Source organism: Hibiscus syriacus, unplaced genomic scaffold (genome assembly GCF_006381635.1).
Source record: "Hibiscus syriacus cultivar Baekdansim isolate YM2019G1 unplaced genomic scaffold, ASM638163v2 tig00112738_pilon, whole genome shotgun sequence".
NCBI lineage: Eukaryota > Viridiplantae > Streptophyta > Magnoliopsida > Malvales > Malvaceae > Hibiscus > Hibiscus syriacus.
The window spans coordinates 4390156-4462244 of record NW_024063392.1 but is presented as its reverse complement, the minus strand read 5'-3'; the positions used below and the strand labels follow the sequence as shown (position 1 = coordinate 4462244).

Here is a 72089-nt window from a genome sequence, read left to right as displayed (position 1 = left end):
ATTATAAATTCTTATTATTTAATTAAATAAAAACCTTATAATTATTAATTTCTTTTTTTAAACACCTCAAATATACCTAAAATTTAAAAACTCCTAAAATCCTTAATCCCCAAATTTATTACTGTTAATGGTGTTTGATGTTTGCTGCTTGCTTAATATTGATATAGCTACTCAAGGTGTTGCATAACCATTGATGTTGCAGTTTTATTTGTAATAAAAAAAGTTTATTACTGATACTAGTATTCACTGTCATTGCCAAACTTTTGTTGTTGATTATTTCTCTTTTCGTAATCCAAAATCTCTTAAATCTCTAAACTTAAATCTTAAAATCTCTCTAAATCCTAAATCTACAAATCTCCATTATCTAAAATCTCTATTCTCAAAGTCCATTGTCGTGTTTAATTGTCACCATTGTCATCGAACGACGATCAACCTATTACTAGACTTCACTAATAACATTTTCTATTGTCGTCGCCTTAATCTCCTAAATCTCTAAACATAAATCCCTAAATTTCCCTAAATCTTAAATCAATAAATTTCCATTACTCAAATTTCTAGTCCCAAAATTCATTATCGTCGTCGGTCATCATCGTTGTCGTTGAATGTCCACCCATCCATTGTTTGATCCTACTATCAATCATTCTTTTATCATCGTTTCAATCTTCTACTTTTTTTAACTAAAAAAAACTTAAGTTTTACATATTTGAGAATCAAAGTTTATTAATTTTAAGATATTTGTGAAAATAAAAAAAATTAAGAGTTTTTTTTTCAAAATTTTATGAATATTACTTTTTTAAAGAATTAAATGAAATTAAAATTAAATAAATATAAAATATTAGTTGATTATTTTTTAGTGATTGATTCATAATCGTGATGAAATTAATTTTAAAATTTTTATTTTTGAAATTTATATTAAACACCTACTCCAATAAAAAAAATTGAACACATAAAATATAATTTAAATATTTATCTTACAACATAAAATAAAAATTACACTAGTGATCATACCCTCTATATTAATTATTATTTGATTATTTTGTCTTATTTTTTATTTTTTTAATTATATCTTTAACTTTTTCTGGTATGAACCAAATTATTTTATTAATTAAAAGAATGATTATTATTTAAAGAGGTCTCGATTTGAGCACCATCAATTATACCGGTGATTAAACATTAATTATTAGATGATCTTTATAATTACTTGGTTTAATAAAATAAGGCTTATTCTATTTTTAGGTGTTTAATATTTTATCTGTTATATTTTAAGTGTTTAATGTTAAAATGAATTGTTAGGTGAAAAATGTCACACTTAATTTTTTTTAATTTTTTAAAAAGTAAATTTTATTTAAAAATATATTTTAAAAAAATCATAACGTAACTCGTGTCACTTAACCATTTTATCTAATGGTAGACACCTAAAAATGTAACAAGAAAAACATTAGATATCTTCTTTTAACAAAAAAAAAATTCTTTAAACACAAAAAAATAATTTGAAATATAATTTAATCACCTAAAATTATATTAAGCCTTAAAAAAGTTCTTCCCGGAGTTGCATTTATAATTGAAATTTCTTTTAATTTTTAAGTTGAAATCTGGAAACTAAAATCATAATCAAACAGCAGCAAAGTTTTCTTTGTAGCCAAACAATACCCCTCATAGGCCATAGCTATGGAAGATCAGACGAAGAAAACGGAAAGTATCGAGTAAATCCTAAGAAAACCTTATTCCAAATTCCGTCAGCCTTTTATAATAATTCAACAATATCCATCGCCCATTCGATCAATCAATAATTCAATCGAAAATCAAAATCGACGATGGGAACGACAGGTGGTAGCGATGTCGAAGCGGGGTTTGCGAAGCTACAAGGCGAAGACTTCGAATACTACATGCAAAATTATTCATAAAGCTCGGCCGCAACTCCAAGAAATCCACCGTCGACGTCGACTTGGCCAACCTCGGCGGCGGCATGAACATTTACCGCCACCATTCCCGCATCTTCTACGACTTCACGCGACGCCGTTTTGCTCTTGAAGTACTCGGAAAGAACGGCTGCCTCATCGAAGGAGTCCTCCACCTCCCTGGGAACCCTTCCGTCAGGCTCGATTCCCAGGACCTCCTCCAAATCGGTGACAAAGAATTTTACTTTCTTCTCCCCGTGAGGAGTATTTTCGGGGGAGCGCTTGCGCCTCGGCACCACGTTTCAATTTACCAGACGGCGGCTGCCACAGCTGGAGGGATGCAGCATCATGGTTACCATGGCGGGACAGAGACAGGGAGATCAGTGGGTTCTGTGGGGGTGAAGAAAGGGAGGGGAAGAGAGTATTATGAAGATTATGGTGAAGAAGAGGATGTTGGGAGTGGCGGAAAGAAGGTTAGGAGTGAAGAGTGGTACGGTGGGGTGGAGGCCGGCTCCGTAGGAAAGGCAGGATTGGCGGGAGCATTAGGGTAGCAAAATTAATTTTTGGTTTTCCTTAAAGATTTATCATTATGTGATTATTTGATCAAATTTTGTCTTGTTTTTGTTTTCAGTCGTTATGAACTGTGAATTGCCATTATTTGAAATCTGCTTTGGAAAGTATATGATTTTTAAGTATTTAGTGATTGATATGTACTGTGAATTGGATATCTCTTGGTATTTTTGAGACTATAATTCATTCTTGTATGCAGTAATATTATGACATATGTTAGATAGCCAAAAGATTTGTCATTTTAGTTAAGAAGAATGGCAAATCTTAGTTTTCAAGAGTGTCTATGTTTGATCTATGCTATCGCTTGCCTCTTAGTGCATTATATCCTATGTCCATCTTGGTCTTTTTGAATTAATAGTTGCTGGCAATGGTGATTTCTTGTGGTTGTAGCACTCAAAATGCTTTGCGTGTGGTTTTTTATTTGCTTAGCATAGTGATCTTCAATTTAATGATTAAATATGTCATCATCTTTTAGGAGTGTTACATAAATCATTTTAAATACCCCTAGGATTGCAATCTCTACTGATCCATTGGTGGTTGATATTGTATTCTCATTTCTACTTTTTTCTTGGGAGTTACTTGTTATAAAATCAGCCTGGCCTTGAATTGTACAGGATCTACCGGTACTTGTTTTTCTGTTTCTAGATGTCCTATTGAATTTTGATCCAGTTTTTGAGAATTTTCCCTAGCTATTGGTTTATTACCTGTGTTACTCGGACTTGGGTGTGAGTTTTGGATAGGGGTATATTTACCACATGAGCATGGTTAGAATTTTCTAAGATTTTTCGTGTATTTATAAGAAGCGTAGAGGTCATATCCCCATTTCCATGTGTTGGACATAGGTACTTTAGGAGAAATGAAGAGTCCAAGCAACATAGCTTATCACAGTTCTGAGAAATTTCATTCCTTGGTAGTTGGTAGTTGTTAAAGATACTCCTTGAAATTGCATAATCTGTGCTGGGGAACGATGAATGTAGTCGCTTCAAGCTTTTAATGGAAGTAATGATGATACCTCCATAAAAAAGAGATGAGATGAATTATAGATGAAGTATATTTTATAGTTATCATGTTGTCTATGGGGTTTTTGGCATATAATTTAGGCCAATTTGTGATGAATTGCTATCTCTGTTATTTCAGAAAGTTACTATTTGATTTTTATGGTGGCTGTGAAATGACTTGTATGATCTCATTGGACGGTTTTATTGTTCTCTGATACTCTTTCTCAGTTACCAGTTTTTTTGCTGCTGACGTAAACTTTCATTCCTTCAACATTTTCTCTTTATGTTTTACCTACTTAGCAACAAAAAGCACGTCTTTCTTATATACTTGATGCCTGATGGATTGTAAATTTTGTTTAATTTGGCATTGTAACATCTGCAGTTCCGGTAGATAAGAAGGGAGAGGGAAGATATAGAGTTGACCGTGAATCCAATAACCAACAACTTGTGCAGTTGAAAGAAAAAAAGGATGTGGTGTCATCTGTAGCCACTGTTCTTTCTGATCTTTGTGGCCCAGGAGAATGTATGGCCATGGAGAAACTCCATGCTGAGGTTAGTTCTAAGCTTACGGTGACCTAAATCTCAAGCTATTTTCATTTTGAGCTTTTGATCTAGCATTGTTCGAGTCTTGGTTATTTTCTGCTGATGGCACCCCTGCCCACACGAGAATAGTCCTCGTGCTTTATTTTGATATTGAGTTTTAGGGTTTTATATGATTTTGCTCACTGCCTGTAATTTCATCTTTCTTCTTCAGTTGGTTGAACAGTTTAGTAGTGCCTGGCATCACAGCCGAGCTGTGTTTTAAAAAGCGCACCTGAGGCGCTAGGCGAGGCGTTTAGAAAAAAGCCTCCGACCACCAAGGCGGCGGCGAGTACATGAGGCGGCGATTCAGTCGTCGGAGGCGGCGAGAGGCGACAAGGCGACGAGGCAATGCTTTTAGCGATTCACGTACAATGACCCATTTTTAAATTTTGGGTCTGGGCTCGATTTTCTTCCAACAGTCAGACCTTTTAAATTCCATGCTTAATTCAGCGATTGTTCTACGTTGAAGTTGAAAGCAGACTCCTTTCTCAGTTTCTCCTATCTCCTTTCTCGATTTTCTCCATTAAGGTAAGTCTTAATTTTAAAATTTGTATCACTGTAGTGTATGTACAATCTGCTTTTCTTTTCCCCTCCACTCCTACATGGTTAATTTACTTCACTGTAATTTGTTTAATTGCTTCATCTTCAATGTAATTTGTTTAATTGTTTATATATTGGAAGACGCAAGCTTTCTTTATCGGTTGTCACAGCTGTAGATATATAATCCGCTTCATTGTTAAGGTGATCTGCTTACTTGTTATTTTGTTAAGGTAATCTGTTTAATTGTTTATCTATAATATGTTTAATTGTTAGGTAATCTGTTTAGAATTTAGATATATAATCATTAAGGTTTTCGCCATTAAGGTATTTGTTTAGATAATCTGTTCATAGAAATATAGAATTTACTCATTTTAGGCTTTTAAGCACAATGTAAATATGTAATTTGTTTATAGATAATCCTGCTCAATATGCATTCTGTTTAATTTATAGATTCTGTTTATAGTTTTCCGAAGATGATGGGGGAGGAGGAGGTGCTTGGGATTGATGTTGACGACGACGACGATGAAGACGAGTTTTAGGCATTTTGATTATTGATGATGTTTTTATTTGTCTTTTTGAGATACAATATGACCTATGCTACTTGGTGTTTTTGCTTATTAAGTTGTTTTGTGTTTGAGGTATGGTTATAAAATATTTATAAATGTTTTGTAAAATTAAGCGCCTCACGTACGTGAATCTCTCGCCTCAAAGCGCCTCAAAAAATTGAGACTCTTGGGTAGCTAATCGCCTTGGAGCGCCTCACGCCTTTTAAAACACAGCAGCCGAGTTAGAAGGTATCTTACATCCGAGGATTGGCCAGGTTCAGAATCGAAGGGGAAACCATGGTATGGTCTGCTTATGTTGTTAAGAAAATACCCAGAACACTTTGTCATCAACACGAGATCCAAGGGCCGGATAACCCTGGAGTACGTATCTCTCGTGTCTTTGCTTTCATAGGGTAATGGTCATCTAGTCTTACATGTCTGGTTTGGGTGTAAAGTCAAAGAAGTTGCATGATGGTAACGTTCATTTTTCTTGAGAACCGCCCAATTTGAGCTCTTAACTGGGTTGTTGTGTAAATGTAGCTCAGTAGCTGAATGGCAGACTTGAGAATGTTTGCTTTCATTCTTTTTTTTTCTTTTGAAATGAATCCCTGACATTATATGCTGGCAATGAAACAATGCTTGTTAGAAATTTTACCCTTTTGAAACTAATCTTTTTTTTTTAATGAAGAGTTCAGTGAATGATACTAACAATTCTTTAGTAGGTTACTCTGCATATGGGATCCTTGTTTGCTAATCCAGGTTTGTAGTCACTAACCTAATTTTAAGCATTCTCCAAATCCAAACTAAACATATCTGTGCATATTTTTATAAGGGAAAATCATAGGTGAAGGCTCTAAGGTAAAATTTTGTAATTATAAATGGACAGAGAAGAAATTTCAAACGTGAGGCCTTTACCGGCTGTGGTCTCAGATAATGTTGCTTTTGATTAGTTTATTGACTGGGTTATGCGCACATGGATGGAGGGTAGAGTTCTTGTGGTCCTCATACAAGGTTTGGTTGCCTATTGTTAGAACAGCAAATAGCTGCTTTTAGTCTCTTGAGTCGAATAGTTTTTTTACCGTAAAATCAGCCTATAGTGATTCATTGGGAACAGTGTTGTGAAATTAGAATGATAAGGTCTTGGCTGCCAAAGGTTGCGCAATCCAAGGTGTTGCAGATATGCTCCTGATGGAGGCGTCATGGGTTGAGATTGAAAGAGGTTCACTAACTGGAGTTAAATATCTTATAATGTCCAGCTTAGGAATTGTTATTAGAGAGATTAAATTGTTATGTTCGAATTTTGATGCCGTTAATTTTGAACATGTATTGCCTAGTGGCAATCAGTCGGGTTCACACTCTTTTGGGTTTTCAATGGTGAAGTCCTTTTGTTTACCGACCGTCGGTCTGTCCTCTGAATATTGGAGGTTGAAGATGTGTGGGCATTTGGACTTGTCAAATGGAGTTTTTGGCTTTACAGATCTTGTCGAGCTTTGCTCAGATGAGATTGTTCCTCCACCTGCAGGAATCACCTTTCACCACCTTTCCACGATTCTAGAGAGCCAAGAGGACCTTATGTAACCTTGAAGATCTGTTATGGTCCTCATTTTTGTCTTGTCTTTTGTTTTATGATTCTTGTATGATCCGTCTTGCTTTAGTTTAGTCGGCAATGGATTATGTCCTTGTTGGATCCCGCGGCGCCACAGCAACTATTGGGTGTAAGGCCTATAGATTAGTAGCCACTAGCGTCGAAGGTTGGTCTGACCGGCCACAGATGGCAATGAAGCTCTTGTTTCTGCAATTGATGCCTTCCTCGTCCTGCTCCTCTTTGTTCTATCTGTTATCGCAGTTTCTTGGTAATATTGATTTTTGTCAGTCAGATTTCAATGAAATCCATGGTTTGGTAAAGTATATTACATTTGTAAGGAAGGAATTCAGAACAATATCATACAGATGATTTGTTGAAAGTAGTATCTACGAACTTTGAACGTAAACATAAAATAGCATAAAATATAACCAAAAAAAAAAAAAAAATCAACTGTTTCACTATCTTAGCTGCATAATTTGGTGGAACCAACCTAGTTTTTGGGTCACTTGTTTTGTATAATAATTTAATTAACGAATGATCAAATAGGTATATTCGTTTTTCATTTGGTTCATTTGGTTTAGTGCTGTCTTAACTTCATTTTTTAAAAAGAAAGAAAGAAAGAAAGATATTTTAACCTCTCTCTCTCAATATATATTAGTTCATGAATTCTCTCTCTCTATTCGTTGATGAATTTTCAGTGTTTATGAGACTCTGTGTTAACAGATCCTACCACCATCTGTTGAATTATGTTTTATAATATTTTGATATAATAAATTATGACAAAATGTTTTTGGACTTGATTGAATTTGTTCAAAGTATTTAAAAATAATTCAAAGTCATTAAACAAGAATTTGAGCACAAAATAGTTTTTCAGGGTACGTAGTACCGATACTGTTTTTACAGTATCGATACTACATGAACAATATCGATATTGTTCATATGGTATCGATACCAAATGTAAGAGAATTATCGATACTCTCTAACTAGTATCGATACTACCAGATGTTTTTCAAATTGCTCAAATCCCAGGTACCGATACCCAATGCGGTGTTGATACACCTTTACACAGTAGTATTGATACCATGAAGCATAGTATCTATACTAGTCAAGCTCAACGGTCTTTAAGGGATAGTTTATTTAAAAATTATAAAAGTAGTACTGATACTTATTAAAGGAGTATCGATACTATCTGTCTTGAGCAGATTTATTTTGTAAAAAATTAATCCCCAACGACTCCAAAACACCCTCAACTGCTAAAAATGGTCATAAACTCATTTCAATTTATAAAAACAAGTTGAGAACACTTGAAGAAGGTTACTAACACCTATCCAAGCATCCATCATCAAGAGAAGAGTTTTTCACTCTTTATCTTTCCTTTTTCTCTTGTGCATAAGTGTGTTTTGAGCTCATTACAAATCTTTTATTTGTTTTTCTTGTGAGCTTAATTTTGTAAACACCTACCTTGTGAGGTTTTCTTGTTTACATTTTTATACATTGTAAAATGGGAGTGGTTCTATCTTAGCAATTGAAAAGATAGGGATTTGTAAAGGTTATCTCTTTGTCTTGTAAAAAGAAAGAACAAATTAGTGAATTTGTTAGAAAATCCTTAGTGAGGAGCTAAGGTAGTGGATGTAGATTTGGTTGAGAAGTCGAACCACTATAAATATTTGTGCATCAATTTTCTTATCTTTTAAATCTCCTTAATCCCTAAACTCAAATCCACTTCAACCCCTCTTGGCATAAAAACTATTCGATTGATTAATTGAGCTTCCCATCAAAATCCCAACAATTGGTATCAGAGTTTAACTCATTAAAAGGTTTAACAACCTTGAGACGATCATTGAAGAAGCTCTATCCATTTTTAAAGCAACCGAGAAGATGACTTCCACTTCTGGCTCATTCTACATGGAAGACTCTCAACCGATTGACAAGCCTCCACACTTCAATGGAGTCAACTACCGTCATTGGAAGAAATTAATGAAGCTATTCATTCAATCCAAAGATCTTGATGCATGGAGATGATCGAGAACGGCTACTCTTCTCCAAAGAATAAGATGAAGGAGTGGAGTTCTCAAGAACAGAAGAAAGCTCTACAAAATGCTAAGACCATGCACATGTTGTTTTGTGCATTTGGTCCCAATGTCTATGAAGGAGTTTCTTATTGTTCAAATGCCAATGAGCTTTGGAATAAGCTCGAAGAACTTCATGGTGACAATAAAGAAGAACCAACAAAGGTGGTGTGTCTAATTGTTTTTGAAGAGCTCTAGGTAACTTCTAGCTCTAGTGAATCAAATTCTTATTATTTTAATGAGTTACAAGTTCCTTATGATTAATTGTATTTGGAATTTGAGACCATTAATTCCAAATATAAGAAATTGATTTCAAAATTCAAAACTGAAAATGATTTTCTTTTGAAAGAAAAATTGGTTTTTGAAAGCAAAATGAAATTTTGAAAAGCAAAATGAAATTTTGAAAAATGGTTTTGAGCTTTCAAAAATCAAAATCAATGATTTGGAAAAAGAAAATTTTGATTTTAAAGTTAAGCTTGAAAGCTTAACAAAGGAAAAAGAACTAATTTATCAAACCAATTCATCATATCTAAAAGAGAAAATAACCTCAGTGACCAAAAATCTCATATAATATACGATTTTAACCAACTTTTTCCGGATTTGCCAAAATGACCAACAAAATCGCAATGCGATCGCTAATTCGCAACGCGATCTCCATTATCGCAAATTCGCGTTGCATTTTCGCAATGCGATAGTTGAAAATCGCGTTGCGATGGTCTACAGTATCGTTGCGATTTTCCCAATTCGCAATGCGAATAAGTAAATCGCAACGCGAATTGGGAAAATCGCAATGCGAATAAGTAAATCGCAACGCGAATTGGGAAAATCGCAATGCGATAATAAAAAATCGTAACGAGATACTTACTTTCGCAACGCGATACTGACTTTCGCAACGTGATAATACATAATCGCAATACGATTTTCAAAGCGCCATTAGTATCCTGGCCAAGTATTTTATTTTTAAATTCCAAACATGAATATTAATATATTGGAACACTGAACTGTCCACAGTATATCCCGTAATCGCAACTCATAACCTAAAACCTAAAATCACAACTCAGTCCCATCTCCATCTCTCACTCTCTCACCCATCTCTGACGAAATCCGTCTCCATCTCCGACGAAATCCGTCTATCTCCATCTCTCAGAGCCACCCTCACAATCAGAAATGGAAAATCAACCAAATCAACCAACGAGGGTTAGTTTTTTTAATTATTTTCTTTTTGAAATTTTTGCATTATTATTAGGTTTTTCATATTGAAATTGATGATAAGTTTACTGGTAATTTCAATAATAGATTAACCATTTCACTTAGATTGCTTATTAAATCAACCAAGAATCGCAACGCTAAATGCAAATCGCAACGCGATTTTAGTTTCGCGTTGCGATTCTCTCGTTGCGATAGTCATTTTCGTGTTGCGATTTTCATTTTCAGAAACTATTCCTCTTCTGCAAATTGAAACTTGAATGAATTGCATTACTTCAACCAAAAAACAAAGACAAATACGAAATTCACAGTGTTGCATATTTAAGTTTGAAGAATAAACTACTACTATTTATGTTTATTATTGTTTTTGGTATATCTAATTTAGTATGTTTATTGTTTTTGTAGAACTTTTATTCGGCTCAATTGACCTTGAGAAATAAAGTCAGCCTGGCCAAAACAATTGCGTCGAAGCTTTCACCTGCACAAAGAAAAATGTTTGAGGATACATGCTTCGGGCCATGGCTGAAAGTACAACATCCCGGTGGAGATGCGATGTTGACACACCTGTTTCTTCAAACCATGACTAGCGATCTACCAGAGAATATACAACGTCGTGATGAAGAGATATGGTTTGATTTTCCACCGGCGTATACGTGTTTTGGGCGGGAGGAGTTTTGCTTAATCACCGGTCTACGCTTCGGACACGATGATGTAGGTCGGTACACTAGACACATTACCCGCCCATCATGGCTATCCCGGGTTTTTCCTGAGCTGGAGAGGCCGAGTCTACACGTAGAAGACCTGACAAGATTTTTGAATAATAAAGATGGTTTTACTCGGATGGATGACGTCGACGTTGTCCGAGTATGCCTTCTAATTCTTTTGCATGCCGGCTTTTTAGGCAGAGAGGCCAGACAACCTATTCCAAATGATCTAATCAAATTGGTAGAAGACCTAAATGCGTGGAACCTGTTTCCGTGGGGCTCGTATTTATGGAAAGCTACATGGAATAAGTTATCGTCTGCCTTGGATGATCGAAAAAGTTTGCATGGCGATGGTTCCAAATACACTTTGACAGGCTTTATTTGGGCCTTTAAGGTAAGAATTTTTATATGATGTTTCCAAAATTATAAGTAATTATTTAACAATTACTAATGTTTGTTATTATATTGTTTGTAGATTTGGATATTTGAGGCCTTTCCCGCCATGAAGACATATGCAATAAAAACTTCAAATGATATTCCCAGGGCTATTTCCTGGAAGAGGAAACGAACCTTGCAATGGGAAGATTTACTACGGTATACGACAATAAATAATGTAAGTTAACATAAATACTACCATATGTTTATAAACAAGTTATTACTAGTACACGTTTAACTTTGTTTGAGCTTTTATATTGTTAGGAGGCCAACACTCCTCTACAGAGGCTGACACCCACGAAAGCTGAGCTTGCCACTGATTGGTAACAAGCTAGTAAGCGTTTTTTTTTATGGAACGGTTGATGAGCAGCCTCCACTTCGGGAGCCATCACCTCGCCCAGAGCTATCACCTCACCCAGAGCCATCATCTGATCGACCCGGCTATATACCTCCACAACGACAGCCATCACCTATTCTATCACATCATCGAGCCTCTTCTCCACCATCACCGCAAGATAGGCGACCGACAAAGATGCCACGACGTTTATCTCCCTGTTCTCCACCTCCACCTCCACCTCAACGGAATGAGTTAGGGGAGTTACGTGATGAGGTCAATGCCTTGCGTGAGGAGGTCGGTACTTTACGCAAAGACGATGGTGCATGGCGTGTTGAGGTGTCTACATTACGCGGTGAGGTAGCCGCTCTACGTGAGATGGTAGCATCGTTGCAGAATGAGGTGAATACTCTACGCAACGAGGTAAGTTTAAGATTTTTCATACTCATAATTCATTCGGTTGCTGCCAATACTGCTAAACTGTTTTTGTTAGTATTTGTTTTTGGTTTTGTTTTTGTCTTTTGGTTGAAGTAATGCAATCCATTCAAGTTTCAATTTGCAGAAGAAGAATAGTTTACTTTCGCAACACGAAAATGACTATCGCAACGCGGAAATGGCTATCGCAATGCGAAATGAAAATCGCAACGACAAAATCGCAATGCGAAATGAAATCGCAACGACAAAATCGCAACGCGAAATGAAAATCACAATGCGATTTGTATTTCGCGTTGCGATTTTGTCGTTGCGATTTCATTTCGCGTTGCGATTTTGTCGTTGCGATTTCGTTTCGCGTTGCGATTTTGTCGTTGCGATTTTCATTTCGCATTGCGATAGCCATTTCCGCGTTGCGATAGTCATTTCACGTTGCGATTTTAAGTTTCGTGTTGCGAAAGTAAACTATTCTTCTTCTTAAATGTTTATATATGTTGTCCTTTTAAATGTTTATATAAGTACTTACTTCTGGAATGTTATCTGAGCATTTTGTGAACTATGATAGAATAATGATTTGGGTGAATACAATGCTAGTTTGAAACATATTTGTCTTTGTTTAATATCATGTCTTTTTATTTACTGATTTATGTATTAATTTTTTTTAGCGGCCCAATAAGGTGGATGCTTTACGTCGGGTTTTCCTTGCACGACGGAGTTCACGCATCAGACGGCGTGGACGTGCTATTACGTCTCCGTTCACCCCAATGGTGCGAAGACTCCGCAAGAAGAAGCTCGACTCACCGGTCATCCCTCAAGAGTCCCCTCCAATCGTTCAAGAGGCCCCTATTCTCCCTCAAGATTCCCCCCCACCGTTCAAGAGGCCACTGTCATCGTTGAAGAGGTCCCTCCCACCATTCCAGAGCCCGATTCACATGGGGTAATATATCGAAGTATTGAGAAACCCCCACCGGTTCCGGACATGATGGATGAGAGTTGGCTCTCGTATGAGTTACCGGCTAGTACCTTTCCGGTATCTGAAGTGGAGAGGAGACAACTACCGGAAACAATTTTGGATAATACCCTTTGGGCTAAGACCGCAGTTGATTTTTATCTACATGAGCGGAGCCAAGGGTGTTACACTGACATCAGCAAACTCAACGATGAAATGTTTTTGTTGCTTGATCGGTCTTGGTCGGGTGTGCTATTAGGGGTTGAAGACAGTGGCTATTTGGATGGGGAGGTAAGTCTTATATTTGTTTATTTTTTATATATGATTTTGATTAATTTGTTTAAAAATTAATGTAATTCACTAATATATGTATTTTTTTTGTAAAACAGCATATCGATGCGTGGGTGTCACGTCTACTAATAATAAGGAAGCTTAGGAAAAATAAAAAAAATTCGCTATATACAATAATGCCGACGGCTTTTCACGCAGTTCACTTGAAGAATCAACGAGATGAATCATTTTTGTTGGGCAATGGACAAGCTAAACTTTATCCTGCATGGTGGGAGGTCGATAAGGTTAGTGTTTATTTTTAAAATTTTTTAAAGGTGTTCATAAATAAGTGCGCAAATAAATGAATTATTACTTATGATCGCAGGTGTTTATCCCTGTTTTGGAACGTCGTCACTGGCTTCTCGTCCAACTTCAGCTCCCATCCCTGAAGATAATAGTGTATGATAGCATGATCAATTACATATCACTGTCTGATTTGAGAGATATTTTCAAGGGATGGAGCTCTCATTTGGCTAAATTCTTGGATGGGATTAAGTATTGGAGTCATTCTGGACACAAGAAGCCAAAGAAGTTCAATGTCACAGTTGTCAGAGACGAGACCGCGCCACAGCAATCTCTGGGAGCCAGAGGGGATTGTGGTCCTCTCGTATGCCTTTGCTTGGCGCGTTTGACGACGGGAAGCACAGAGTTTTTACCTCCCACCGATAGAGATAGAGCTGCAGTAGGCTTGTGGTTTCGGCATTATATGGCTAGAGGAATATATTCGAGACGCTACCTACCTGCATCCGCGTTATGAAAGTGTCCATTGTTAATTGGTAAGTCAAATGCAAGTTTTGTTAACATATATACTCCTTTTGGTTTGAAAATGTTTGGTTAAGTACCTAGAATTCAATAATTTGCTGTTTGTAGGTTTTAGATGTGTAGGAAGTCTTGTTTGAGCAAATGTTTGGTTTCTGCAGGTTAATCCTTAAGTGAGCTGCGTGAAATGGATGTACGGGGTCACAAAGTTGTTGATTCATTGATTCAATAATTGATGAAGAAATAAGAATTATTATTATTTTTTGATTGTTTAATTGATTTGTAAAAGATGATTTGTAAATGTTGATTTGTTTAATTGATGTGTACATAATTTGTGTTGAAATGTAATAGTTGATTTGTTGATTTTCAATCTGCTTTATGTTGAAGGCAAAACAGACTATCGCAACGCGAAAATGGCTATCGCAACGAGAAAATCGTAATGCGAAATGAAAATCGCAACGAGAAAATCGCAATGCGATTTTCATTTCGCATTGCGATTTCCTCGTTGCGATAGCCATTTTCGCGTTGCGATAGCCATTTTCGCGTTGCGATAGTCAAATGAATGTCTAATAAGTGATAACAACTGAACAGATCATAGTAATGTTAAAAGTGCACACATAAAATACACATAATGCAAGTTTTGTTAACATATATACTCCTTTTGGTTTGAAAATGTTTGGTTAAGTACCTAGAATTCAATAATTGTTAAAAGTTTATGCATGTTAATCCTCGTTGCCTTTTTCATTTCGCATTGCGATTCTATCGTTGCGATTTGCATTTCGCATTGCGATGGTCAAATGATTGCCTTTCGCAACGCGATTCTGACTTTCGCAACGAGATAATACAGAATCGCAATGCGAGTTTCAAAGTTCGCAACAAGTTTTAGTTTCGCAAGCCAAATTTTTTGTGTATATATCTACGCAGCAGCAACAACTCATAACCTAAATCCCTAAATCGCAACTCATTCCATCTCCATCTATCACTCTCTCCGGCGACATCCGTTCCTATATCCAACGACATCCTTCCCCATCCGGCAACAGGTCTTAGTTTCGCATCTCGTTTGTTTAGTTACAACCATGAAATCATCTAATGTTGATCATGTTTGGATAGATTTGTGTTTTGGAGGGTCATGGGAGAATGTTCATGGTGTTTTACAATATATGCCTTTACCCATGAATCTTCAACTAAAACTGTCATTAAAGAAGTTAACTTATGAAACCCTAATGTTACGTGTTTCAAAGAAATTGAATTTAGATCCCCTAAGTGGATTTAGGCTATCTTATCAGAGAAATGGTAAAGTTTATTTGTTAACCTACAATGAAGATGTTGAACGATTCATTGCTTACATTAATGTTTCAAGTGATGATGTTACATTGTATGTTGTTGAACCTAGAAGTAGTATTGTTGGGTCAGTAGCGAGTAGTAATCAACTAAGTGGGTCTCAAAACCCACAGCCTTTCTCTAATCCAAATCCAAATCAACTTTCAGCACCAAATTCCGGTTTTCGTATTGACCAATTAGACGATGATGAGCCAAGAGAAAAAATTGTGAGTACTAGTCAGTATTCGAAATTTGATCTTGGTCAATACCCGGACTTTGATATTGGTCAATACACGGATTTTGATGATGTTTCAGAAGAAGAAACAGACCCTGCGTGTAATAATTTTGATATTGGTCAATACCTGAATTTTGATGATGAAACACCTGTTGCCGAGGAAGATGTTGTTGATGATAATGAGGAGGAAGTTACGACTGTGAATGAACATGTTGAACATCCATTCTGTAATTCATATAATCCTGAAGAAGAAAAAGAAGAAGAAAAAGTCCCCGAAGAAAAGAAAATGCCACGGGAGTATAACTGGAATATGCCAGAATTACTTCAGTTACCGGAAGAAGAGTTGGCAAAGAAAGCAGTTGATTGTTACACAAAAGTTATTCGTATCAAGAAAGATGATTGTTTTGATACAAAGGAAGACTTGAAGATAGCTTTGTATACGAAATGTGTGGAAGATGGCTATCAACTAAAAGTTAACAAATCAAGCAAAGATCGTTTCGAAACAAGGTGTACGATTGACAAAAACTGTACGTGGCGTATGATTGCAAAGAGGATAAAAGATTGCGCAATGTTTCAAGTTAGGACTTTTATTGATAAACATACATGTTCAAGAACCCAAGTTTTTCCTCACCATAGACAGGCAAACAAAAAGGTGTTGGGTGGTTTTCTGGCTGAGTTAATGTTTTTGAATGGAAGGGTATATCGGGGACATGAAATTATGACTGACATGAATACTCGGTTCAAGATTAGTATATCATATTCTCAAGCTTGGAGAGCCAAATGTTATGCCTTGGAATTGTTGAGGGGGTCGCCAGAAGCATCGTTTGCCCAACTGCCGGCTTATTGTCACAATTTAAAGCTGAAAAATCCTGGGTCGGTAACTCATATCAAAACAGATAGAGATGGACGCTTTGAGTTGCTGTTTATCGCCATTGGTGCTGTGGTTAGTAAATCAATATAATTCTGTTGACTCATTTCTGTTAGTTACATGCATTTCACATTTAAATGATTATATTTCTTGTGTATATTATTTTGTAGATTCGTTCGTTTATTACTTGCATGCGCCCAGTTATTATAGTTGACGGAGCACATTTGAAAGGTCGATACCATGGAGTAAACTTATTAGCAGTAGCCATGGATGCTAACAATGGGATATTGCCAATAGCTTACGGGGTTGGCAAATCTGAAACCTCTGATTCATGGACATGGTTTATGGGGCATCTTAGGGATTGCATAGGTCCTATTAGCAATCTGACAATCATATCCGATAGGGCAAACTCAATTGACAACGCTGTTAGAAGGTGTTTCCCAGATGCTTTTCATGGACTTTGTGGTGTTCATTTGTATAGAAATCTAAAATCAAGGTCTGCTGGTATAAAAAAGCACAAATGGACATACTGGAAGGCTGTAAAGGCTTATCGGGAAGTGGATTTCAATAAGCATATAAATTGTTTAAGACGTGTTTTGCCTCAGTGTGCTCAAACACTAGAACATGTCGGGTTTGAAAGATGGTCAAGAGTACATCAACTTGGAGCAAGATATGGTTTCATGACGTCTAATAGTGCAGAATCAATTAACGCTCTAAGTCGTCATTCCCGGAAATTACCCATTACTATGTTAATGGAGTTTTTTCGAGCCTCTATTCAACAGTGGTACTACAAGAAAAGAAACCATGCAGGTATTATTTCTTTGAATTCGTAACTTATCATATATTTTACTAAGTATTATTTATTTAAATTTACAAGAACATTGGAACATCGTGTTACAACATGGACTGAAAAAAAGATAACGAAACATGTTGTGAAGTCAACGTCATGGAGAGTTGAACCATGTTCAAACACTTTGTTTGAAGTACTGGATAATAACTTAAATGGGCTTGTCGATCTAAATGCAAGGACGTGTAGTTGTATGAAATGGCAAACATCTGGTTATCCATGTGGCCATGTTATAAAAGTTGCTCTTCATCTAAACCAAGATGATTCAAGCACATACGCTATGGATTGCTACACTACAGAAGTATATCGACAGACTTATGCCGAGATTGTCTACCCTATTTCACATCCTTCTGAGTGGGACATACCAGATGACTTACAAACAGTTTTGCCACCAGCCATGGACAAAAAGCTATCTGGCCGACCAAAAAGTCACGATCGTATACCGTCTAAGGGTGAAGAGAAGAAGAGATTGACATGTAGTCGGTGCAAGGAAAGTGGTCATACAAGGTTGACATGTGGATCACCAGTGCCATCACAATCATCTTTTCCTCTACCAAAATATGGATCATCATCAAAATCCAAAGCTCATATGGTGTCAAGAAAAAGGCAATCAAAATCGCAATCATCTTTAAAATCCCAATCACAACTGGCTTCACCTTTTGGGACTGTTAACTTAGGTGATTTTTAAATGCAAACGTTGTATTATGTAGATTTTATGTGTGAACTTTTAACATTTTCAGTTAGGCATGTATTAGTAACTTGAGTTTGAAAATTGCTATGATCTGTTCCAGTTGTTATCACTTAATAGGCAATCATCTTAATGTTCATCGCAACGCGGAAATTACTATCGCAATGCGAAATGAAAATCGCAACGAGGGAATCGCAATGCGAAATGAAAATCGCAACGCGAATTTAATTTCGCGTTGCGATTTTCATTTTTGCGTTGCGATTCTCTCGTTGCGATTTTCATTTCGCATTGCGATAGTACTTTTTGCCTTCAACATAATGCAGATTGAAATCAACAAAATCAACCATTACATTTCAATCAATTAAACAAGCACAAATAAGAATTATGTTAACATCAATTAAACAAATCAACTTTTACAAATCACCTTTTACAAATCAATTAAACAATCAAAAAATAAGCAATAATTATTAGAGAAAATAACACTTCTACTATTGAATCAACTTTTGCAGCCATACATCATTTTCACGCAGCTTACTTCTGAGATTAACCTGCATAAACCAAACATTTGCTCAAACAACACTTTCTACACATCTAAAACCTACAAACAGCAAATTATTGAATTCTAGGTACTTAACCAAACATTTTCAAACCACAAGCCTATAAACATACCAATTGTTTATGGACATTTTTATAACGCGGATGCAGGTAGGCAGCGTCTCGTATATATCAATCTAGCCATATAATGTCGAAACCACAAGCCTACTGCAGCTCTATCTATATCGGTGGGAGGTAGATACTTTATACTTCCTGTGATCAAACGGTCCAACGCCAAGCATACGAGAGGACCACAATCCCCTCTGGGTCCTTTCGTTTGTTGTGGTGCGGTCTCGTCTCTGCTAACTGTAATATTGAGCTTCTTTGGCTTCTTGTTTCCAGAACGAGTCCAATAATTTATCGCATCCAAGTATTTAGCCAAATAAGAGCTCCATCCCTTAATAATATCTCTTAAATCAGCCAATGATATGTAATTTATCATGCTGTCATATACTATTGCCTTAAGGGATGGGATCTGAAGCTCGACGAAAAGCCAATGGTTACGTTCCAAAACAGGGATAAACACCTGCAATCATAAGTAATAATTCATTCATTTGCGCACTTATTTATGAATACCTTTAAACTCAATCTAAAATAAACACTAACCTTATCGACCTCCCACCATGCAGGATAAAGTTTAGCTTGTCCATTGCCCAACGTAAATGATTCATCTCGTTGATTCTTCAAGTGAACGGCGTTAAAAGACGTCGGTATAATTGTATACCGTGTATTTCTTTTATTTTCCTTAAGTTTCCTAATTATTAGAAGACGTGACACTCACGCATCGATATGTTGTTTTACAAAAAAAGACATATATTAGTAACTTACATAAATTTACAAAAAAAATAATCAAATGAAAATATAAGAAAAATATAAGACTTACCCCTCCATCGAAATAGCCATTGTCTTCGACCCCTAATAATACGCCCCACCAAGACCGATCAAGCAACAAATAGATATCATCATTGAGCTTGCATATGTCAGTGAAACACCCCTGGCTTCGCTCATGTAGATAAAAATCAACTGCGGTCTTAGCCCAAAGGGTGTTATCCAGAATTGTGTCCAGTAGTTGTTTTCTCTCCTCTTCAGATACCGGTATGGTACTGGCCGGTAACTCATACGAGAGCCAACTTGAATCCATCATGTCCGGCACGTCAGAGGGTTTCTCAAGAATCCTACATATGACGCCATGTGAATCGGGCTCTTGAATGGTGGGAGGGACCTCTTCAACGATGACAGTGGCCTCTTGAACGGTGGGAGGGGACTCTCGAGGAATGATAGGGGCCTCTTCAACGATAGGAGTGGACTCTTGAGGGATTATAGGCGAGTCGGGCATCTTCTTGCGGTGTCTTCGCACTATTGGGGTATACGGAGACTTAATAGCATGTGCACGCCGTCTGATGCGTGAACTCTGTCATGCAAGAAAAACCCGACGTAAAACATCCACCTTATCGGTCCGCTTCACAGTGTTAATAAACAGTTTAGCAGTATTAGCAGCAACCGAATAAATTTACTAAGCAATCTAAGTGAAATGGTTAATTTAAGTGAAATTACGAGTAAATTTATCATCAAGTTAAATATGGAAAATCTTAAACTTACCTCGTTGAGTAGAGTATGAACCTCATTCTGTAACGATACTACCATCTCACGTAGAGCGGCAACCTCGCCACGTAAAGTAGACACCTCCACACGCCATGCACCATCGTTATCGCGTAGAGTACCGATCTCCTCACGCAAGGCATTGACCTCATCACGTAACTCCCTTGACTCATCCCGTGGAGGTGGAGAACAGGGAGATAGAAGTCGTGGCATCTTTTTCGGTCGCCTATCATGAGGTGATGGTGGATAAGAGGCTCGATGATGTGACGGGATAGGTGATGGCTCTCGTTGTAGAGGTGTATAGTCGGGTCGATCAGGTGATGGCTCTGGGTGAGGTGATAGCTCTCGAAGTGGAGGAAGTGGAGGCTGCTCATCATTCGTGCCATCAAGAAAACGCTGACTAGCTTGCCACCAATCAGTGGCAAGCTCAGCCTCCGTGGGTGTCAGTCTCATTAATGGAGTGTTGGCCTCCTAAAAATATAAAAACTAAAACAAAGTTAAACGTCTACTATTAATAACTTGTTTATATATGATAGTATTTGTGTTAACTTACATTATTTATTGTCGCATATGGTATTAAGTCTTCCCAATCCAACATACGTTTCCTCTTCCAGGAAATAGCCCTAGGAATATCATCTGAGGATTTTAATGCATATGTCCGCATGCTGGGGAAAGCCTCGAATATCCAAATCTACAAACAATATAATAACAAACATTAGTAATTGTTAAATAATTAATTATAATTTTGAAAACATTATATAGAAATTCTTACCTTAAAGGCCCAAACAAAGCCTGACAAAGTGTATTTCGACCCATCGCCCTGCAAACTTTTACGGTCATCAAAGGCAGACGACAACTTAGTCCAGGTAGCTTTCCATATATACGAACCCCACGGAAACAGATTCCATGCATTTAGGTCCTCTACCAATAATATTAGCTCCTGAGGAATAGGTTGTCTGGCCTCTCTGCCTAAAAAGCCGGCATACAAAAGTAGTAGAAGGCATACTCGGACAACATCGACGTCATTCATCCGAGTAAAACCATCTTTCTTATTAAACAATTTCTTCATGTCGTCGACGTGTAAGTTCGGCTTCTCTATTGACTTATCAGGAAAAACCCTGGATAACCATGATGGGCGGGTGATATGACGAGTGTATCGGCCTACATCATCGTGTCCGAATCGTAGACCAGTGATTAAGCAGAACTCCTTCCGCCCAAAACAAGTATACGCCGGTGGAAAATGAAACCATATCTCTTCCTCATCACGTTGTATACTGTCGGGTAGATTGATAGTCATGGTCTGAAGCCACAAATGGGTCAAACTAGCATCTCCACCCGGATGCTGTACTCTCAGCCATGGCCCGAAGTAGGTTTCTTCAAACAATTTTCTTTGTGCAGGTGAAAGCTTCGAAGCAATTGTAGTGGCTAGGCTAACTTTATTCCTTAATGTCAATGAAGCCGAAAAAACTTTCTACAAAAAAACAATAAACATACCAAGTTAGATATACCAAAAATTACACTGTCAAGATATACCAAAAACAAAACAATAAACATAAATAGTAGTTTATTCTTGAAACTAAAATTTGCAACACTGTTTTTGTCTTTTGGTTGAAATGAAAATCGCAACGAGATAATGAGAATCGCAACGCGGAAATGACTATCGCAACGAGAGAATCGCAACGCGAAATGACTATCGTGACCAGACAATCGCAACGCGAAATGAAAATCGCAACCGCGAAATAAAAATCGCAACGCGAAATGAAAATCGCAATGTGATTTTGGTTTCGCGTTGCGATTTTTATTTCGCGTTGCGATAGTTATTTCCGCGTTGCGATTTTCATTCTCGAAACTATTCTTCTTCTGCATTACTTCAACCAAAAGACAAAGCAAAGACAAATACTAACTTCACAGGCTAAACAGTTTAGCAGTATTGGCAGCAATCGAATGAATTTAATAAAAAATCTAAGTGAAATGGTTAATCTATTATTGAAATTACCAGTAAACTTATCATCAATCTCAATGTGAAAAACCTAAAATAATGCAAAAATTTCAAAACAAAAATAAAAAAAACTAACCCTCGGAGGTTGATTTTCCATTTCTGAATGATTATGAGGGATTTTTGACTGTGAATGGTTGTGAGAGATTTCGCCGGCGATGGGGACGGAAATCTTCGGAGATGGGGACGGATTTTGCCGTAGAGAGTGAGAGATGGAGATGGGATTGAGTGTTGTGTTTTTGGGTTTGAGGTTATGAGTTGCGATTACTGTGGACGGTTCAGTTTCCGATTTATTAAGAAAAAATTCGTGTTTGGAATTTGAAAAAAAAAATACGCGTTAATACGAATGGCGCTATGTAAATCGCGTTGCGAAAGTCAGAATCGCGTTGCGAAAGTCAGTATCTCGTTGCGATTTTGTATTATCGCATTGCGATAGTAAGTATCGCATTGCGATAGTCAGTATCGCATTGCGATTTTCCCAATTCGCGTTGCGATTTACTTATTCGCATTGCGAATTGGGAAAATCGCAACGACATTGTATACCATCGCAACGCGATTTCCAACTATCGCAACGCGAAATGCAACGCGAATTTGCGATAATGGAGATCGCGTTGCGAATTAGCGATCGCATTGTGATTTTGTTGGTCATTTTGGCAAATCCGGAAAAAGTTGGTTAAAATCGTATATTATATGGGATTTTTGGTCACTGAGGTTATTTTCTCTATCTAAAAATGGCAAAATGCTCACATTTTCATTTTCATGGTTACAATATACATACTTGTCCTATAAAAAAAATCTTTTAAAATTAGACAAGTATGGGTTCCTAAGGGAACTAGAGACATTGACACTAACATTCTAGGACCCAAAGCAATTTGGGTACCAAAATCCAATTAAATGTCTCTTGTAGGTGTGTGTGAGCAATGGTGATAAAAGTAAAGATATTCAAATGCTCTAGCCACACTTGATATGGAGTGGATAATCTCTAAGTTTATTTTGATTATCTTGCATAATTGGTTGTTCATTTGGTTTAAGCATACATGAGTTTTGATTTTAAATGATTTTATGTTTTCTATCTCATGTATGTTAAAAAGAATTGTAATGAATATTTTCTAAAGTTTTAATGATTTTTCATAATAGTTTGTTCATTATAATGAATTTTGGTCAAAATTAGTTTTAATACTTTGTTTTTACAAATTTTAATTTTTGACCTTAATTTAAATGTTTATACATTTGATTTATTGCAAATGATATTTCTCTAACAATTGATATCATTTTTTCAAATGCATAATATTTTTGGATAGCTTTATGCACATGCACTTAAATACAACAATTAATATTACATAAAGTATATTAGACTTGAATATATTGAATTTCATGTGTTACTAACATGTTTGTTCATCTTTGTTGAAATTCAATATCTTTTAAGTGTCTAAGTTTTTGAGCTAAAATTTTTGGAATGCTTTTATCGATGGGGGAGCTTTTGATTTTTCAAATGATTTTATGCTAAAATTTACCACTTAATCTTCATTGTTATTTTTGAACTTTAAAGTTAAATTATTTTTGATATAAAAAAGGGAGAAGTATGTGTTTGAAAAAATCAATTTCAAGAATAAAAAAGGGGAAACTTTAATTATTTTTTTTCAAATGTTGCTCTTTTTCATTAAATATTTTATTAAGGAAGAGTTTTGTCAAAATAATTTTTCAAATGTTTTGTCATATAAAAAATAGATTGTTGAACCATGTTTTATAATATTTTGATATAATAAATTATAGTAAAATGTTTTTGGACTTGATTGAATTTGTTCAAAGTTTTCAAAAACAATTCAAAGTTCATTAAATTAGAATTTGAGCACAAAATAGTTTTTCAAGGTACGTAGTACCGATACTGTTCTTACAGTATCGATACTACATGAACAATACTGATACTGTTTATGTGGTATCAATACCAAAGGTAAGAGAAATATTGATACTCTCTAGGTAGTATCAATACTACTAGATGTTTTCCAAATTGCTCAAATTTCAGAATGCAAAATAGGTACCGATACCCAATGGGATACCAATACTACTTTACACAGTCGTATCGATACCATGAAGCATAATATCGATACCATGAAGCATAGTATCGATAATGATCAAGCCCAACGATCTTTAACGGTCAAATTATTTAAAAATTATAAAGGTTTGAACACCTATTCAAGCAAAATATCCCCAACGGCTAGAAACGTCCACAAACTCATTCCAACTTATAAAAACAAGTTGATGACACTTGAAGAAGGTTTGGACACCTATTCAAGCAATAGAAATCAAGAGAAAAACTTTTCACTCTTTATCTTTCATTTTCTCTTGTACATAAGTGTGTTTTGAGCTTATTGCAAATCTTTTATTTATTTTTCTTGTAAGCTTAATTTTGTAAACACCTACCTTGTGAGATTTTCTTGTTTACATTTTTATACCTTTTGTAAAAGGGGAATGATTATATCTTAGTCATTGAAAAGATAGGGATTTGTAAAGGTTATCTCTTTGTCTTGTAAAATGAAAGAACAAATTAATGAATTCGTTAGAAAATCATTGGTGAAGAACTAAGGTAGTGGATGTATACTTGGTTGAGAAGTCGAACAACTATAAATCTTTGTACATCAATTTTCTTATCTTATAAAACTCCTTAATCCTTAAACTCAAATCCACTTCAACCCCCTCTTGGCACAAAAACTATTCAGTTGATCAATTGAGCTTCTCATCGAAATCCCAACACCATCTCTACAGAATATCTTTAGTTTTCACTGCAACAATAACTGTACTTTTTTTTTTGTCCAAGAAGCCTTTCAAACTTGGTAAACTAGAGAAAAACGTTGATATTTGCAGTAGTGAAAACTCACGAGGTTAGAACATAGATTCTTTATGTTTTATCTATTCATTCAGTTGTCTATGTCGATTAAGATGTGGATACTCTATTTCTTTATCTATGGCCAGTACATTCTAGACCCTAACGGGTCAAGTGAACCGGAAGCATCTAACGACCCTGGTGGTGTCCAATGTTCATAACCACTGCAGAGCATTGAGATGTATGGAGGAAGAAGCAATCAACATAACGTAGTCATTGAAGATGAAAGCTCTAATGTATCATCTAATTTCATACATGTTGCAGAGTATGCAATTGCGAAAGTAAGATGCCTGATGAGAAACTTTTTAATAAGTTATCCATGTGGATGATGATGAGGATGACATTATGAATAGGGGTGAGCAAAACTCGACTCGATTTGAAAAAACTCTACTCTAATTGACTTTGAATTGTAATTTCATAAACTCGATTCGACTCGAAAAAATTTCAAGTTTAAATCGAATTGTAAAATACAACTCAAAATAACTCGAACATTTTAATAATTAGTAGATTGATTTTCAAGTTTGAGTTGAATCCATCGAGTTTGCATGGTATATGTAAATCACACATGAAAAAAATACGAAAAAAATATATGTATTGTATATGATTATAAAATATCATTTAAATTGGAATTAAATAATGTCATAATATTGTAAATATTTACAATTAAATTTAAATAGAAACTCAAATATTTGACTCGAATGACTCAAAAAAATTTCAACTCAACTTTGAGTTATAAAATAAGGCTCGACAACTAGAATAACTCGAAATTTCTTACTCGACTCGATCGAATGCTCACCCCTAATTATGACCATCTAAAACCAACTCTTATTTCTCTGATTCAGGCACCTTTACGCCTTAAAGAAGTTTCAAGAGATGGAGATGGACTCAAAGACGATAATAGGGTTCGAGATCCATATAGCACCTTTGAACAAGGTGAAGAAACTTGCAATTCAAACCTGACTACGATGAAACTGTCACTAAAGAAAGGAGCAATCAACATAATATAGTTGCATACGAGGGCTTCGAAATGCCTTCTAACGAAAGAAACACTCAACATAATTTAGTTATTGCAGCCGAGGGCTTCGAAGTGCCTTCTAACGAAAGAAGCAATAGACATAATATAGTTATTGCGGCCAAGGGTTTTGAAGTGATTTCTAACTCAAGAGTATCTTGCTAAAGAGGACTTAATTCCAACAGCAAAATCTCTTTCTCTTAACCATTTATTGACGCAGAATGTAAAAAAGATGCAAACTAATCTGTTTTTGTCTATGTTCCAGGAACTGCTATATAATGATGAAATATATAACGGATTGCTTGATGAGTTATTAGCAGTGCCAGAAACAACTAATAGCTCAGATTGGATTCAAAATCAATATATCACCAGCAAAGAACAGGGAGAGTCTTGGGATTCAACTCTTGCTGATAAAAATGAATCTTACCTTCAAAAAGGAAACACACAACGATGCTACGCAGCTGACAACGAAGGCTTCAGCTTGCCCTGCATAGGCTCGATGATGGCATCATCAAATTCGATGGAGAAATGTGGGAAAACATCATGTCAAATATGATGAATTTAAAGCCATCTATAGAAACTGTCAAGGTTCAACATCGGGGGAGAATAACCTCCAGTAATACGAAAGACCTAGAGAAGCTCAAGTGTCGAGAGAAATGTTAGAAATTTTCAGATATCTTAAAGATCATAGAAATGAACTTTTTCTTTTTTGACTTTCGAAGGATGTTTAGAATCCCAAATTACAGCTGATGTAAACAAAGAATATTATTAAGTGGCGTTTGGTTCGCTAGAATATTTATGAGGGAATTAGAATCTGTGAAGGAATTAGAATATGTCAGGAATTGGAATTCAATTCCATATTCTGTTTGGTTGACAGGAAATTGAATTGGAATTCAATTTCATATTCTGTTTGATTCGCAATGTAAAATGACAAGATTGCCCTTCTTATTTTTTTTGTTTAATTTTAATTTGTTTTATAAATTACATGTAACAATATATTATAAAAATTTTTAAAAAAAATTAAATTTTAATTTTATTGATTGATTATTCATTTTAATAAATTATAAAAATCATGTTAATAAACATCATAAGTTAAAATCATCTCAATTAGGGATGGCCATTGGTCGAGTTCGGTAGGGTTTTTGGTCCACCCGAAAGGGAACCTCCATCCGAGACCCGACCCGACCAAAATAAAGTTTCACCCAACCCGAATATATGAATTAAAATTCCGACCCGAAATAATAAAAAAAATATTTTTATTCAATAAAAACAATGACTTAATTGGAAAAAAATATATATAGAAGGGTATTATTGTAATCATTCCTAAATATATAAGGTAAAATTATATATTTTTTGGGTCGGGTCGGTTATTTTTCACCCTAAATTCGAACCTTACCCAACCCAAATATCATATTTAAAAAAAACCGGCCCGGCCCAACCCGAATATATAAATTAGAAATCCGACCCGACTCGACCCAAAATAATAAAAAAATATTTTTATTCAATAAAAACAGTGACTTAATTGAAAAAAATTATATATAGCGAAGTATTATTATAAAATTTTTTTTACAATAATATCTCTCTATATAAATATATAAGGTAAAATTATATATATTTTCGGGTCGGATATTTTTCACCCTAAACCCGAACTCGACCCGAATATCACACTTAAAAATCAGATCCGACCCGACCAAAATAAAATTTCACCAGAACCGAATATATGAATTAGAAACCCGACCCGACCCGAAATAATAAAAAAATATTTTTATTCAATATATGAATAAATTACCAAAAGATTGATGAGGGTAGTATGGTTAAATTTCAATTCCCTCCAACAAGGGAATTGAATTCCATCCATTCTTGGATGGAATTCACTTTCCCTCATTTAATGGAAAGTTGAAGCCATGAGATATTTCAATTCCCTTGGAAAACTTGAACCAAACATGAGAAAGTGGTGAAATTGGATTCAAATTCCCCCCAATTCTAAGGGATTCCATTCAACCAAACGCCACCTAGAATATTTTGAAAGCAAAACAAAACCTAATCCCCAGAAAATAAAATATTAGCTGCCAAAGCAGCTGAACTAGCACCGGCGAAAATCAATTATCATTGATAATTAAGAACAAAAGACCAAGTAGTCCACCGTCATGATTTTTCTTTGCTCAGAGTTTTTCTTTGTCCGTACAGTTTTTCTTCTCGAGCTTGTTTTGCAGCAAGGGCTTCGTCATCGAGCACTTGTATAGGAGACCATTCTGGCAATTTTAACGAACCGCTCTTATCAAACATAGATTCACCTATATGGTGTAATTTAGGTCTTAAATTCAGGGCAGTAAAATCCACTGCTGTCGCAACAACAGCAAAGATGAGTGAATAGCGATAATCACCAAATTGACCACCTAAAATGTCAGAAAAGAACTTTTAAAATAGATGTCATATAAAGGTGACAATTAAGCAAATTTAGCACTTTAACTGCTTAAAACAACTGGGTTGCATGCAGAACTCATCTACACTAGCAGAATCACACAATCACATGGATATATATACACACAAATGTATAGAGAGAGACTGATAAAATTTACCTTGAAGACGACCCAATATAGCACCAGTGCCGAATCCAGCAATTGCAGAATTCAGTAGATCATCAGGTCCTGTTTTACGAGTTGCTGTTACGAATTCACGAGCTCCTGCCAAATTAGAAGTGTTATTGCAGTATCCAATTGAACAGTTTGCATGAAATGTGGTGACAATGATACCAATTACCAAGTCATCAACTATTGAATCTGTCTAGTTGAAAAAGTTTATATCTCCTACTGAGCTTGATTTCCTGAGAAGAAAACCAAGTCAGCCACAGTGATGCTCAAAAACAGCAGAAAGCATGTGCTATCTCGCAAGGAAGATGTAAAAGGCCATATTCAGGAGAAGCAAAAGGTTCAAGGAAGCAGTGTCTCAATTTATAATTAGATTATTTCAGGCCTGTTACAAGTTTAATGCATTTCCCGATGCGACTACACATTGCCTAAAATTTCTTTTAGGAGTACCATCGTGTTACAGTCCAGAGATAAGGATCGAGTTACTAGACAATTAACGGGAATGTCAGAAGCGATTGCCTTTACTACTATTCCTAGAACGACTTAGGGTAATTGACAACTAAACTCGTAGAGAGACTGCAACCTCAGTGCTCGTTAAAAGATATCAAGATCTTTTGTTTTTTTTTTTTTTTGAAAATTTTTCTAACTTTATTTTATTGACGCTAACTTTAAATAAAGGTTACATAACTTGTTAGAATAAAAAACTTGAGTATGACAATTAAAATAAATAACTAAAAAAAGGAAGACTCCTAATGACATAAGATACTCATAAATAAAGTTTTCAAATAATAATAAACTATATCTCCTTCAAATAAAAATAATATTCTTTTCTAAAACGAAGATATTCTTTCTCTAGTAATTAAACACTAATAATTAACAGAACATTAATACCTATCCAGAAAAAGAGCCTATTTGTAAGCTCGGGATTGCAAAGTACGCACTTTGTCCCTCTTCGAATCCGGCTCAAGGTCATCTTCATATGTCAACTCTAATTAGAATAATCTTTTGAGCTAGGAACAATGGGCAATTTGATCAAGTGAGAGGAATTAGACAAATTCAAGTCTAAAATAGAGTCAACATTCGACAAGCTAGAGTCAAAATTTGACAAGGTCCTATTGTTGTTGGTAGATGCTAAATTGTAGAGAGACAAGAGACCAATCAAAGACAACAACAGGGTCAGGCATGGTTCCACCGTATACAAAGTTGGACTTTCCAACTTTCGATAGGACATAAGAACCGCTATTTTGGTTTTATTGATGCAAAAAGTTCTTTTCAAATCAAAAGACGGCTGAAATTGACAGAGTAGGATTAGTTACTTTTCACCAAACAATTATGGTACAATTATGATACTACCAATTGGAGCAAGAAGAGTTTCAAAAATTATTGTACTCTACGGTTTGGTCCACCGCTGCAGGAAAACCCCTAGGGAATTAGCGAAATTGAACCAAAATGGGATCGATAGAAGACTATCATTGTCAATTTTAAGACTTATTAACCCGTGTGGATCCTATGAGGACAGACCAACAAAAGAGTTTGTTTACTGTGGAGTTTTCAGATTTATTCCAAATTATTGTTGAGATCCAAATTGATTCAAGTTATGAATTTAGCATGGACTTTTGAGATTTTAGACTAAATATCAGCTAACCCCAGATACATGCCTGCAAAATACTACTTGGAAAAATCTAGGATCCAACCCAAAAAATTGTCGGCCACAACCACCTTTGTTGATACGAAGGGAAAATCCTAGTGAAGCATGGAGTTGGTAAGGGCCACTAGTGGTGGTAGGGCAAATCTGTGTGTTTAAAAAAACAATTCGTTCAAAGATGGAAGAAGGAAGGCCTAAGGATATTTAATATAACTGTGATGAATCCAACTTAGTAGGACATCCGTGCAAAAGATTATTTTGGTTAGAGGTAGCAGATGAAGATGGTCCAGAACCAGATCTAGAGAAGGATAAAGTGCGAACTATGCAATCTCGAGCTTGCGGACAATTTCTTTTTTTCAAGAGAGAAGTAATGTCATGTTAATTATTAGGATTTAATTATTACAGAAAGAATTTTTTTTTATTTTTAAGAAAATATAATTTATTATATGATTTTATTTACGAGTATCTTATATCATTAGAAATCTTTCTTTATTTAGATTTTTTTATTTCAATTGTCTTAGTCAAGTCTTATTCAAACAAGTTATATAACCTTTATTTAAAGAGGTTTATTAACACCAATAAAATGAATTCGAAATTTTTAAAAACCCTAAAAGATATTGGTCTCTCTGTTAATGAGTCCTGACGTTTCGATCTCCCTCCAATGAGTTGAGCTATCAATCAGAAAAGCAATCGCTTCTGATGTTCATGTTAATCGCACAATGACTCTATGTTTATTTGCTAATACCAAACCTATAATTTTCATACAAGTCAAAGTTGCATTAACCTTTAGAGTAACATAATTTTATCCAATAAAACTAGTTCAAATCAAGACCACGGAGAGAGGGTAGTTTTTAGTATCCATGCTACATGCTTTATCTTGAATGGAGTTTGCATTCAACTCTATGATGCTACCTCACACATGACCATGAGAAATGAATTCAGTGTGCCTAGATAAGATACCGAGTTAAGTTATGAGTAGAGAATGATAACTTCATTCTTATGACTCTGACAAGATGAGAACATACAAACACTCTAATATTAAATATATCAAGGCATCAAATCTAACTTCCAAGGTCTAAAAACCTAAAGATAATACTCAAAACTTGTTTGGTTCCTCCCCATTGCACTGATCCATGGTGACAAACAACTACATAGTTATATAGGTCCAGGCCCCATGTTACTTTAATTTTTCCGCCAATGTCACTCCCATTAATAACAATGTCATGGATATATGTTGCACACTTTATTTTGAAAGATCAAAGCAAACTCTCCCGTGACTTGCATTTATATATAAGTACAAATGAAGCCACTCAAAAAAATGAACCGCTTTCACAACCAATGGGCAATGGCATAAGATTAATAGCAGGAATTCTTGTAAGATCCTATTTGATTTCTCTTAAAGTTGCTAGGTGTAAAATAGAGTAAATACTTTGGAAGAACTAAATACTGAAAACGTGTGGCTGTTATAGATGATGAAACTTATGGTTTCTCTTCTCTTCAAATCATGGTTGAAATTACAATACAATTTTACATTTCCTGTACAAATCTACAATTGACAACTACAAAGATTTTGGCTTTTATAAAATACTGATCAGATGCAACTAAATACTTCTAAAAGGTTAATGACTTGAACTAAAAGTAATGAAGAGAATGGGAATTAAAATAAATACCACAATAGCAGCCGGTGACAATAGCAAAATTAGTGGCATAAGTGGCTGAAATATTAGCCAGACCATGGACTTTTCGATGTTTTGAAACCAACCCAAATCCTCCACCAGCAACCACTATTTCAAACAAAGAGAACCGCGCAAACATTCATGATTCCTGGATGTTTCAGTAAATTAAAAAAAATTACAGAGGATGAGGGCAAATTACCTGCAAGGATCGTAGGGATCAATATTCGACGCCGCCAGTCCTCGGAGGCTGATGACAAGGATGATGGGGACTCTCCTTGATGGTTGGGGGATGCCATTGTTTCAGTTGGGAAACTTTTTTCTGGGTTCAACAGTGCAGATTGCTGAGTTTATTTCCAGAGATATTTGATGAATAAATTAACCAACAATTTGTGATTCTTTTTTGGGTCTGCAAAACTGATGTTTAAATCGGCCATTTACAAACTAGAAGAAGTAGAGACAACGTGGAATAGGAAGTTCGCAAAATGTTAATGGGTCGGATCCCGAAAATGCATTAGTTGAAGGGCCAGGTCAATCATCCACTGAGAAGCCCAAAATGACCGAGTCATAGCAGTTTTATGGACGATGCCTGAAAAAAGAACCCACAAATACTAGAAGGTGTGAGATCGTGTTCAAGGTCTTAATAAACCCAAAATCCTCACCAAGCTAAGTTATTGAAGTTGTGAGAGTAGAGCGTGAAGATAAGCTAGCTAGGGTTTCCCTTGACAAAAATGATTTACGACGTCAATTCTCCTCTCTTCCGCTCATTCCTCAGCCAGAAGGGCGGCTCCTCCGACAAGAGGTTCTCTAACTCTCTCTTTCTTGTTATCTTTCGATGTGATTAGCGTGAACGATGACCGATTTGTTGGTTTTATGATTGTGAACGACATGAATCCGATGTTTATATTCGCTTGCTAATTGTTTTAAACGCTTAATAGAATCGTGCTTAATGGAACTCAGTGGTTGAGCTAGGATTTCTATATAGGACTAGGACCAAATACATATGCTAGTGCACGCCCATTTATATGAACATATTATAGTAAGTTTTACACATTACTTAAGGGGAAAATGGTTATGAAAGCAAAAGTTTTTAGCTTATTTAGAGACGCTACAGTTATATGAGTAAATCATTTTTGTAATGACAAAAGACTACTATTTCTAAACATATATTAACTTAAGAAATTATTGTTTATATGGATTTTGCGTTTTTAAAGATTGAATGTAGCTTAAATGTTGAACTTAGAGAATTTTTAATACCTTTTTAAAGATTAAATGGGTTAGAAAGTTGCAGATATAAATTGGAGCTTTGGACGCCTTCGCTTTAAAAAATTTTGCCCCTCTGGTTCCAACGTGATTCGGCCACTGTTGAAACTGGTGCTGCTAATTTCATAATAGTAGGACCCTTAACTTCTCGTCATTACTTTGTCTCATCCAACATAGGAAGCTTTTATTGCTCCTCTGTCACTATTTCCATGAACACTCACTGAAGCATGTTTCCTGGAAAGTTCTTTTTATCTGAGAAGAGTGACTAGTTTCCTTCCTTTAGGTGGTTGTGTTCACAATTTAGAGGAATGTTATTTTTTTGTTGTGGTAGTTTTGGTTTCCTAAACATTTTGAATTTCTTATTCCCCCTTCCATGTTTTTGTCCAATGTTTATATGATGATTTTCTTATGGATCTTTTACAACCTGCTACCTTCGGTTTTAACTTGACCTGCTGCAATCTTATCGTATGAGAAGTTATTGTTAAGATGGCATACTTTTGACATGTTGATGTAACTGTTGCTTGATCTTTCAGGAAAATGGAGGAGCAGAAGCCAAAGGAACAAAAACCCAAAGCCAATGAGAATAAGCCAATCATGACAGAGTAGTAGGTGCTTTTGGTTTAGGATTTAGTATGCTATAGAATGTGGGAGACGAGGGGGTATCGGATGTTTTAAAATTCTAAGATACTTGCTATGAAAACCCTAATTTGTTGTGAATGTTTCAAACTACCATAATTAATGGTTCTACACATATGCATTGAGATGGTAGCACACCCTCATGAAGTGTGTTGCACACTTGCCCATGGATTTAATGCAAAATGCTTCCATGCGTACCGTTTCTGATTATTACAGCATAACAAACTAAGTTTGAGCTCAGATGTGCAGAGGCAGATATCTGATCTGGATACAGTCTGCAGTAGCTTGGTCTCTGTGTTGCAAACAAAAACAGTGATGCTCCGTGAGCCTTACGATGAGGTTAGTTTAATGGATACCAGTGGATAATATGATCATTACTTCAACTCTAAACTAATCTTCTACATAGCTAATATGTTTATTCTATGGACTATAGCATTTTTTTTATTTAGATTCCTAAACTTTTTTCAGTCAATCTGGGTGTCTAATATTATAAACATTATCATTTTAAATGTCTCAACCATAACGGACGTTAAAAAAATATGTTAAGTGATATGTGTCACATTCAGGTAATTTTAAAAATTTTATTTTAAAAAAACTTAAAAATATTATTATATTTATAAAAACCCTAATTTCTTTAAAATTAAAAAGAACATAAATCCCTAAAATCTCTAACCTTAATCTTACCATCTCAATGTGATACATGTCACTTAATGGTTTTAACTTTAATCTTACCATCCCTAAAATCTCTAAATATTATTATTTTCAAAGTTTTAGGGTTTTTTAAGATTTGAGGAAATTTTAAGCCTTTTAATATATATATATATATGATTAAGTTTTTTATTTAAATAAAATTTTAAATTTATATAAATGTAATACATGTCACTTAGTGGTTTTAATGGTCCTTACGGTCGAGATATTTAAATGAATAACATTTTTAACATTAGAAACTTAAATTGATTGAAAAAAGTTTAGTCATCTAAACAAAAAATAATATAATTTAATTATTTTTATATTAAACTTTTCTTTTAGTCCCACACGTATTATAAGATTTGGTATTCAATTACTTTCCAAAAATCGGAGAAATAAACCCTTATTTCGAGAAGGGAACTAAATAAATTTTGTAGCTTTTAAATTTTAATTTGGTTAGTTTTCTTAATTTTAATTCAATCTTTAAATATATGTATAACTATAAAAATATCACATGACATTTTTATTGGTGGGAAGTATCTCGTTTTTTTTAACAGTGTTAACATTAAAGGCTTAGGGGATGGAAGTAGGGATGGTAGTAGGGATGGCAGTAGGGATGGTAGTAGGGATGGGATGGGATGGGACTTGAATTCGATGGGTTCTGATCTGATCCAATTGGGTCCGATTTTTTTTAAAAAAAAATCGGGGTCGGATCGGGTTTAAGGTGAAAAATACCCGAGTAATCTAAAAAATATATAATTTTATCTTATATATTTAGGAATAATTATAATAATATCCCTATATATATATATATATTTTCAATTAAGTCACTATTTTTATTGAATAAAAATATTTTTTTTATTATTTCGGGTCGATTCGAATTTTTAAGTTATATATCGGGTCGGGTGAAAACTTGTTTTGGTCGGATCGAGTCTGGGGTGGAGGACTCTTTGTTCTCGGATCGGGTTGGATAGACCAAAAACCTGACCCATGCCCATCCCTATATGGAAGTATATTTTCATGATCACTTCTGACAAAAAAAATGTTTAGAACAATGTGAGGAATGATGTAAAATTGAAGGATCATTTAATTAAGCCTTAATAGGTATATTGTCCCTTAAAAGTATACCCAAATATCAGTTTTGGCCTTTTAAGTTTGCTGTTATCAAGTGTCTCCTAAAGTTTTATTCGATCACCAATTTTCAGCTCCTTTGTCTAAGGCCATTAGAAAAAGAGATTTTTTACATTATTTTATTTGTTTTTGTTTTCGTGATCATCTCTCTACTCGAAAATTTTATGTGCATATATATATATATATAAATATATTAATATTTATATATTTGAATCTTAAGCTATACTTTATTCTTGATTTGGCCCTCCATTTATCACCCATCAATTTATTAAAAGGGTCTTGACATTTTCTTACGTTTGCAGTGAAAGGGGCCAAAAATAATGGCAGTATAAAGCTCTAAGAGTAATATAACCAAAAAAGAAAAAAACTTTAAGAGTCAAAATAGAAATTTAAGTATAATTCAAGGGGTAATTTGCTGGTTAAGCCTTTTATTAATAAGACTTAGACATTAATAAATTTAGGGCGAGCAAAAATTCATTTGACTTAACTCGAAAAAGTTTCAGGTCAACTCTGAGTTATAAAATATGATTCATCAACTTAAAATTTTTTTACTCGACTTGACTCAACTTGATCGAACGCTCACCCCTAGCCAAAAATGCACCCTGTATTTTTTAATTAATCACTGGTATTCGATTTATTGATCGACTAATCCAGATCGGGTATTGTAGAGGCCAGAGCGACCCTTCCTACCAGTTTGCTTCATTCACAAATGTGAGGGTTCAAACCACCGACATTACTTAAAAAAATATAGTGTTTCATCTCACTAGACCAATCATTTGTTGGTTATCCCATTTGTTTCTTTACTTGATAATTCTTGTTAACATAATTATTTAATTGGGTAAAGTACACAAATGGTTTCTCGACTATAGAATATATATTTTTTGAGTCTTTTGACTACTAAAAAGTATAAAATGATCACCTAACTATTTATATGTTATATTGTTAAAAGAATGACAATCGTCTGAGTTGTACGTTAATCTAATGATTGGGAAATGATAAAATTAGATTCTAGAATCGTTTGAGATGTATTTTATGGATCGAATCTCTATTTACGTTATGTAAACCTATTGAATGGCTCAATGAAATATTGTAAAAGGAGACTCGATCCATAAAATACATCTTAAAATAGTTTTGAGATCAGATTTTATCACATTATAGTCAACAAATTAAAGTCCAGCTCTGATAGTGTTCAAATTTTTAACAGAAAAGGACGGGTTTGGAACATATGAATAAATGGGTGACTATTTTGTAGTTTTTAATAATTGGGAGACACAATTAAGTAGTATCCTATAATTTGGAGATCATTTGTACTTTACCCTATTTAATTTAATTTATATATTATCTATCTATCTATCATATGTCGGTGCCATGTATAAATGCAAATATGAAACATCTTCATCATAGTTGCCTAATTGGACCATACTTTGATCTTTCTAAAGTAAATGCCGGTTTTGACCTTTACATGCTTAGGAATTTAGTTTCTTGCCTTTAATTAATATAAATATACGTGCATTTTGCTATAAACTGCTTTTGAAAATCTAAATTTTATATAGTGAAAAAGTATTCAGTGTAAATCACTTGGTTTGGGGTTGGATAACAAATGGGTGGTTGCCTTCCACTTGGGTTACAAAACATATATGTCCAAATGTTTGGAACACATTTGATTTGTCATTTATGAAGGTTGCTTTGTCTCCAACTCTGTCCGTTAATTACTCTCGTTCACGACTATCCTAATCAAACCGACACGTTTCTACCTCAAAACAAAATGAGATCCTTCACATGGGATCCTCGTTGCCGGCAAATTCCAAGTAGCACGCACCTAGCCTTAGCTCAACACCGACTAAAACGAAATCACAGCCGTTGATCTCCCGAAACCCATACCCTTATCATAATCTCTCAATCAGCGGAAAGTGGAAGTCTCCCAAACTTGGAGGCCAAAACCAACACAAACTACATCAGCGAGTGAAGAGAGTGCGGTTTTGTTTTGGCCAGCGTCTTCCCATTTTCTTGATTGTTTGTGCGCCGGTGATTGATCGGAAAGATGGCAAATCCCCGTACAGCAAGAAGCGACGGCAGCGGTGGGTCACTGTTCGGAGGTTTGGGATCTACGCTTAGATTATTGGCTTCCGCGATTACGGTTGCAGTCTGTTTCTTCTTTGTTCTGTCGTTCTTCTTCACTTCCCACTCTCACTCTCCTCATCTCCAAACCAACTTTGTAAGTTGTAACTAACTTTCCCCTTATTTTTAACTGAAAATTAACTCCACTCTTCTTCGGCTCATTTTGTTCGTTATAACATTAGTTAAAGAGGGAAAGTATATGGGGTGTGAATATTGCCGGGATGACTGATGGAACGGTGTCGTTTCTTTGTGTTTATAGGATTTCCCCACTGGTTCCTTTGGAATTGGATCCACGAGGAGGTCCGTTTTGGCGCTTAAATCGGATCCGCTCAAGCCCCGACTGGATCAGATCCAGAAGCAAGCCGACGACCACCGCTCTCTTGTCCTTGCTTACGCCTCTTACGCTCGTAAATTAAAGCTTGAAAACTCAAAACTCGTTAGGGTTTTCGCTGATCTATCACGAAACTACACGGATCTCATTAACAAACCATCGTATCGGGCTCTCTTCGAGGCCGATTCACTCTCCATTGATGAGTCGGTGCTCCGGCAATTTGAGAAAGAAGTCAAAGAGAGGATTAAAGCCACCCGCCAAATGATATCGGAAGCCAAGGAATCTTTTGATAACCAACTCAAGATCCAGAAATTGAAAGATACGATCTTTGCTGTCAACGAGCAGCTGATGAAAGCAAAAAAGCAGGGCGCATTTTCCAGCCTTATTGCTGCCAAATCAATCCCTAAAAGCTTACATTGTTTGGCGATGAGATTGATGGAGGAACGGATCTCTCGTCCTGAGAAATATACGGATGAAGGGAAGCGGATTCCTCCAGAATTTGAGAACCCTAAGCTTTATCATTATGCCATTTTTTCTGATAATGTACTTGCAGCATCGGTGGTGGTGAATTCAGCCACGAAGAATGCCAGAGAGCCATGGAAACACGTTTTCCATGTGGTGACCGATAAGATGAATCTCGGAGCAATGCAGGTTATGTTTAAATTGAAAGATTACAATGGTGCACATATCGAAGTTAAGGCAGTTGAGGATTATAAGTTTTTGAATTCATCTTATGTTCCAGTGTTAAGACAATTAGAATCCGCGAACTTGCAGAAGTTTTACTTTGAGAACACGCTTGAGAATGCCACTAAAGATACAACTAACATGAAGTTCAGGAACCCCAAGTATTTGTCTATTTTGAATCACTTGAGGTTTTATCTACCTGAGATGTACCCCACATTGCATAGGATTCTTTTCCTGGATGATGATATTGTTGTGCAAAAGGATTTGACAGGGTTGTGGAAGATCGATATGGATGGGAAAGTGAATGGGGCGGTGGAGACTTGCTTTGGGTCTTTCCATAGATATGCGCAGTACATGAATTTCTCGCATCCTTTGATTAAGCAGAAGTTTAATCCCAAGGCATGTGCTTGGGCTTATGGGATGAATTTCTTTGATTTGGATGCTTGGAGGAGGGAAAAATGTACCGAAGAATATCATTACTGGCAGAATCTGGTAAGCTTTACTAACCACTCTTTAGCAGTTCGATCAATTTATTATGCCATGCTTGTGCTGTTTTTGGTGCTTGATTTTTTCCGTGATGATGCCACTTCTTTTCGTAGTCTAGCTTGTAGCTTGATTGTCCTGTTTCAAAGCTTAAAGCATATGAAATGAGAATGAAACTGTGGAATGCCTGCAGTAATTGTTTAGGATGTTGAATTACGTTGTACTTTATGGTTGCCTGTTGAAATTGGGTTATAGATAATTGATGGATAACTGGCATTTTGCAGAACGAGAACCGGACCCTGTGGAAATTGGGAACGTTGCCTCCCGGTTTGATCACATTTTACTCAAATACGAAACCACTACACAAGTCTTGGCATGTACTTGGCCTCGGCTACAATCCAAGCATTAGCATGGATGAGATCAGCAATGCCGCGGTGGTGCACTTCAATGGGAACATGAAGCCATGGCTTGATATTGCCATGAACCAGTTCAAGCCTCTTTGGACCAAGTATGTCGACTATGATTTGGAGTTTGTCCAGGCATGCAATTTCGGTGTCTGAATAAAACGTATTCGTTGATACTGGTAACATGCATCAAATCTAGGTTTACAGCAAGAATTTCATCTCACCGTCTGCATTTTCTTAGACGTTAAAAATCAAGTGTCCGTATTACGCGTGGAAGAAAATTAGTATCTATTCTTTAGTGTAGCATACTTTATATTAATGTAAGAATTTCTTGGTTTAACAGTTATTCTTCAATGTTTAGATTATCCTGCAATGATCACAGAGTTTTGTTGGTTGTTGTCGAAATCACTATTTGATTCGGTAGTTGAACCAAAATCAATGTCGATTATGTAGTTGAACCAAAATCAATGTCGATTATGTTTAATAATAAGTAGGATAAATTACATTTTTAGTACCTAAATTATCTGTTAATTCATTTTACTCCCTAAATTTTTAATTTTTTAAAACTATATCTAGCGTTTAGTTTTCGTTTCATATAGTGCCCATCCTGGTAAATTACATCATTTATCACTCAACTATCTTCTCACTCTTACTTTAGTATTAAAGTTTAAAAATTTTCAATTTAACTATTCAATTTTCAAATTGCTTCTATTTTAATCACTCTAATTAATTTTATTAATAATTTTTGTTATATGATATTTTATATTAGTTAGAGTGATTAAATTAGGAGTCATTTGAAAATTAATTAATTAAATTAAAGAATTTAAACCTTAGTGACTTTAATAAGAGTGAGAAGATAGTTGAGGTATGAATAATGTAATTTATCAAAAAAAAATGTATCACATGCAAATCACCCATTAAGTTGTTAAGTTTTTAATTGTGAGGTATTAAAATGAAATAAAAATTAAATGTTAGATATGATTTTGAAAAAATTGAAAGTTTAAATATTAAAATGGATCAAAATTGATAGTTTAAATACTAAAAACATAATTACCCTAATGAATATTAAGAGTGCTTTTTAATTTTTTTTTCATATTTCTATATAATAATAAATAAAATAATTGATATTATTAAAATCATTTTATTAAGTGAGCACTTTAAATTACTATGCATAATATATAATATTATTAGGATCATATGTGAGGTCCATATCAGTATTTTAATACTAAAATAATATTTTTCTGATTAATTTGTGGTAAATATTAGGTAATATCTGTTCAAAAATAACTCTTAATCATTTGACAATTAATACTCACATCTTTGACATTTTTAGTGCTTGAATCCAATATCTCAAGGAATAATAATAATTTTTTTTACAATTAAGATCGTTTGGTTCGTGGAAAAAAAAACTCTCTTGACTTTATAGTTCTTCAAAATTAAAAAATAGTTTTTTAATAATTTAATTTTTTAGTATATTATTATAATTAGATTCTTGATATAAAAGAAATTTAAAATTGGATTAATATTTAAATTAAATGAAATGGTATTTATTATTTAATAATAACGTAATGAAAATTTTATAATCTATAAGCTGATTCGTTATAAAATAATAATTTTATTTATCTTGCTCATTTTAAATGTTTGCTTAGCGTGAGTGTACCCTATTACAAATGTTACATACGTGGACGTTTATGTAAACATTCTATTTTTTTTTGAAGTGATTTATAACATTTTAAATAAATTCTGTTTCTAATTAAATAAATAACAATATCTTATCAAGAGAACATATATTATTTGAAGTTTAAATTTGCGTTGGATAAAATATTGATTTTTTTTTTACTTTTTTTGTTTAAATTTAATTAATAATTATACATAAAATGTTTAACAAAAATATGTTGAATAATTTACTTAAATATATTTATAATATAATAAAAAAGTATATATTTAGATTTATTTGATAATTATATCTGTCGGAACCGTCTTTCGGTTGGGCCCGGAATCGGGCTTCGACGTAGATTAAATGGATTAGAGTCACCACCAATAATTTATTTTAAAGCAAATAGGTCGACCAGATACCTTATTTCTTACCTGATCTACGTCTTACCAGTGATATGTCGGATTCGGGAGTCGGTTACAGTCAAGGAAGGGTTAGCACCCTTGAACTGCCCTTTCAGTACTATGTAATTTCCAGTTGTTTTAAATTAAGAAAGTTGTAAGTTTAACTTAAAAGGTAAAATAACGAGACAAAAGTTATCGCTGATTGATTTAAAAGTGAACCCTTAAGAAATCAAGAAATGTGTTACACAGGATGAAAAGTATGATCAAATTAAAATAAAAATGCATAAATATGAAAATAATAAACAAAACAAAAAAATAAAAATAAATGGTAAAATAAATGAAGATGAAAAAAACAAAATAAATAAAATGGTAGAAATAAAAAAAATAAAAAAATGAATAAAATAAAATAGAAATGAAATATATATATATATATATATATAATGTTTAAACAAAATAATAATAATAGGAAATAAAATGAAAATGAAATAATAATAATAATAATAATAATAATAATAATAATAATACATATATACGTGTATATATATATAGATAAATAATAATAATAATAGCATAAGGATTAAACTGAATAAAAAGCAAATTATGTGGCCAAATTAAAAAGAAAATCGAAATTAGAGATCAATTCAAAGCAAAGTTGAGGTCAAAATAAAGGTATTTAAGACGCAGGGGGACGAGATTGTAGTTTTCCCATTTATGCTTCAAAACACGCAGATCCCAGGGTTTATGGGTTTGGCTTAATTTCTCATTTTCTTCTTAAAAAAAATGAAATCCCTACCCTCAAAACAAATGCTCTCCTCTGTTCTTCATTCTTAAGTACCAACTCTCGCCTTGGAAACCCAGAACACGGCCGACGAGCGGCCACCGTCATCGGCGGCGAAACACAGAAAAAAATATATTTTTTAAAAAAGCTTTTTCCTCCTCTACTCAAAAACAGAGTTGGTTTCTTCAAAAACCCTTGGAAATGCGTAGATCTAAGAAAAATGTTTCGAAAATAAGGGCCTCATTCTGTTCATTGGCCATAATTTTTGTTTCTTTCGAGCAAAACCAACAAGGCAACCACGCATGCAAAGAAGAATCGGCTGAACTAAAGGTGAAAAGGTATTACCTTTCTTTATTTCTTTCTTTTCTAACGTTTACAAGCCTTTGATCTTGCGTATTTTGAGTATTCCGCGTGTAATCTCTGGGTATTTTCGTGTGTATTTGTGCCTAGTATTCGTGTGAAAATTTCCCCGTGATTTTTTTTATCTCCCCAACACAATATGGATTACATTGTATTTATAGCCTACACATATCCTATTTTAGTCATAGAATCCTATTCAAACTGAAATTTATTGTTTGAATGCTTGTTGGTTGCTTGGAACCCACGACCGTTGCTTGTGGTCGAGAGAATCGGGCGTTGTTGAGCAGTTGGTGAGGCGTGGATCATGAGGAGTCCTCGGTCAACTTGTTCCGCTGATGGAGATGTTCGGTTGACCACAAAAACGGTGCTATAACACCCGAAACCCTAATCTGCCTTCTTGTTAGGTCAAACACAAGTGGGCCAATAGGGTTTATAAATATTTGTTGGGCCTTTAAATGTAACATAAAACCCGAATTAATGAAAAAAATATATATTTATATAATATAGTTTAAAAATAATATTATATAATATTAACGGTCAAAATTCAGTGTCTTCAACTGCCCCTCTTTTCTAATTATCGTGTAACGAAAATAGAGCAAAAATTAAAAGACACAAATTTCGTCCTTATCGAATGCCCTCCATCGTAGAGTTGAAATCTGATATTAAGAACGATTTGTTGATTTGGATCACGAAATGACTCCCTTGTCGTGAGGTTGAGTCAAAACTGGAAAACTCTGAGCACGAAATCCTTCATCATGAAGTTGAAATCGAACTCAGAGTATTAGAAAGTAGTTCCTGGACTCCACCATGTGGTTGATGCGGCATCGAGCTGAATAGAATCAAACTCGTCAGTTTTGATAAATAACCCTTCTTGCCTTGAGCTATGTTGTAAATTTGATTTGCCTCTGATTTGAATGACATGATTCAGATGATGCTTCAAGAGAAGTTATCTCAAAAGAGACAGAATTCGTTTCAAGGGAAACGATCTCAAAGATATTTGTTGTTTCATGAGAAACGGTCTCAAGGTAAACAAAATTTTGTTTTAAGGGAAATAAATTCAAAGATTTTGTGTTTCAAAAGAAACCGTCTCAAGGGAGACAAAATTTTTCAAGAGAAACAGTCTCGAGAGAGACGAAATTTGTTTAAAGGAAAACAAATTAAAAGATTTTGTTTCAAGGGAAACTGTCTCAAGAGAGACAAAAAAGTTTAAGAGAAAATGTCTCAAGAGAGACAAAATTTGTTTTAAAAGAAATTGTTTCAAGGGAGACGAGATTTGTTTCAAGGAAAACAAATTCAAAGATTTTGTTTCAAGGGAAACTGTCTTAAGAGAGACAAAAATTTTTAAGAGAAAATGTCTCAAGAGAGACAAAATTTGTTTATAAAAGAAACTGTCTCAAGAGAGACAAAACTTTGTTTCAAGGAAAACAAATTCAAAGTTTTTGTTTCAAGGGAAACCGTCTCAAGAGAGACAAAAAATTTTTTAAGAGAAAATGTCTCAAGAGAGACAAAATTTGTTTCTAAAAGAAACTGTCTCAAGAGAGACAAAACTTTGTTTCAAGGAAAACAAATTCAAAGTTTTTTGTTTCAAGGGAAACCGTCTCAAGAGAGACAAAATTTGTTTTAAGAGAAAATGTCTCAAGAGAGACAAAATTTGTTTTAAGAGAAACCGTCTCAAGAGAGACAAAACTTTGTTTTCAGTAAATTAGTCTTGAGCGAGGCGACCCCTTGTTTCGAGAGAAACAATCTTAAAGGTGATCGATAATCTGCTTGTTCATGCATGTTAAGGAAATCCTTTCAGAAGCTTTAATCATTGACTTAAGGAAGTCAAATCTGCGGATGGCATGTTTGTTGTGACACTAAATCACTTTATCAGGCACGATATTCTTCTTCGTGAAGTTGAAATCGTGGATGGCTCATTCGCTGTGAAATTGAGCTTTTAATTGGACGTTCTTCGTTGTGAAGTTCATATCTACACTTGTAAATTGCACTTCTTTTGAGTTCAATATCCTCCACTCTGAAGTTGAAATTGACTCTAGCATGAATCTACAAAATTATGCACATATGTGATGCTATGGATGCGATGCTCTTATGTATGCCTAAAATGTATATGCAAAACATGTTATTTTAGGGTTTGGATAGAAATCTCAATCCCTGGTTGTCAGACTTGATGACTCTTGATGCTGGAATCTTGAATTTTTTATTCTTGATCTTGGATTCTTCAATATGCTTAAAACAGAATGTTGATCGTTGAAGGGAATAATTGCGTGAGCAGTCTTCATTCTCTCAGTTTGTCTTCATTTCCACCAGGGTGTACTCTTGCAAACCTCAACCTAAGACAATTTATTTTCTTTACTCCAATAAATTTTGCCCCAAAAATTTGGCTTATCCTGCCCCAGTTTCAATATTGAGCTTCGGAGAAATATTCGTTGATTTCCAAGACATGCTTCCAGAGAACTCATCTTGTTTAAAAATGCTTTTTCCTTTGAATTTTCAAAATTTTGAAAAATATCAAAAGGAGTTTTGAGAAATATTGCCTCCTTCTAGGTTTCACAATTGAAGCAATCATAAAACCGAAGTTCATTGGATATCAAAAGAATCAAATGCTCATTTAATCTTTGATAGCTGCAAACCTTTGACAAATATCAAGATCGAAAAGTTGGTTGAGAGGTGGGTTATTAAGGTTTGTTTCATTGATTCGGTCATCGTGAAGATCATGGCATACCCTTTTCTTGATTTGACATTTTGATTGGAGGCGAAAAAAATGACACAATTAGCATAATCAATGGCTAGACCTTTCAGAATAATTTTGTTTCAGTTCTATGAAATCTTCCATTTGTTCAAGTTTTGTAAGCTCTTCTAACAAAGGTAGTGTAGAAATATCGATCTAAAAATGAGATTCTTGAGTGCTCGTGTGAATTTGACTATAACAGGTGTTCGTTAACTCCCTTAGTCCATTTTTACCGAAACTCCTTATTTAAATTTGTCATTAAATGACTAGCTGAATCCATAAAGCCGGAGCATGTTCGTTAAAATAATGAAATTACATCAGTAGTCCTAAGCTACTTAGGTTTCAAAATTCGAACTCCAAAATTTATCATGTATTTAATTTAGTCTCTACCTTCATTGATATTTAAAATATAAATAATAAAAGAAAAAAAATTGAGAATTTGGTAAATGAACGTGTTTGTATCTATGCATGGTTCATTTATTAAATGAACAAAATTTCTTTCACACTTATTTATTTAACTAAATAAATGAATCTTATACAAATAATTCACTAACATTATGTTGAATTGCACCCATACCAGTCTATACATATTTAATTGGTAAAATATCTCATGCACCCGTACCAGTCTATACATATTTAATTGGTAAAATATCTCATGCACCCGTACCCGTCTATACATATTTAATTGGTAAAATATCTCAGGAATGTTATACTCTTGTATATGGAATGACTAAGGGATTGTTTGTTTATTTCAGAATGATTAAGCGTTGATTGATTAAGCGCTGAATGATTTAGAGGTTCTGTATGAATTAGCTCTGAATATGACATAGTATTTGATAATGGCTCTGAATCATTCAGAATGTACTTCTGTGCTGAATTATTCAGCACTGTTTTGCTGAATCAGTCAGCACTGAATCATTCAGAGATGCGAAACAAACATGCTGAATGCTGAACGGTTCAACATTCAACGCTGAATGATTTCATTAAGAGACAAACAAACAACCCTAAGTTAGAACCATATGATGACACTTGGGCAGTCCTTCAATTTTTGGCTGCTCGTGATAAGTATAGTTTGTTTTCGGTTTCTACTGATGCAATATAGATTACTGGCTTTGGCCTACTTTTTCACTCAAAAAAAATATTTGAAAGTCTTTTCAAGTAATTACAAGCATAATTTCTTTACTTTTATTATCATTTCACTTACACCCGTCAGTAGACGAGAATTTTATTGATAAAGATATTGCAGCTTTAGCAAGTAAAAATATAAGATTAGGTTCACATATGCATAAAAAAGCTAAATCTCTAGTACTTTTTTATGTCTTGAAGTCCCTCGTAAAGTTCCGAATGCAGGCGTGGGGTGAGGACAACTTCAAGAGGATTCAACTTGGGTAGGGCAAGCCCTAAGCCTTCTTCCATATCCACAGCCATCCCATCGATTGTCCTAATGTCAAATCCCTGAATCAATTTAGCCACCGTCAAGTGAACCACTTGCAGTCCGAACGTCATTCCAGGGCACGATCTTCTACCGGAGCTAAACGGCATGTACACGAAATTCTGACCCCTGACATCCAAATGAGCATGTGTTGTCATAAACCTCTCTGGCTGGAACAAATCGGCGTTTTCCCAAACCCGTGGGTCTCGATGTAGTTTCCAGATGTTGACGATTAAACGAGTCCCTTTCGAGACATCGTAGCCGGCGATGCGACAGTCTTGTGTTGCCTCGCGGATTCCAGTGATGGGACCTGGTGGGTATAAGCGTAGGGTTTCCTTGACAATGGCTTGTAGGTATTTGAGGTTCTTAATGTCTGATTCCTCCACCCACCTTTCGGTTCCGACTTGGTGCTCCAGTTCTTCTCGAGCAGCTTTTACAACATTTGGGTGATTGAGTAGCAAAGAAAGTGCCCATGTGATCGTCACTGATGTGCTTTCTCCTCCCGTCAGTGTAAGAATCTGCACTCAATAATAGAGTTTCAATTCCAAATAAAAATAAGCATATTATAAAATAAAAAAAGAAATCTTAATATTTAACAAAATAATCATTTTAATCTTTATTTTTTAAGAACTCTCACGTCTAACATTTCGTTTTTTAACAAAGTATTTTCTAATTAGATAAAAATTATTAATTGATTAACGGTCTATGTTTATTGTGGACTTGATAAGTCTTATATGCTTCACCTATCCTAAAATTGTTAGTTGATTGAGGGTGAATGTTGACGTTATGTTAATATTTAAAAAAAATATTAGGTTTGAAAGAAGTCATGACTTTAGGACCATAGAATTCCTAATGTTTGACTGAATAATCACTTTGACCCATATTTTTTTAGAGTATTTTGATATCAACGATTCATTTTATAATAAAAATGTCTAACCATTTGTTCACTAGCAATTTTTATTTATAAAGGATATTTTTGTCCCAAAATGAAACGTTAGAGAAAGATGTTCGAAAAGAAATGAACATGGGTCACAATGACAATGACTATTATAATAAATGTTGAGGACTAATTTTAAAATTATGCCCTAAAACTGTTTGTTTAAATATGAATTGTTACCATTGTTGTCGCTTTTACAATGGTATCGCGAGTATGCCCTGAGATTACAGTTTCCTCCGGCAGGTGATTTAACATGACGTCCATGAAGTCACTTTCACAGGTATCCTGGTTTTCCTTTCTTCTCTTGAGATGCTCATCGAGCCAAGCACTGATTAGCGAGTCAACTTCTTTGGCTGTTCGCTTCATGGAACGTATATGCCCTTGAATATCAACGCATCCAAGGCCCGGCAGCGCATCCGCCAACATGAAAACGCCGAACAGATAAATCGCTTTCTTTATAGCTTTCTCATACCGCCACGGCTCGCTGTTTTTATCGGCGCAAGTACTACCGGAAAATCGCTTTCCAACGAGCATCCTAAGGATTATGTTGAACGTGAACTGTTCCAACGCCTCGCTGATAGTCACCATTTCGGCGCAATTCTCAGCACCCTTTCGTGAAAGATCATACAAGTCTTTGATAAAGTAGTCCATCTCGGAGAAACGTATGTGCTTTAGCTTCTCCAAACGGTGGCTCGAAAGAAGCTCAATGGTGACCATCTTTCGGATATTACGCCAATATTCCCCGTATGGGGCGAGGGCAAAGATGGCGTTGTTGTAGCCCATATGCCGCCCGCCCGCGGTGTTGGCTCTAGTGGCCAGAGTTAGGTCATTGGTGGTGAAGCAGTCTTTGGCTATTTCCCAGCTGCTTACCACCAAAACTCGGTGAATTCCGAGTTTGAGTGAGAAGAGTGGGCCGCATTTGTCCGCCATTGTAGCTAGCTTCTTGCAGGCTGTTTCTTTCTCACTTAGGAGATGGAGGTGGCCGATCAGTGGCAATGAGCCAGCAGGTTCGGGAATACCATTTTTCTTGGGATTTTTGGGTGTTAGTTTGGAGAAAATATATAGAAACATCAACAAGGATGCAATTGATTGGAGAAAAGTGTAAAGATCCATGGTGATTGTTGCAGGGTTTGCTATTCAACTTTTATGTTCTTAGACTACGTTTTTTTATAGCGAGGAACGTGGAACAAAAATCTTCTATGTGCCCCACCACTATAAATTTTGAGAAATTATTAAATAAATGAACAGAATTCCTCTACCTCACATTGTGCCCCTTACAATGCCCCACCTATAATTTTAGGACAAGAAAACTACAGGTTTTATTTCATTGATTTCACAATTAAAATGTGAATATTTTTATAATAATTTTTATAGATTAAATATTTTTAATATAAAGTACTGGTTCCTCGATTATCGAATATTACTTTATTGAGTATTTTGACTATTAAAAGTTATAAAATAATCCTCTGACTATAGGACGTTACTTTCTTAAGTCCCCGACTATTAAAAATTACAAAAATGATCATTTGACTATTCATTGTATTCCAAACTTGTCTTTTTCGTTAAAAATTTGATGGTAGTTTGAGTAGGACATTCACCTGCTGACTAGGATATGATAATATTTGAGATTCTAGGTTCATATTATATTATATCTCAGTAAACAAGTTAATGTCCAATTCAAACTAACATCAACTTTTTAATAGAAAATGGCAAGTTTGAAATACAATGAATAGTTGGGTGACATTTGTAACTTTTAATAGTCAGAGAACTTAAAAAAAATAATGACTTATATTCGGTAAACCATTTTATAATTTAATAGTCAAAATACTCAATAAAACAACACTTTATAGATAGGAGACCATTCATGTACTCTACCCTAATTTTATAATAATTTAAATGCATAAATCAATATACTGTTATATTAGAAAATTTACGGTAATCTATAAATTTTAGGGTAAACTACATAAATGACCACATAACTAAGGGTCGGGTCACGAAATGACCATCATTTTCAAATTTGCATCTATATGACCATTGAATTATTTAAATGGTTTCAATATAGTCACCTGCCGTTAACATTTAACAGAAGTGTTTATATGGAAGTTAATAAAATTGGTATAATTAGGGTGCGGGTCCTTGTAAAGTTACATATTTAGGGCGTCGACACCATGCTTTGTTTTCTTCCATTTTGGCCACTACTTGTATATGATTTGTTTCCTTAGATTTTCATTTAATGCAATTTGATCCTGCTTTTTTTTTTAATTTGTCTAATGCCTCAACTTGAGCATTAACTTTAAAATCTTTTATTCTAGTCATGTATTAAATTTATAGATTAAATCCCCTAGATTTTAGAATTAATCAATTTGATCACCAAGATCAACTTTAATTCATAATTAGGTCCTAATTTTAATTTAATATAATAAATTAATTTCTTCAATCAAATTGTGATACTTTTCACCTTTTGTATAATGCAATTTAATTAATTTTTAATCCAATCAAAAGGTGACACATTTCACCTTTTTGAATTGATAAATGAAGATGCGTTTTGATAAATTTTTAATTCTCACACTTATTATTGAGATAATACATATGTTATAAGGCAAAAACTTAAAAGATTATATATGTATTATAGCTAATGATAAAAAAAATAAAAACGGATAGGTGAGAACTTACATCTAGGTCAATTGAAAATATGATAACGCTTAAATCACTAAAATAAATCTTATAGTTTATTTATAATTGATTTAATATTTCAATATTTTAAAAGTAAATTTATTGTTATCGTATTTATTCTTTAATGATTATATATATAAAATCATTAAAATATAATTTAATATTCAAATTATAATCATAAGAAAACTATTAAAGATTCAAATCATAAATTTATCTTTTGATTTTAAATTGTGCTCGCGAGTTTGGGTATAGGGATGGGCATGGGACCCAAACCCAACGGGTTCTAACCAGACCCGATCCGATCGAGTTGGATTTTTTTTTTAAAAATTGGGTTCAGGTTCGGTTTGGATAGTGTTTTTTAGGATTATGTTCGGGTCAGGTCGGGTTTGGGTGTAGGGTGAAAAATACTCGATCTGACCCGACACGAAAAAATTATAATTTTACCTTACTATTTAGGGATAATTGTAATAATACCCCTCTATATATTATTTTATTTCAATTAAATCTCTATTTTTATTAAATAAAAATAATATTTTTAAATAAATATGTTGTTTTGAGTCGGGTCGGGTTCAGATTTTATCTCAAATATTAGGTAGGGTTCGGATCAGGTGAAGGATTTATAATTTTTGGGTTGGGTCGGGTAGACCGAAAATCTGACCTAACCTGACCCGACACATGCTCATCCCTATGCAGGTATGTTAAATAAAATTTTAATTTAATTTTAAATATAATTTCATATATATAATCATTAATAAATAAATTTAAGATAAATTTAATTTAAAAATATTAATATCTTAAATTAATTATAAATAATATATTAGATTTTTTAGCAATTTAAGTGTTATCATATTCTCAATTGGCCTAGATTTAAGTTCTCACTTGTCTATTTTTATTTGTATCATTAACTATAATATATAATATATGAAAATATTTTCATTGATTCCAAAATATATATAAAATAATATTAGCTATAATCTATAAATTTAATACATGACTACAATCAAATATTTTAAAGTTAATGCTCAAATTAAGGCATTAAACAAATTAAAGATAGAATCAGGGTTAAATTGCATTAAATGAAAATCAAAGGAAACACATCATATACAAGTAGTGACCAAAATGAAAGAAAACAAAGTAGGGTGCCAGTTCTACGAATACATAACTTTACAAGGACTTGCACCCTAATTATATCAATTTTGTTAAATGCCACGTAAACGCTTCCGTTAAATGTTAACGACAGGTGACTATATTGAAACCATTTAAATAGTTAAGTGGTCATATTGACCCAAATTTGAAAATAGTGGTCTTTTCGCGACCCGACCCTTAGTTATATGATCATTTATGCAGTTTACCCTAAATTTTATCACTCAACAATATATTTAGTCACTCAATTATTACTTTGGTTTTATTTTGATCACTCAATTATTTTTTTAACGTCATACCTAAGTTATGATTTGGTCATCCACCGTTAAAACATTAATAGTGATGTTAATTTGTCTAACGTAAGTGCTTGAATTTTCAATTTTTCTTAGAAGTGCCATTATTTTTAATTTTTATTAAGATAAAAAACATTGCATTTATATCAGATTTAATAGGAAAAGATTGTCCAAATCATATTTTTTTTTCTCATTTAGGTGTTTGATTTTTTACGATTAATGTAGGTGTCTAACATTGTCAACATTATAATTTTAAGTTTCTCGACCGTAATAGACGTTACAAAATCTATTAAAAATTAGTCAACCACTCAAAATATGACACGTGATGTATATATATATATATATATATATATATTAATTTTCATTAAAAACCATAAAATTATTATTATTTAAAAACTCAAACTTTCTCTAAAATACCAAAAAAAACCAAAACCCTTAATCCCAAAACATTAACTCCACTCATTGATCGTCCCTGTTAGTGGCCTATCCAACCATCGTCGGTCGTCACCTTTAGCCTCAATCCCCTAATTTCCTAAACCTAGATCCATAAGTCCCAAGACACGCCAATTGATAGGTGAGTGGTCGATAAGTGATCAATGAGTGAATAATCGACAAGTGAATGGCTGATCATGGACGATGATGAAGGTCCACAACGGAATTGAATGGATATTTTGAAATTTTATAAATTTTGGATTATTTTCTAAAAAGAATGAAAAGTTGAGGTTTTGTTTGAAAAATTATGATTTTTTTTCCAAAAAAATTAAGTCCATCCTAAATATTAATTTATTGATTGAATTTTAACTATTTTTTTAATGTCAATTAAGGTCAAAATATTTAAAATGATAATGTTAGTATTATTAGATATTTTGATCGAAAAAAAATTGAAACGTCTAAATAAAAAAGGTAGATATAATTGGTCACTTTTTTTATATTAAAGCCTTTTTATAATAACTTAGATGCATTGATAAAGACGCTTAAATTGAAAAAAAATAAAATAAAAAAATTATATACTATTTTTTTAAAAAAATATATGCATTTTAATTAACGGGGTTGATTCATATGGTAAGCAATTTTATATGATTTAAGCAAGTCTCGAGTTCGAATTCTTATGTATGCAAAAAAATTCTGCTAAGAGACTCGTCTACCAAAGTGTACGACCCGGGTTGATCTGGATTATCAAGACAAAGTCTTGGGAATTGTAATGACAACAAATTTTTTTTTTCAAAAATTTAATATTATGAGAAAAATTAAGATTTATTTTTAATAAATTTTATAGAAATTAAGGATAATTTCAAATTTTTTGTCTGTATTTTAAATAACACGATACAATGGGCTATTTCTTTATTTTCTTTTGTCTCTCGTGTTACTTTTGACAAATCACAAATTTTAACACGAAAAAAAATATTCTCAAAATTTTAAAATTTATTAAAAAAACATATATTGTTTTTCTTTAACAATTTTGATGGTATCTTGAATTACTTTTTAAATTTTTGGTAAACTGAGTATTTAGTCATTCAATTATCACTTCGATTTCGTTTTGATCACTCAATTATTTTTTTAAATCATGCATAATGTTACGTTTGGTAACCCATCGTGAAGAAATGAACAAAACTGTTAATGTGATATTTTTTATTTTTCAATGATGATGTGATATTATCTTATGAAGACACATTAAAATCATCGCTAGTTTTTAACGACAAGGTGACTAAAATGTAACTTTAGGTATAATATTAAAAAATAATAGTTAAGTTATCAAAATAGAACTACAGTGATAGTTGAGTGATTGAATACATAGTTTACCATAATTTTTTTCTAATATCTTGATATATATATTTAAATTATTACAATATATATATATATATATATCTTATCTTAAGAAAAATTAAAACTAGCGCCAGTTCTTTTAAGTAAAAAAAAATAGTGACACTTCTGAGAATGACAACACTTGCCGTTAATCGTAAAATCAATGAGAACAAAACTTATTAAAGTTAATTATTTTAGGATGCGTTTGGTTCACGGAATGTAAGATTATCGGCGGGAATAGGATTACCGACGGGAATAGAATTACCGACGGAAATAAGATTATTGAGAATGTTGCATTGTTGTGTTTGGTTCGATTAGCAGGAATGTTGCATTGTTGTGTTTGGTTCGTTTATCATGAATGTAAGATTACAATGTTTAGTTAAAGAAATAAAAGATTATTGGAATGTATATTTTACCAAATTGTCCTTATTATATATTTGTTTTTTAACAAGTTGAATTCTATTATAATATTACTATAATTAATTTATATATTTTCTTTAAAAAATTTAAATTCATAAAATTTATATAATTATTTTTACAAAATTGAAAAGATAAATAGGTTTTATGAAATGATAAAATTTTATTTTAACCCCTAAACTTCATATAAAATTCTAATTATGATTTTTTTTATAAATCTAAAATAGTTTAAGGATGAATTTGCAATTTAACATTTGTAGATTTTTTTTATTGAACGACAGAAGAATGATATTTTTGAAATTTTTTTAAGGACATTTTAGTCCAAAATGTCGGAAATGTAAAATACCTAAGGGAAGGGGGAATCACATTCCCAGTAATAAGCCCCCAAAATATCACTGTTGATAATAACTTATTATCGGGGGTTGGGAATGTTTGCAATCCAAATGGGGGAATCATATTCCATTCCCCCGATAATCCAAGATAACTTGAACCAAACACCCCCTTATAGTTTTAGGCGAGTATCGTTTGGGGCACAATAAGGAGAGAGACGAATTTTGTTTTAAATAAATCTTTTTTACTGTATTAATAAAAATCTCTAACAAGCACAAATTAAATGACTTTAATGATTCAATAATTTGTTGTTGTCCTTTAAAGTTTTGAGTTAGAATATTACGTATATAAAATTATAAACGTTTATTGGCATATGATTAAGAGATAATGATTTGTATATCATTTGAAAAAAATACTTTATTACCTTTTATTTTATTTCTTTAAAATAATAATTATTTAAAATTTAATTTTATAAATTTTTTAATATATTTACTATTTAATTTTAAATAAAATAAAATTTAAAATGTAAATTTGGTGCAATTATTTACTTTTAGGAAAAATCGTGTAATTATTAGTTTGGTTGAATGACGTGCTTGTCTTTTTTTTTTTTTTTGGTTTCCGTATTTATTAGCCACACATTAATCATACAATTATTTTCTTGGTTGAGTGATTTGAACTTCTAAGCATTTGTTTCATGCCCTTGCATGGGTAAATTTCACCATATGCCACTTAATCATTAATAAATGGGTTATTGCATTTAAGCAATTAGGTCATTATGTCATTAAATCATAACCAACTATCTAACACATAAAATTTTTACAATATGGTCATTGCATTTACTTTTTTCTGAATTGAATCCAGTTGCTCAACGTTGGTTAATGTTTTTGAAATTTTATTTGATAAATATCTTTAGATACAATTACTTATAGGATGAGTCTGTCACGCTCGACGAGCACCGTTGAACATCATTAATTATGAGTACCGTTAAGTACCATTAATTTAATTTATGAAAATTTAAAATTATAAAGGAATCGACGTATAACTATAAATTAGTTACAAATTTAAAGGTAAATTATTTAAAATAAAATATTAATTACATTATTTTTTTATAATGTTTTAACAATAATTTGATCAAATACCAACCCTAAATTTAAAAACCCTAAATATATTGTCTTTGTTTAAATAATTTAACTTTAGATTTTAATTAATTTATAATTATAAATTGAGTCTTTTTAAAATTTAAATTTTTATAAATTAGATTAATGGCACTCAATGATGCTTATTATTACTGGTATTTAACAATATTCGTTGAGCATCGTAGACTTTTCCTTATTATCTATTTACATTCTCAACAAGAGTTATGCACATAGTTAGGATAGCTTTCATATTATCTATTTACTCAACATTTTAAATGAAAGATGAAATTAAAGATTTTTGGCTAATTTTTTGAATCATAAATTATATTAATTTCATAAAATTAATATTTAAATTACATAGACAATATTTTAAATGAAGGATATTATTTTTGGCTGATTTTAAATGTAAGTATGTTGTGTTGTAAATGGTCAAGAAAAAACATTTTGATTTATGAAGCACACTTGAGATTCTCTCTTTTATGTTTGATTTTTTAATTGATAATATAACTCTCAAATTTGGTTTAAGTGGAATGGATATTTATGTAGTAATTCCAAAAGTTATCATAGTGTCAATGTATATATCCTAATCTTTGTTTTCTTGTTTTTTATAGCACGTGAAACACACAAATTCATGAATATAATTTAATGCGAAATATTGGCAAATTAATCCTTACCCACATATTGAAACCAGACCCACAAATTGTAATCCTTACCCACATATTTTTGGCAAATTCATGAATATAATTTTAGTACTATTTTTGGATTGGGATTAAAATAAACCAATACCTTTTGTATTATATAAAAAATAATAAATAAAATCTTTAAACCATCTTAGTAGTTAAAGAGGTGTTATCCCCTTAAAGTTTTGGATTCAAATAGATATTTATGTGTTTTGTTGATTAAAAAAATTATAAATAAATATTAATTTATAATCGTTTTATATTATTAATAAATTTAATAAAAACTTGACTTTGTAACATATGCGGTTTAAAATGTTACTAACTATATATATATATATATATATATATATATATATATATATTAAAAATTCGACCCAGACTCAATCCAACTAATTAAAAAAATCACAGGTCAAGTACATGGTTAGAAAATTACCTTTATTTTAGGTTCGGGTTGGTAGGTCGACAGACCATAGTTTTAGACAATTACAAGTCAAATGATTTTTTTCTTAAATACAGAGGTATTGTATTTTTAAAATAAATATTAAGATATAAATTTATATAAAATACGATAACATAAATACTTTTGACCACATACCAATTAATAGATCTCATATAAAGGATTTGTATATTTGATAAATTGAAATTTACAAATGATGGATATATATATTTACAAAGGAATCTAAATCCTACAAAGGTAAGGAAAGTCAAATGTATACACAAGGTAAGATTTTTATAAGGTATAATTAGATTGATTATAATTTGTAATTAGATTAGATTAGATTGAATAATCTAATCTAATCTTTATCTTTGATACACCCCCGTAAGATAGAGGATCCATTGGAGACACCAATCTTGGGACAATAATGAAGGAAGAGATTTCGTCCAAGCGGTTTGGTGAGAGTATTCGCAATTTGAGCTTTGGATGGGATGTGTTGAACTAGTAGTGACCCCGTAACAACTAAGTCACAAACAAAGAAGAAATCAAGTTCAAGATGCTTCAACCAAGAATGAAAGACTAAATTCTTACAAACATATATGACACTGAGATTGTCATAAAAGAGAGATGGTGATTTGTTTAATGCTATATCAATTTCTTGAAGTAGATGTTGAACACAAAATACTTCAGCGGTGACATTTGCTACAACACAATATTCAATTTCCATAAAAGAACGAGAGACTGTTTTCTGATGAGCTAACTTACATGAGATGAGATTAGAACCAAGATAAATATCATAACCAATAGTAGATTTGTTGTCTATAGAATATCCACCCTAGTCCGCATCGGCAAAGGTAGTGAGATTGAGTGAAGATGCCACGCAAAAAAGAATTCCATGACATAACATACCTTTGAGATAACGCATGATACATTTAGTTTTTGTCCTATGTGCAAGTATAGGGTCATGCATGTATGCGACAAACAATTAACAACAAAGGCAATATCTGGACGAATAATTGTGAGATACTGAAGAAGACCAAGTAACCGTCGATAACTCGAGATATCTTGCGACATAGATGGCTCAGGTGGAGGTAATTTTTCGGAAGAAGACATAGGTGTTGAAATTTCCTTGGCATTTTCCATATGAAATTGTGGCAAGATATCTAAGATGTATTGTGCTTGAGATATAAACAAACTAGTCAGAGTGGAAATGCCTTCAATGCCAATATAATCCCCATATCCTTCAAAACAAACTTCATAGACAATAAGCTAGAGAAATAAGCAATGAAGTCAGTACTATTACCAGTAATCACAATATAATCCACATATACTAGAAGATACAAAATGCCTTCTTTTGTATTGTAAATGAAGAGTGATGCCTCAACCTTTAATTTTTGAAAGCCAAATCGAAGAAGAAATTGAGAAAGTTCAATTTGCCATGCCCTTGGTGCTTGTTTCAGTCTATACAAGGCCTTACGCAACTGAAAAACATGAGAAGATATTGTAGGGTCAACATATCTCGAAGGTTGTTCTAGATAAACTTCATCAACCAAGTGCCATTTAAAAAGGCATTCTTGATATCAAGCTACTTGATAGGCCACGCATGATGAAGTGCAAAAGTAAAGATAATGCGTACCATAAAAAGTTTCATCACAAGACTAAAAGTCTCAAAATAGTCTCGACCAACCTCTTGAGAATACCCATTTACAACTAATATGGCTTTGTATCAATCAATAGAGCCATATATACATCTTTTCACATGGAACACCCATTTGCACCCTGTGACAGATTGCTTTGAGCAACAATTTTTGACTCCAATATGGAAGGCAAAGGGTGACATGTAGTGGTATTAACAAATAAATGACCAAAATACCTCGGATTTGTTTGACAAGTGTGGTTGTCGAGTATTTTATTACGGCGATGAATCTGTTGTCGTGGCAGAAACATTATTATGTTATGGCATATCAACCAAAGGTGTTGGTACATCAGGTGGATCATCAGATTGTTGTGTCGATACTAAGGATGGTAAACAAGCGGGGCAGATATGAATACCCATTCCCCCATCTCCATACCCATATAATATTTTCGTATGCATCATATACCCACCACCCACGACGGGTAAAATTTTTAAATCCACATATGCCTACATGGATATATTCTTAAACTCATCTCCACACCCATTACCTAAGTGGATACCCATCACCCATCCCATACATGTTTGTACCCGTCCATACCCACCAATTTGAGATAGGAGAAATGACAAACTTCAATTTTAAAAATGTTTATACCATAATATTTGGTTAAATTACAGGACATGTCCTATAAAATCTTCATGTTTAAAAAATAATCTTTGAAATTATACTTAAATTCATAATGGTCCAAATTTTATATAGTGGATAATTAGTGGGTGGGCCGATGCGAGGTGGGCAGATGCAGGACGAGTAAGGTCTTAAACCCATCACCTACCTACTACCCACGACGAATATGAATTTTTACATTCGTATGTGCCCACTACCCACTTAACTTGTACCCATCCCCACCCTAATTGGTGCGGGTTCGATGTGAAATACATGAAATTTTACCCTTCTGCCATCCCTAGTCAGCACTATAGTTAATTTATCATTTTATCGCGACATATCAACCAATATAGTTTAAGGATGGGATGCCGAGACAACAAGAAATAATGTCGAAGAGGAATGTTGTGGCACAATGATTGTACCTATGCAACAAATGGGAAAAATGTGAGGAACGAATCGAATATTATGAGATACATAAATTAAGTTGGTGTATGGATCCAAGCATTTATAAGTAGATTGCGTCATGGAGTATACAAAGAAAACACATTTAACGACTGTGGTTCAAGTTTATAATCTGTGTAAGGTTATAACCATGGAAAACATAAGTATCCGAATAGTTGTAACTTATAGTTTGGTGATTGTTGATAAAGTATAGAGTATGGTGACATATTATCCAATATCGGTGTTGACATCTGATTGATGAGATAGACATCCACCTAAAAATCATGAGGCCAACACTTTGTTGGAAGAGATGCAAAGTGAAGTAGAGAAATATCAGTTTCCACTATGAGACGATGTATTCGTTCAGTAGTTTCATTGTGTTCAGGAGTATGAGGCGGCGAAGTGAACTGCAAAATGCCTACTAAATTCAGAATCGGAAAAATCTTAACAAACTCACCTCTATTATAAGAGAATAATGCCACAACAGTCCGATTGGAATTTTTTTTCAAAAAACCTCTTAAATTGCAGAAAGTTTACTGCAACATTAGATTTCTTTTTCATTGGCTATAACCAACTAAACTGGGCAAAGTTGATCCATCATATAACATATGTTAGTGCTTTAAACATCATAATAAAATATTTAATAGGGCGAGAGCTTGCCATAGCTTTTTGAATAAATGGTAACTTATGACTTTTATTTATAAGACATGAGGAACAATGAAACTCCTTCATACTAGTTAAGTCATAAGATGTATTACATATGCGTAATATAGAGGCTAAGACTTTATCGGACGAATGGCCAAACTTATGATGTAGTTGATGCACATACAATCGACTGATTGAATTGACTTGAGGAAGAAATGTGTTAGGAAAATTAACCGAGTACAAGTAATTTCCCTATAACCAGATTAGTGAGAATGCGAAATAAAAGCGGAAAAATAATACCCGAAAATTGATAACGGAGTTCAGCCAATTGTGCTTACGTCTCCGGGCTGCTGCAGATCTTTTACTAAGAGAGAAAATTTACAGGTGTTTACAAAACACTCACTACTCACAAGAAAGCTCTCTAGTATAGGAAGAAAGAAATGTTTTGGGATGATTTTGAAGCTAAATGGGTAAGGGTATTTATAATAGAAACTTAGGGACTAATCTTTGAAAATACCCTAAAGTGCAATGACTAAAGTGAATTTACCCATTCCTATTTTCAACAAACATCTACCAAAATTTTACCAAACTTTGAAAAACATTTTTCAAAGAAACATTTACCAAACTTTGAAAAAAACATTTTCCAAAGTTGGTTGCCAAACTTTGAAACTTTTAACAATCTCCCACTTGAAGACTGATTTTAATATGTCTTCACACCTCGATCAATGCAGCAGCATGTCTGGTCTTGTTATTCTAGCATGCCAACTGAAGTTGAACACAACTTCAGTTTATCCGTAGTCACCGTCTTTGTCAACATGTCTGCCGGATTTTGAGCTCCACTAATCTTTTTAAGTTTCAAAATCCCATCTTCTAGAAGAGACCGGATAAAATGATATCTCAATTGTATGTGCTTTGTCCTGGAATGAAAAGACGGATTCTTTGCTAGATGGATAGCACTTTGACTGTCGCAATACAAGATATTGTTTTCTTGTTTCTTGCCTAACTCTTCCAAGAAACTTTGGAGCCAAACCATCTCCTTGCTGGCTTCCGTAACAGCGACATATTCTGCTTCAGTTGTGGAGAGAGCAACTATCTTCTGTAGTTGAGAAACCCAACTCACTGCAGTTCCTCCTAGAGTATAGACATACCCTGTAGTGCTCCTTCTGATGTCGACATTTCCGGCTAAGTCAGCATCTACATAGCCTGTCAGTATCATATCTCCACCTTTGAAACAAAGTGCTTTGTTTGTGGTACCCCGAAGATATCTGAGGATCCATTTGACTGCTTCCCAGTGTACCTTGCCCGGATTATTCATGTACCTGCTAACAGCTCCCACTGCATGAGCAATATCTGGTCTGGTACAAACCATGACATACATCAGACTTCCAATTGCTGAGGCATACGGCACCTTCACCATGTGTGCACGTTCTTCCTCCGTCTTTGGTGATTGGTCTTTGGAGAGTCTGAAATGAACACCTAAAGGTGTACTTACTGGTTTAGCATCTTGCATGTTGAACCTGGAGAGTACTTTGTTGATGTACTCAGCCTGTGATAACATCAAAGTCCCCGACTTTGTGTCTCTCTTGATCCTCATCCCAAGAATCTGCTTTGCAGCGCCCAGATCCTTCATAGCAAACTGCTTCGACAATTTTTGCTTCAAGTGTATAATCTCTTGCATGTCTGAGCCTGCAACGAGCATGTCATCAACGTACAATAATAAAATAATGAAGCTGTTGTCGAACCTCTTGATGTAGCAACAATGATCTGCTTGGCATCTGATAAAACCACTGCTGCTCATGAAACTATCGAACTTCTTGTACCACTGTCTAGGAGCTTGTTTTAAACCATACAAGCTCTTCTTCAACCTGCATACCAGGTTTTTCTTGTCTGCCTCTATGAAGCCTTCTGGCTGCCTCATATAGATTTCTTCCTCCAAATCACCATGAAGGAAAGCTGTCTTTACATCTAACTGCTCAAGATGTAAATTCTCTGCAGCTATAATTTTCAACACCAGTCTGATTGTAGACAATTTTACGACTGGAGAGAAAATTTCATTGTAGTCAATACCTTCTTTTTGCTGAAAGCCTTTGACAACCAATCTTGCTTTGTAGCGTTTGCTCCCATCGTGCTCTTCTTTGATCCTGTAAATCCACTTGTTGTGGAGCGCTTTCTTGCCTGGTGGTAATTCAGCTAATTCCCATGTCTGATTTGACATAAGCGAGTTCATCTCATCTTTCATGGAAAACTCCCACTTGACTGAATCCTCCACTTGCATTGCTTCATCATAGCACTCTGGTTCACCATTGTCAGTCAGCAACAAGTAGTGTAAAGAAGGCGAATACCGTTGGGTTGGTTTAGGAATTCTGGAGGAGCGTCTCAGTTCTGGTGTGTGTGGTTCTTCTTGAACTGCTTCAGGATTGATCTGAACATCATTTCTAGAAATATCCTCGAACTCAGCAAATTCCTTTGTTTCAGCTTCGGTATTACTTGATTCTGCGGTTGACCTATCTTTGTACATCACATTTTCATTGAAAATGACCTCTCTGCTTCTGATGATCTTTCGATTTTCGTAGTCCCAAAACCGATAAGCGAACTCATCACCACCGTAACCAACAAAGACGCATTTGTTGGACTTGGCATCAAGTTTACTTCTTTCAGCAGAGTTTATGTGTACATAAGAAATACAACCAAACACTCTTAAGTGTGAAAGGTTTATTTCTTTCTTGCTCCAAGCTTCCTCTGGTATTCCGCCATCCAAAGGAACTGAGGGCCCACGGTTGATCAGGTAAGCTGCAGTGTTGATAGCTTCAGCCCATAGAAATTTAGGCAATCCGGCATGTATCCTCATGCTTCTGGCACGTTCATTCAGAGTTTTGTTCATGCGCTCTGCTACGCCATTCTGCTGCGGTGTTATGGGAACTGTTGTCTCCATCTTGATCCCATTGTTTGCGCAGAAATCTCTGAAACTACTGTCTCTGTACTCTCCTCCATTGTCAGACCTCAACCGCTTGACTTTCAAACCAGTCTCATTTTCCACCATGGCCTTCCATTTTCTGAAGGTATCAAAGACTTCTGATTTCTTCTTCAGAAAATAAACCCACACCTTCCTTGTTGAATCATCGATGAAGGTGACATAATATAGTGAGCATGCAAGAGATGGAACAGGGGATGGTCCCCATACATCAGTATGAACCAATTCTAACCTTTCTACCTTGGGAGTCTTGCCAATCTTTGTAAAACTGACTTTCTTTTGTTTTCCAAAGATGCAATCCTCGCATAGTCCGACATCTACATTCTTTAGATCCGGCAGCTTCCCTTTTGACAGAAGTATCTTCATTCCTTTCTCGCTCATATGGCCGAGCCTTTGGTGCCATAGGTTTGATTTTCCATCAGCATCTGCTACTGCAATAATATTCTCTAAATTTGAGGTTACATAGAGAGTACCGGTCTTCTTACCACGAGCAATGACGAGTGCTCCTTTGGTAATCTTCCATTCACAGCCTGAAAAAGTTGTACTATATCCTTCTCCATCAAGCTGCCCAACAGAAATCAGATTTCTTTTGAGGCCAGGAATATGTCTCACTCCTGTCAGCTTCCAGGTGGTCTGGTTTGGCAGCTTTAGTCGGATGTCTCCTTTTCCGACGATCTTCAAGGTTTCATCATCAGCTAGATGAACCTTCCCAAAATCACCACTGATATAGTTCTCCATGATTTCTCGGCATGGGGTGGAGTGGAAAGATGCCCCTGAATCCAAGATCCATGATTCAATCGGACTATTGACGCTTAAAATCATGGCATCACCTGTCTCCTCCGTCATGTTGGCAGATTCCTGTGTGCCGGTATTTTTCTTCGGTGCTCGGCAATCTCTTTTGAAGTGACCCTTTTTGCCGCAATTATAACAGGTAAAATCTTTATTTCCTGTTCTTGATTTGCCCCTTCTAGATTTTGATCTGCCACGATTTGAATTTCTTTCTGAAGTTCTCCCTCTAGACTCCGTGTGTAAGGCTGAGGAGGTTGATGCTTCACCCGATTCTCTTCGTCGAATTTCTTCACTCAATACCAGATCCCGAACATCGTCGAATTTTAATTTGCTGTTTCCCGACGAACTGCTGACTGCTGTAACAGTAGCATTCCAACTGTCTGGTAGAGATGATAAGAGAATTAAAGCTCGAACTTCATCATCGAACTCAATTTCCACTGAACTCAACTGGGTTGTGATTGTGTTGAGTTCATTTAGGTGTTGTGCCACCGATGCCCCTTCCGCCATCCGCAAATTGAATAATCGCCTCATCAAATGAACTTTGTTTGAGGCCGATGGCTTCTCGTACATACTGGAGAGAGCCGCCATAAGACCCGCCGTGGTCTTTTCCTTTGCTATGTTAAAAGCAACATTGCGGGATAACGTCAGTCGGATAACTCCGAGGGCTTGTCTGTCGAGAAGAGCCCAATCTTCATCCTTCATGCCCTCTGGTTGCTTTCCTGAGAGAGGTTGATATAGATTTTTCTGGTACAAAAAATCTTCAATCTGCATCTTCCAAAAGCCAAAGTCCGCACCATCGAACTTTTCAATTTTCACCTTCCCTTCGTCTGCAGCCATCGCTCCCACTCGAATCTGGCTTCGTTTGGATCGTTTCTGACAATTCTTACGAATCACCGTGTATTAGAACACCACCGTCGACAAACTCGTATCGCCGACCGAATTTCACTATTCACGAAATTCACTATTCACATGAATAGTAATGAATAGTAACCTCGCAGAAAATTTGACAAAATTCACAACCAAAAGCTCTGATACCAGTTGTTAGGAAAATTAACCGAGTACAAGTAATTTCCCTATAACCAGATTAGTGAGAATGCGAAATAAAAGCGAAAAAATAATACCCGAAAATTGATAACGGAGTTCAGCCAATTGTGCTTACGTCTTCGGGCTGCTGCAGATCTTTTACTAAGAGAGAAAATTTACAGGTGTTTACAAAACACTCACTACTCACAAGAAAGCTCTCTAGTATAGGAAGAAAGAAATGTTTTGGGATGATTTTGAAGCTAAATGGGTAAGGGTATTTATAGTAGAAACTTAGGGACTAATCTTTGAAAATACCCTAAAGTGCAATGACTAAAGTGAATTTACCCATTCCTATTTTCAACAAACATCTACCAAAATTTTACCAAACTTTGAAAAACATTTTTCAAAGAAACATTTACCAAACTTTGAAAAAAACATTTTCCAAAGTTGGTTGCCAAACTTTGAAACTTTTAACAAAATGATCACGAAGCATAGTAAACACCACCAACTTTATTGCCCCGAAGAAGAGGAGTTCTCGTGGGTTGATCCTTAACAACAAAATGATAGTAAAAAAATTCAACAAATACATGATTAGTCCAACATAACTGAGAAACTGACACCAACTTTGCATGCAACTAAGGAACACATAAGACATATGTGAGCGAAAGAGGCTTAGTTGCAGTGGGAGCTGTGCATCGACCAATGTGAGATATAGGTAGAGAATTACCATTAGACATTTGAATTGTATTAGGACCATCATAAGTGGAAAGATCCTAAAGTGTTGTAGTAGTCATAGTGGTGTGATGTGAAGCACCACTATAAACCATCCAAGAAGTAGGTTCAGATGATGAGCGAGTAACAACAGCATTGACAACTGGTGGATTAACCGTTGACTGTTGATAAAAGTTATTGTTGAGAAGGAATCAAAACAAACTTGTGGTAATCTCGAACAATATACCTTGGCAAATTACTTACACACAATATTTTACCTTCTGGAATGATTGGCATTCTTCCCTTGAGAGCGGTTGGTTGAATTACCATGAGTTTGATTAACTCGCTGTGTAGAATTTTTTGTGGCAATAAGTGTAGCTTGCTCAGATTTTTGGAGAAGGCGTTCATGATAAGTTGAGATCTTAGACAACTTAAGTATTGTAATTGGTGTGTTATGCACACAAAGAGAAGCAACTATTGGACGATAACCATCACCTAATTGATTGACAATAGAGATCAACATATATGTATAATAAATAGGGTAATTTACCTAGGCAAGACCATAGGTAATATCCTGCATTTCTTTCATGTATTCAGAGATAGACCTAGAACAATATGGATTACGAGCTAGCTTGGATTTAAGGGCAAGAATACAACCAAGAGGTGCACGAACATAAATTTCAACTAGAGTATCTCATGGCATTTTAGCGGTAATAGTGGATGAAATAAGAGGTTAGACTATATCATCACAACTACCAAGAAGAACACTTATAAGAATTTGATCTTGAAGATACCATTGCAGATATTCAGGATTAGCAATTTTTGAAGCAACATCGATAAACTGGGATGAGGAAGGTTGTGAACCATAAATATAACTGATGAGTCCAAAACCAATGAAAGTGGCCTCCATTTGTCGACGCCAAACATGAAATTTGGCAAACATAAGTTTGATTGGAAAATTGGTTGGTGCATTGAAATGCACGAGATTGTTGGTGGTGGAAGACGGAGCCATAAGAGATATCCAGTTTGTGAAAGAGAGTAAAAAAGAGTAGAGAAATTCTACTAGGCTTTGATTAGCATGTGAAGGATTTGTATATTTGATAAATTAAAAGTTATAAGTGATGGGTATATATAAGATTACAAAGGAATCTAAATCCTACAAAGATAAGAAAAGTCAAATGTATACACAAGGTAAGATTTATATCATTGAACTTTAGTTTTACATTCAATTATGCTACCTGTTGTTAATTCACTAACGAGACGATGACATGACTAACAGTTGTTGATATAGCATGCCACCCCAAAATGATATCGTTTTGGTACGACTATTTTTATGACTAAAATGATGCCAATTTAGTCACTAAATTTAAGGGGTGTATCGATTTTGCCATTAAGCATTTAAATAATTTACTTTTTTGGTAATACACTTTTCGATTGCTGTCGACAACCAAACATTACTTGTCACTGATAGTCTTTCATAACAAAATCAGTGCAAGAATGTTTGCATTTTACTCCTCATTCTTATCATATGATTAGTTTTCCACTAAATCCACTCAAAATCGATGAAAATAAAAAAAATCTATTGTTTTTAGATGTTTTAAGACTTTCTTAGATTTATAGGATTTAAGATATTTGTTCATAAATCTGAATGGTGAGAAGCATTATTTCGAGAAGATGAACAACATACAAAAAAACTAGCCTCATCGGATGGCCATTAAAAGAGATCGAACTATTAATACGTCAGAATTTTAAATGAATTTTTATTGATTTTGAGTGGGTTTCGTGGAAAGCTAATCCCATGAGAAGAAAGAGGAGTGAAATATGGACATTTTGGTACCAATTTTGCTACGAAATATGATCGATGTTTGGTAACCGACAACATTCGAAAAATGCAGTGCTAAAAAAGAGAAGTGTTTAAAAGTTCAATCGATTCACTCCTAAAATTTACAGTCTAAATAACATCGTTTTAGGCATCAGATTAGCTGCACCAAAATGACATCATTTTGGTGTGGAATGCCACGTCAACAATTGTTAGTCATGTCATTGTCTCGTTAGTGAATTAATGGTGGAGTGGTGTAATTGAATGTAAAACTAAAGTTCAATGTTATAATTTGCAAAATTGAAAGTTCAATGATATAAACTAGTCATCGGGTAAAGCTCAATGGTATCTGAAAACGTTTTCTCTATTAAATTAAAGGCATAATGATGAAATTAGCACCTAACGTTTGACAAAGTAATCATTTTGGCCCCTATTTTATTTTTTGAAGCATTTTTCTCTCAATGTTTCATTTTAGAGCAAAAATCCTCTAGTTGGATGGAAATTGTTGGCTCTCTCACCCATATAGGGATGTGGGAAAAATTATTTTCCCATATAAGGCATTCATCATATTATTTCCTGAACTAGGGTTTCTTATTGGTTTGAAGACGTCGTGTACTCCTGGGGTCTTCTCCATTTACCTGAATACGCCTTGCAGTCGTAGAGTCTTCTTCATTTTCCTGAAGACGCCATGCAGTCATGGAGTCTTAATATTTAGCTTGAAGATGCGTGGAGCACCTGGCGTCTTTAGGTTAGTACTGTTCAATTCACCCTAGACGGGGAAATAATCCCCGAGGTAAATTATATTGTGAATTAAAAAATCCCACTTACATTATCTCAACCATTCCCATAAATGGTTAGATGACTAATAGGGAACATTTTTTACTGAATGGGTAGCTCTAAGTGGACTAAAATGTTGATGTACCATGTCTACATGTAAGGCGGCGGCAGTAAAAAATGTTTTTAAATTTATTTAATTACAAATTATTAGTTTTTATTAAATTAATAGCAACTAATCAAATATTACCACATGACATTAAGGGTGAGAGTTTGATCGGGTCGAGTTAAGTCTAGTCAAAAAGATTCATTCGAGTTGATGAGTCCTATTTTATAACTCGAACTTGACTTAAAAATTTTTCGAGTGAAATCGAGTTTATAAAATTTGTGTCAAGTCGATTTATTTGAGATTTTATTTAAATTTAATTATAAATATTTATAATATTATGATCTTATTTGATTCTAATTTAAATGATTTTCTATAACCATATACAATACATATATATTTATTCATATTTTTTTTCATATGTGATATATATATATCATACAAAGTTGAGAGATTCAACTCAAACTTAAAAATTAATATGATATTTTTTTCTTCAAAAATCGAGTTATTCGAATTGAGATTTACTAACCCCTATGTGACATCTATTGATTGGCTTAAAATTAATCATTGCAATAAATAAAGAGTTGAAAGAAACATGCTTGCCATGAGAACTGATCTCAAGTTTGTAGTAGAATGGCTGAACGCCTAACCACTATGCAAACCCTATTAGTTATTTTATTTAGACGGACAAAACTATTTAGGGTATGATTTGGTATAGTTTTAAAGTCACTTTTAAAAGTATCGTAGACATAATTTTTTAAAAGTATTGTATAAAAGTATATTTTAAAATTTAACAGTTTGAAATTACTGTTAAAAAATAATTTTGAAAAGATAAAATTTTCATTATTAACATTATGTTATAAATTAAAAATATAACGTTTAAATTATATTTACACTTATATATGTATCATATCAATTTAAACTATAAAAAATTAAAAAGTATTATTATATATAAATTATATCAATTTAAACTATAATAAAAATATAAATATAAAAATATAATTATAATAAAATATATTTTATATAACTCACTATTAATATTTCAATATATAAATCATGAATTTTATTTATTTTAAATAATTAAAATAAGTTATTAAAAGTAATAAATTAATTTTTAAGAATGTTAGTATTAAATTATTAAAATAAAATATAAATATATAATTGTGTGGAGCAGGTAAAATTATAATTTAGTTCCAAATGTAAAATTAGAAATGAAAAAGCTAGAAATCATAACTTTTGTGGTTGGTTTGAAATCTGTTTCTAACGCAATTTTTTTCATTTTTACCCATTTGAAATTGATTTTGAGGTCAAAACGAGTTTTTTTTAACTAAAAGTGCTTTTAGAAAGCATTACCAATCAGACCATTGGAGTAAATTATAATTGTATTTAATTATATATATTTATAAAATATTTTAATTTATATAATATAAATATAAATATAAATTATTTTATATTTATATTATAAACATTGAATTATTATTATTATTTAAAATTTGAGTTTTTTCAAACATTTTTAATTTATCTAAATATTATTATTTTTAATTTTAAAATAAATAAAAAAATACAAAATTTGCAGCAACAATAGCTGAGGTAGTGGACAAATGGGAGATGGAAAGGCTTTTGAACACATCTTTCACTTTGTTGTTATTTAGCCTTCTTTTCTATGGCCTCACTGCAAATGGAAGTTTAACGGAAGGAAAAAATCAACCATAGTGACGGTATAAGGTAGGAAAGAAAACTGCTAATTGCATTCCGGTTGTAACTTATATTTAAAATATTATTTTTATATTATAAAAATTCAAAAAAATAAATGAATATTAGAATAAAAATAGCAATACTCAGATAAATTAAAAATATTTGAAAAACTTAAAATATTTAAAAATAAAAAAAATTAATGTTTATATTATAAATAATTTAATGTTTATATTATAAATATGAATATAATTTAATTTATATAATTAATATATATATATATATATATATATAATTAAAAGGGTTCGCTTAATGGTTAGACGTTGAGCAATCCTTCCATCAGATTTGAGATAAATTTCTATCGTAATTTTATTCTTTGTTTACTGTAATCCTTGATTTTAGGTCAATTAAACGGTGTCAAGTGATAACATTTGATTGATTATTATTAATTTAATAAAAATTTAAGAATATTTTTGCTAACATTATATTATACGCAGATACGTCGCATCAACAGTGTAATCTATCAATAAAAAAATATAGATTGTTAGTGAATTAATAATTTTTACCAATCAAAGAGTTTTATTACATTAAAATGGAACTTTAGATAACAAAGTACTTCAAAAAAAAAAATTAAGTAGATGTCAAAATGAATATTTTATCGAACATTAGATACTATTTGTGTAATATCACGATTTATTATGTTTTATATAATTACACAAAAAATCGTAACGTGTTGTAAATGAATGATTCAGATCAAATTACCAAGACCCTTTGAAAATATGATCAGATGTCTAATCTTGAATCTCCCGTCACAAAATTCATGAAAATATCATGACCCTTTGGATATGAGGTCCTCTTATAGTCATCAATTGCTTTCATATCATTGGCTGTCACGATTTTAGGTTTATTCTAATATTATATATGAGACATGTCTATACCAGTTATTTTCCCTAGTTTAATAATGGTTATGTAAAAGGTCATCTTAGTCATGTTGATCCTTAGGCCTACATCAGTTACTGCTGCTTCACATAAACATTATTGTGAATTCACGTGCCTTAATTTCAATTTAAATAATTTTAAATTATACAATATATATATATATATATATATATATATATATATATATATTCATATTTTTTTCATATGTAATATGTACATATCATACAGAATCGAGGGACTCGACTCAAATTTAAAAATCAATCCACTAGTTTAAAAATTTCGAGTTATTTGAGTTACTATTCAAGTTGTATTTTACAACTCAAATTAAACTTGAAATTTTTTCGAGTCGAGTTTATTAAATTACAACTCGTAGTTAATTTGAGTCAAGTCGAGTTGAAAAAATCGATATTTCGAGTTGAGTTGACGTTTGCTCACCCTTATAAACAATCATTTTAATTTGATGTTTACTATCAATTGCAGTATTGCACATGCAAAATTAGGCATAAAGCTCATCATTCTTATCGCAACCAGATGGGATTGTGATGCATTGATGCAAATTATGTGTCCATTTTACTCCACATGAGACTGAGATCATCATCATGTATGTCAAGATGCATAGTTTCTCGTATGTAAAGATAGGTAACATTGAGACTGGATGGAAGCTTCACTAATGTGTGTCATGCAACAATTAACATAGATGGTTGTCATGATCAACCAAATAGAACAGTGAACTGTCTCCACTGATTCTTTGATAGCAAACTGTCTCTGCTCGTCCATAACTAAATTCATAATAGCTTGTAAACATAGCTTATAAAATCATGTACGCATCACAAGGTAACATCATTCTTAATCATCATCATTGTAAAATGTTTACATTAAGGAAATCATACCAAAACAGAACATTAACTCACTCTTAGTTTCAATAAGATACTTACCATTCTAGCCTTCAATTAACATTACCAATGTTCATTATAAAAGAACTGATAACCACTCACCCCTACCGCTTTTACCACTTGAAATCGATTCGAACTTACACCAAAAAATAGTACACAAATTTTA

At 33.8% G+C, this 72089-nt stretch overlaps 4 protein-coding genes and 1 pseudogene across 4 annotated transcripts; 3 read left to right on the top strand and 2 right to left on the bottom strand.

The window, feature by feature from the left end:
- The first annotated feature begins 1605 nt into the window (after positions 1–1605).
- LOC120183040 lies at positions 1606–5795 on the top strand (annotated as a pseudogene).
- A 22243-nt stretch (positions 5796–28038) lies between these two features.
- On the bottom strand, positions 28039–32294 carry LOC120183026. The gene is made up of 4 exons (XM_039187825.1): positions 32085–32294; positions 31880–31993; positions 28556–28660; positions 28039–28372 (listed from the first exon to the last, which is right to left on the bottom strand). Exons 1-4 carry the CDS (start codon positions 32179–32181, stop codon positions 28122–28124), a joined length of 567 nt encoding a protein of 188 aa, XP_039043756.1. The 5' UTR covers positions 32182–32294; the 3' UTR covers positions 28039–28121.
- A 231-nt stretch (positions 32295–32525) lies between these two features.
- Positions 32526–33906, top strand: LOC120182798 (wound-induced basic protein). Its single transcript, XM_039187663.1, has 2 exons — positions 32526–32684; positions 33679–33906. The coding sequence occupies exons 1-2, from the start codon at positions 32614–32616 to the stop codon at positions 33749–33751; spliced, it is 144 nt and encodes a 47-aa protein (XP_039043594.1). The 5' UTR covers positions 32526–32613; the 3' UTR covers positions 33752–33906.
- Positions 33907–37398: 3492 nt separating this feature from the next.
- On the top strand, positions 37399–39785 carry LOC120183148 (galacturonosyltransferase 8-like). The gene is made up of 3 exons (XM_039187905.1): positions 37399–37814; positions 37977–39224; positions 39500–39785. The coding sequence occupies exons 1-3, from the start codon at positions 37641–37643 to the stop codon at positions 39773–39775; spliced, it is 1698 nt and encodes a 565-aa protein (XP_039043836.1). The 5' UTR covers positions 37399–37640; the 3' UTR covers positions 39776–39785.
- A 7045-nt stretch (positions 39786–46830) lies between these two features.
- Positions 46831–49034, bottom strand: LOC120182949 (dimethylnonatriene synthase-like). The gene is made up of 2 exons (XM_039187765.1): positions 48093–49034; positions 46831–47493 (listed from the first exon to the last, which is right to left on the bottom strand). Exons 1-2 carry the CDS (start codon positions 49023–49025, stop codon positions 46846–46848), a joined length of 1581 nt encoding a protein of 526 aa, XP_039043696.1. The 5' UTR covers positions 49026–49034; the 3' UTR covers positions 46831–46845.
- Between the last annotated feature and the right edge of the window lie 23055 nt (positions 49035–72089).

Coding starts and splice junctions, on each gene's coding strand:
- LOC120182798 (XM_039187663.1), top strand. CDS start 32,614: ATGATTTACGACGTCAATTCTCCTCTCTTCCGCTCATTCCTCAGCCAG. Junction 32,685..33,678: donor GGCGGCTCCTCCGACAAGAG/GTTCTCTAACTC, acceptor TTGATCTTTCAG/GAAAATGGAGGAGCAGAAGC.
- LOC120182949 (XM_039187765.1), bottom strand. CDS start 49,025: ATGGATCTTTACACTTTTCTCCAATCAATTGCATCCTTGTTGATGTTT. Junction 47,494..48,092: donor TTGTAAAAGCGACAACAATG/GTAACAATTCAT, acceptor TATTGAGTGCAG/ATTCTTACACTGACGGGAGG.
- LOC120183026 (XM_039187825.1), bottom strand. CDS start 32,181: ATGGCATCCCCCAACCATCAAGGAGAGTCCCCATCATCCTTGTCATCA. Junction 28,661..31,879: donor TGTCACCGGCTGCTATTGTG/GTATTTATTTTA, acceptor CTAATTTGGCAG/GAGCTCGTGAATTCGTAACA. Junction 28,373..28,555: donor TATATTGGGTCGTCTTCAAG/GTAAATTTTATC, acceptor CTGACATTTTAG/GTGGTCAATTTGGTGATTAT.
- LOC120183148 (XM_039187905.1), top strand. CDS start 37,641: ATGGCAAATCCCCGTACAGCAAGAAGCGACGGCAGCGGTGGGTCACTG. Junction 37,815..37,976: donor CTCATCTCCAAACCAACTTT/GTAAGTTGTAAC, acceptor TTGTGTTTATAG/GATTTCCCCACTGGTTCCTT. Junction 39,225..39,499: donor ATCATTACTGGCAGAATCTG/GTAAGCTTTACT, acceptor GGCATTTTGCAG/AACGAGAACCGGACCCTGTG.